The following is a 72,089-nucleotide window of genomic DNA, read 5'->3' as shown; positions in this document are numbered from 1 at the left end:
CAATTATTCATTTTATACGATGGAAAAGCTGTTGTATTTATATTGTATTTTATGCTTCTGGCGCTGACTTCTAGGGCACTAACTATTCGATCTGGTGGAGCAGCGCCCTAGGGTGAAGCCTAGGTTGCCAGGAACGTAGAAATGACCATCACTTTCAAACTGGGTGCAATTAATCCTTTTATACGATGGAAAGACTATTGAATTTTTATTGCATTTTATGCTTCCGGCGTTGACTTCTAAGGCCCTAACTATTCAATCTGTTGGAGCAGCGCCCTAGGGTGAAGCCTAGGTTGCCCGGAAAGTAGAAATAACAATAACTTTCACACTGGTTGCAATTATTCGTTTTATACGATGGAAAAGCTGTTGCATCTGTATTGTATTTTATGCTTCTGTCGTTGACGTCTAAGGCCGTAGCTATTAGATGCGCTGGAGCAACGAACTAGAGTGACGCCTAGGTTGCCCGAAACGTAGAAATGACCATTACTTTCGCAATGTTTGCAATTATTCATTTTATACGTTGGATAAACTGTTGCACTTATTTTGTATTTTATGCTTCTGGTATTGACCTCTTACGCCATAACTATTCCATCTGGTGGAACAACGCCCTAGGGTGAAGCCTAGGTTGCCCGGAACGTAGAAATGGAAATAACTTTCACACCGGTAGCAATTATTCGTTTTATACGATGGAAAAACAGTTCTATTTATCTTGTATTTTATGCTTCGGGCGTTGACTTCTAAGGCCCTAACTGTTTGATCTGGTGGAGCAACGCCCTAGAGTGAAGCCTAGGTTGCCCGGAACGTAGAAATGACCATAACTTTCACACTGGATGCTATTATTCGTTCTATACGATGGAAAAACTGTTATATTTATATTGTATATTATGCTTCTGGCGTTGACTTCTTAGGCCCTAACTGTTCGATCTGGTGCAACAACGCCCTAGAGTGAAGCCTAGGTTGCCCGGAACGTAGAAATGACCATCACTTTCAAACTGGTTGCAATTAATCCTTTTATACGATGGAAAGACTATTGTATTTTTATTGCATTTTATGCTTCCGGCGTTGACTTCTAAGGCCCTAACTATTCAATCTGTTGGAGCAACGCCCTAGGGTGAAGCCTAGGTTGCCCGGAACGTAGAAATGACCATCACTTCCATACTGGTAGCAATTATTTGTTTTATACGATGGAAAAACTGTTGTATTTATATTGTATGTTATGCTTCTGGCGTTGACTTCTAAGGCACTAACTATTCGATCTGGTGGAGCAACGCCCTAGAGTGAAGCCTAGGTTGCCGGGAACGGAGAAATGACCATAACTTTCACACTGGTTGCTATTATTCGTTTTATACGATGGCAAAACTGTTGTATTTATATTGTATACTATGCTTCTGGCGTTGACTTCTAAGGCACTATCTATTCGATTTGTTGGAGCAACGCCCTAGAGTGAAGCCTAGGTTGCCCGGAACGTAGAAATGACCATCACTTTCAAACTGGTTGCAATTATTCCTGTTATATGATGGAAAAACTGTTTTATTTTTATTGCATTTTATGCTTCGGGCATTGACTTTTAAGGTCCTAACTATTCAATCTGTTGGAGCAACGCCCAAGGGTGAAGCCTAGGTTGCGCGGAAAGTAGAACTGACAATAACTTACACACTGGGTGCAATTATTCGTTTTATACGATGGAAAAGCTGTTGCATCTTTATTGTATTTTATGATTCTGTCTTTGACGTCTAAGGCCGTAGCTATTAGATGTGGTGGAGCAACGCACTAGAGTGACGCCTAGGTTGCCCGGAACGTGGAATGACCATCACTTTCAAACTGGTTGCAATTATTCCGGTTATACGATGGAAAAACTGTTATATCTATTTTGTATCTTATGCTTCTGGCGTTGACTTCTAAGGCCCTAACTATTCAATCTGTTGGAGCAACGCCCAATGGTGAAGCCTAGGTTGCCCGGAAAGAAGAAATGACGTTAACTTTCATACTGGTTGCAATTATTCGTTTTATACGATGGAAAAACTGTTGTATTTATACTGTATTTTATGCATCTGGCGTTGACTTCTAATGCACTAACTATTCGATCTGGCAGAGCAACGCCCTTGAGTGAAGCCGAAGTTTCCGGAACGTAGAAATGACCATCACTTTCAAACTGGTTGCAATTATTCCTGTTATATGACGGAAAAACAGTTGTATTTTTATTGCATTTTATGCTTCGGGCATTGACTTCTAAGGCCCTAACTATTCAATCTGTTGGAGCAACGCCCTAGGGTGTAGCCTAGGTTGCGCGGAACGTAGAAATGACCATCACTTTCAAACTGGTTGCAATTATTCCGGTTATACGATGGAAAAACTGTTATATCTATTTTGTATCTTATGCTTCTGGCGTTGACTTCTTAGGCCCTAACAATTCGATCTGGTGGAACAACGCCCTAGAGTGAAGCCTAGGTTGCCTGGAACGTACAAATGACCATCACCTTCACAAGGGTTGCAATTATTCCTGTTATACGATGGAAATACTGTTGTATTTCTAATGTATTTTATGCTTCAGGCGTTGACTTCTGAGGCCGCAGCTATTCGATGTGGTGGAGGAACGCCATAGTGTGAAGCCTAGGTTGCCCGGAACGTAGAAATGACCATAACATTCATACTGGTTGCAATTATTCGTTTTATAGGATGGAAGAGCTGTTGTATTTATATTGTATTTTATGCTGCTGGCGTTCACTTCTTAGGCCCTAACTGTTCGATCTGGTGCAACAACGCCCTAGAGTGAAGCCTAGGTTACCAGGAACGTAGAAATGACCAGTACTTTCACACTGTTTGCAATTATTCATTTTATACGATGGAAAAGCTGTTGTATTTATATTGTATTTTATGCTTCTGGCGCTGACTTCTAGGTTACTAACTATTCGATCTGGTGGAGCAGCGCCCTAGGGTGAAGCCTAGGTTGCCCGGAACGTAGAAATGACCATCACTTTCAAACTGGTTGCAATTATTCCGGTTATATGATGGAAAAACTGTTGTATTTTTATTGCATCTTATGCTTCGGGCATTGACTACTAAGGCCCTAACTATTCAATCTGTTGGAGCAACGCCCTAGGGTGTAGCCTAGGTTGCCCGGAAAGTAGAAATGACCACAACTTTCATACTGGTTGCAATTACTCGTTTTATATGATGGAAAAACTGTTGTATTTATATTGTATTTTATGCTTCTGGCGTTCACTTCTTAGGCCCTAACTATTCGATCTGGTGGAACAACGCCCTAGGGTGAAGCCTAGGTTGCCCGGAACGTAGAAATGAGCATAACTTTTACACTGGTAGCAATTATTCGTTTTATACGATGGAAAAGCTGTTCTATTTATTTTGTATTTTATGCTTCGGGCGTTGACTTCTAAGGCCCTAACTGTTTGATCTGGTGGAGCAACGCCCTAGAGTGATGCCTAGGTTGCCCGGAACGTAGAAATGACCATAACTTTCACACTGGATGCTATTATTCGTTCTATACGATGGAAAAACTGTTATATTTATATTGTATCTTATGCTTCTGGCGTTGACTCCTTAGGCCCTAACTGTTCGATCTGGTGCAACAACGCCCTAGAGTGAAGCCTAGGTTACCCGGAACGTAGAAATGAAGATAACATTCACACAGATTGCAATTATTCGTGCTATACGATGGAAAAACTGTTGCATTTATATTGTATTATATGCTTCTGGCGTTGACTTCTAAGGCCGTAGCTATTAGATGTGGTGGAGTAACGCCCTAGAGTGACGCCTAGGTTGCCTCGAACGTAGAAATGACCTTTACTTTCACAATGTTTCCAATTATTCATTTTATACGATGGAAAAACTGTTGTACTCATATTGTATTTTATTCTTATGGCGATGAATTCTAAGTCCCTAGCTATGCGATCTGGTGGAGCAACGCCCTACAGTGAAACCGAGGTTGCCCGGAACGTAGAAATTACCATAAGTTTCACACTGATAGCAATTATTCGTTTTATACGATGGAAAAACTGTTGTATTTATATTGTATTTTATGCTGCTGGCGTTCAGTTCTTAGGCCCTAACTATTCGATCTGGCGGCACAACGCCCTGGGGTGAAGCCTAGGTTGCCCGGAACGTAGAGATGACCATCGCTTTCAAACTGGTTGCAATTATTCGTTTTATACGATGGAAAAGCTGTTGCATCTTTATTGTATTTTATGCTTCTGTCGTTGGCGTCTAAGGCCGAAGCTATTAGATGTGGTGGAGCAACGCACTAGAGTGACGCCTAGGTTGCCCGGAACGTGAAATGACCATTACTTTCGCAATGTTTGCAATTATTCATTTTATACGTTGGAAAAAAGGTTGTACTTATATTGTATTTTATGCTTCTGGTGTTGACCTCTTACGCCATAACTATTCCATCTGGTGGAACAACGCCCTGGGGTGAAGCCTAGGTTGCCCGGAACATAGAAGTGACCATAACTTTCACACTGGTAGCAATTATTCGTTTTATACAATGGAAAAACTGTTCTATTTATTTTGTATTTTATGCTTCGGGCGTTGACTTCTAAGGCCCTAGCTGTTTGATCTGGAGGAACACCGCCCTAGAGTGAAGCCTAGGCTGCCCGGAACGTAGAAATGACCATAACTTTCACACTGGTTGCTATTATTCGTTCTATACGATGGAAAAACTGTTATATTTATATTGTATCTTATGCTTCTGGCGTTGACTTGTTGGGCCCTAACAATTCGATCTGGTGGAACAACGACCTAGAGTGAGGCCTAGGTAGCCCGGAACGTAGAAATGACCATCACTTCCATCCTGGTAGCAATTATTCGTTTTATACGATGGAAAAACTGTTTTATTTATATTGTGTTTTATGCTTCTGGCGCTGACTTCTAAGGCTCTAGCTATTCGATCTGGTGGAGCAACGCCCTAGAGTGAAGCCTAGGTTGCCCGGAACGTAGAAATGACCATCACTTTCAATCTGGTTGCAATTTTTCCTGTTATATGATGGAAAGACTGTTTTATTTTTATTGCATTTTATGCTTCGGGCATTGACTTTTAAGGCCCTAACTATACAATCTGTTGGGGCAACGCCCTAGGGTGAAGCCTAGGTTGCGCGGAAAGTAGAAATGACAATAACTTTCACACTGGGTGCAATTATTCGTTTTATACGATGGAAAAGCTGTTGCATCTTTATTGTATTTTACGATTCTGTCTTTGACGTCTAAGGCCGTAGCTATTAGATGTGGTGGAGCAACGCACTAGAGTGACGCCTAGGTTGCCCGGAACGTGGAATGACCATTACTTTCGCAATGTTTGCAATTATTCATTTTATACGATGGAAAAACTGTTGTACTTATATTGTATTTTATGCTTCTGGCGTTGACTTCTTAGGCCCTAACAATTCGATCTGGTGGAACAACGCCCTAGAGTGAAGCCTAGGTTGCCTGGAACGTACAAATGACCACGACTTTCACACGGGTTGCAATTATTCCTATTATAGGATGGGAAGACTGTTGTATTTTTATTGTATTTTATGCTTCAGGCGTTGACTTCTGAGGCCGTAGCTATTCGGTGTGGTGGAAGAACGCCATAGAGTGAAGCCTAGGTTGCCCGGAACGTAGAAATGACCATAACTTTCATACTGGTTGCAATCATTCGTTTTATATGATGGAAGAACTGTTGTATTTATATTGTATTTTATGCTGCTGGCGTTCACTTCTTAGGCCCTAACTATTCGATCTGGTGGAACAACGCCCTGGGGTGAAGCCCAGGTTGCCCGGAACGTAGAAATGACCATAACTTTGACACTGGTTGCTATTATTCGTTTTATACGATGGAAAAACTGTTGTATTTATTTTGTATTTTATGCTTCGGGCGTTGACTTCTAAGGCCCTAACTGTTTGATCTGGTGGAGCAACGCCCTAGAGTGAAGCCTAGGTTGCCCGGAACGTAGAAATGACCATAACTTTCACACTGGATGCTATTATTCGTTGTATACGATGGACAAAATGTTATATTTCTATTGTATATTATGCTTCTGGCGTTGACTTCTTAGGCCCTAACTGTTCGATCTGGTGCAACAACGCCCTAGAGTGAAGCCTAGGTTACCCGGAACGTAGAAATGACCAGTACTTTCACACTGTTTGCAATTATTCATTTTATACGATGGAAAAGCTGTTGTATTTATATTGTATTTTATGCTTCTGGCGCTGACTTCTAGGGCACTAACTATTCGATCTGGTGGAGCAGCGCCCTAGGGTGAAGCCTAGGTTGCCCGGAACGTAGAAATGACCATCACTTTCAAACTGGTTGCAATTAATCCTTTTATACGATGGAAAGACTATTGTATTTTTATTGCATTTTATGCTTCCGGCGTTGACTTCTAAGGCCCTAACTATTCAATCTGTTGGAGCAACGCCCTAGGGTGAAGCCTAGATTGCCCGGAACGTAGAAATGACCATCACTTCCATACTGGTAGCAATTATTCGTTTTATACGATGGAAAAACTGTTGTATTTATATTGTATGTTATGCTTCTGGCGTTGACTTCTAAGGCACTAACTATTCGATCTGGTGGAGCAACGCCCTAGAGTGAAGCCTAGGTTGTCGGGAACGGAGAAATGACCATAACTTTCACACTGGTTGCTATTATTCGTTTTATACGATGGAAAACCTGTTGTATTTATATTGTATATTATGCTTCTGGCGTTGACTTCTAAGGCACTATCTATTCGATTTGTTGGAGCAACGCCCTAGAGTGAAGCCTAGGTTGCCCGGAACGTAGAAATGACCATCTTTTTCAAACTGGTTGCAATTATTCCTGTTATATGATGGATAACTGTTGTATTTTTATTGCATTTTATGCTTCGGGCACTGACTTCTAAGGTCCTACCTATTCAATCTGTTGGAGCAACGCCCTAGGGTGAAGCCTAGGTTGCGCGGGAAGTAGAAATGACAATAACTTTCACACTGGTTGCAATTATTCGTTTTATACGATGGAAAAGCTGTTGCATCTTTATTGTATTTTATGCTTCTGTCGTTGGCGTCTAAGGCCGTAGCTATTAGATGTGGTGGAGCAACGCACTAGAGTGACGCCTAGGTTGCCCGGAACGTGAAATGACCATTACTTTCGCAATGTTTGCAATTATTCATTTTATACGTTGGAAAAACTGTTGTACTTATATTGTATTTTATGCTCCTGCTGTTGACTTCTTAGGCCCTAACTGTTCGATCTGGTGCAACAACGCCCTAGAGTGAAGCCTAGGTTACCCGGAACGTAGAAATGACCAGTACTTTCACACTGTTTGCAATTATTCATTTTATACGATGGAAAAGCTGTTGCATCTTTATTGTATTTTATGCTTCTGTCGTTGGCGTCTAAGGCCGAAGCTATTAGATGTGGTGGAGCAACGCACTAGAGTGACGCCTAGGTTGCCCGGAACGTGAAATGACCATTACTTTCGCAATGTTTGCAATTATTCATTTTATACGTTGGAAAAAAGGTTGTACTTATATTGTATTTTATGCTTCTGGTGTTGACCTCTTACGCCATAACTATTCCATCTGGTGGAACAACGCCCTAGGGTGAAGCCTAGGTTGCCCGGAACGTAGAAATGGAAATAACTTTCACACCGGTAGCAATTATTCGTTTTATACGATGGAAAAACAGTTCTATTTATCTTGTATTTTATGCTTCGGGCGTTGACTTCTAAGGCCCTGACTGTTTGATCTGGTGGAGCAACGCCCTAGAGTAAAGCCTAGGTTGCCCGGAACGTAGAAATGACCATTACTTTCGCAATGTTTGCAATTATTCATTTTATACGATGGAAAAACTGTTGTACTTATATTGTATATTATGCTTCTGGCGTTGACTTCTTAGGCCCTAACAATTCGATCTGGTGGAAAAACGACCTAGAGTGAGGCCTAGGTTGCCCGGAACGTAGAACTGACCATAACTTTTACACTGGTAGCAATTATTCGTTTTATACAATGGAAAAACTGTTCTATTTATTTTGTATTTTATGCTTCGGGCGTTGACTTCTAAGGCCCTAGCTGTTTGATCTGGAGGAACACCGCCCTAGAGTGAAGCCTAGGCTGCCCGGAACGTAGAAATGACCATAACTTTCACACTGGTTGCTATTATTCGTTCTATACGATGGAAAAACTGTTATATTTATATTGTATCTTATGCTTCTGGCGTTGACTTGTTGGGCCCTAACAATTCGTTCTGGTGGAACAACGACCTAGAGTGAGGCCTAGGTAGCCCGGAACGTAGAAATGACCATCACTTCCATCCTGGTAGCAATTATTCGTTTTATACGATGGAAAAACTGTTTTATTTATATTGTGTTTTATGCTTCTGGCGCTGACTTCTAAGGCTCTAGCTATTCGATCTGGTGGAGCAACGCCCTAGAGTGAAGCCTAGGTTGCCCGGAACGTAGAAATGACCATCACTTTCAATCTGGTTGCAATTTTTCCTGTTATATGATGGAAAGACTGTTTTATTTTTATTGCATTTTATGCTTCGGGCATTGACTTTTAAGGCCCTAACTATACAATCTGTTGGGGCAACGCCCTAGGGTGAAGCCTAGGTTGCGCGGAAAGTAGAAATGACAATAACTTTCACACTGGGTGCAATTATTCGTTTTATACGATGGAAAAGCTGTTGCATCTTTATTGTATTTTACGATTCTGTCTTTGACGTCTAAGGCCGTAGCTATTAGATGTGGTGGAGCAACGCACTAGAGTGACGCCTAGGTTGCCCGGAACGTGGAATGACCATTACTTTCGCAATGTTTGCAATTATTCATTTTATACGATGGAAAAACTGTTGTACTTATATTGTATTTTATGCTTCTGGCGTTGACTTCTTAGGCCCTAACAATTCGATCTGGTGGAACAACGCCCTAGAGTGAAGCCTAGGTTGCCTGGAACGTACAAATGACCATCACTTTCACACGGGTTACAATTATTCCTGTTATAGGACGGAAAGACTGTTGTATTTTTATTGTATTTTATGCTTCTGGCGTTGTCTTCTGAGGCCCTTGCTATTCGATGTAGTGGAAGAACGCCATAGAGTGAAGCCTAGGTTGCACGGAACGTAGAAATGACCATAACTTTGACACTGTTTGCTATTTTTCGTTTTATACGATGGAAAAACTGTTGTATTTATTTTGTATTTTATGCTTCGGGCGTTGACTTCTAAGGCCCTAACTGTTTGATCTGGTGGAGCAACGCCCTAGAGTGAAGCCTAGGTTGCCAGGAACGTAGAAATGACCACAACTTTCACACTGGATGCTATTATTCGTTCTATACGATGGAAAGACTGTTATATTTATATTGTATTTTATGCTTCTGGCGTTGCCATCTTAGGCCCTAGCTGTTCGATTTGGTGGAGCAACGCCCTAGAGTGAAGCCTAGGTTGCCCGGAACGTAGAAATGACCATAACTTTCACACAGGTTGCTATTATTCGTTCTATACGATGGAAAAACTGTTATATTTATATTGTATCTTATGCTTCTGGCGTGACTTCTTAGGCCCTAACAATTCGATCTGGTGGAACGACGCCCTAGAGTGAAGCCTAGGTTGCCTGGAACGTACAAATGACCACGACTTTCACACGGGTTGCAATTATTCCTATTATAGGATGGGAAGACTGTTGTATTTTTATTGTATTTTATGCTTCAGGCGTTGACTTCTGAGGCCGAAGCTATTCGGTGTGGTGGAAGAACGCCATAGAGTGAAGCCTAGGTTGCCCGGAACGTAGAAATGACCATAACTTTCATACTGGTTGCAATCATTCGTTTTATATGATGGAAGAACTGTTGTATTTATATTGTATTTTATGCTGCTGGCGTTCACTTCTTAGGCCCTAACTATTCGATCTGGTGGAACAACGCCCTGGGGTGAAGCACAGGTTGCCCGGAACGTAGAAATGACCATAACTTTGACACTGGTTGCTATTATTCGTTTTATACGATGGAAAAACTGTTGTATTTATTTTGTATTTTATGCTTCGGGCGTTGACTTCTAAGGCCCTAACTGTTTGATCTGGTGGAGCAACGCCCTAGAGTGAAGCCTAGGTTGCCAGGAACGTAGAAATGACCACAACTTTCACACTGGATGCTATTATTCGTTCTATACGATGGAAAGACTGTTATATTTATATTGTATTTTATGCTTCTGGCGTTCACTTCTTAGGCCCTAACTATTCGATCTGGTCCAAGAACGCCCTGGGGTGAAGCCTAGGTTGCCCGGAACGTAGAAATGACCTATAACTTTGACACTGGTTGCTATTATTCGTTTTATACGATGGAAAAACTGTCCTATTTATTTTGTATTTTATGCTGCGGGCGTTGACTTCTAAGGCCCTAACTGTTTGATCTGGTGGAGCAACGCCCTAGAGTGAAGCCTAGGTTGCCAGGAACGTAGAAATGACCATAACTTTCACACTGGATGCTATTATTCGTTCTATACGATGGAAAGACTGTTACATTTATATTGTATCTTATGCTTCTGGCGTTGACTTCTTAGGCCCTAACAATTCGATCTGGTGGAACAACGCCCTAGAGTGAAGCCTAGGTTGCCTGGAACGTACAAATGACTATCACTTTCACACGGGTTGCAATTGTTCCTGTTATATGATGGAAAGACTGTTGGATTTTTATTGTATTTTATGCTTCAGGCGTTGACTTCTGAGGCCCTAGCTATTCGATGTGGTGGAGGAACGCCATAGTGTGAAGCCTAGGTTGCCCGGAACGTAGAAATGACCATAACATTCATACTGGTTGCAATTATTCGTTCTATACGATGGAAAAACTGTTATATTTATATTGTATCTTATGCTTCTGGCGTTGACTCCTTAGGCCCTAACTGTTCGATCTGGTGCAACAACGCCCTAGAGTGAAGCCTAGGTTACCCGGAACGTAGAAATGACCAGTACTTTCACACTGTTTCCAATTATTCATTTTATACGATGGAAAAGCTGTTGTATTTATATTGTATTTTATGCTTCTGGCGCTGACTTCTAGGGCACTAACTATTCGATCTGGTGGAACAGCGCCCTAGGGTGAAGCCTAGGTAGCCAGGAACGTAGAAATGACCATCACTTTCAAACTGGGTGCAATTAATCCTTTTATACGATGGAAAGACTATTGAATTTTTATTGCATTTTATGCTTCCGGCGTTGACTTCTAAGGCCCTAACTATTCAATCTGTTGGAGCAACGCCCTAGGGTGAAGCCTAGGTTGCCCGGAAAGTAGAAATAACAATAACTTTCACACTGGTTGCAATTATTCGTTTTATACGATGGAAAAGCTGTTGCATCTTTATTGTATTTTATGCTTCTGTCGTTGACGTCTAAGGCCGTAGCTATTAGATGCGCTGGAGCAACGCACTAGAGTGACGCCTAGGTTGCCCGGAACGTAGAAATGACCATTACTTTCGCAATGTTTGCAATTATTCATTTTATACGTTGGATAAACTGTTGTACTTATTTTGTATTTTATGCTTCTGGTGTTGACCTCTTACGCCATAACTATTCCATCTGGTGGAACAACGCCCTAGGGTGAAGCCTAGGTTGCCCGGAACGTAGAAATGGAAATAACTTTCACACCGGTAGCAATTATTCGTTTTATACGATGGAAAAACAGTTCTATTTATCTTGTATTTTATGCTTCGGGCGTTGACTTCTAAGGCCCTAACTGTTTGATCTGGTGGAGCAACGCCCTAGAGTGAAGCCTAGGTTGCCCGGAACGTAGAAATGACCATAACTTTCACACTGGATGCTATTATTCGTTGTATACGATGGACAAAATGTTATATTTCTATTGTATATTATGCTTCTGGCGTTGACTTCTTAGGCCCTAACTGTTCGATCTGGTGCAACAACGCCCTAGAGTGAAGCCTAGGTTACCCGGAACGTAGAAATGACCAGTACTTTCACACTGTTTGCAATTATTCATTTTATACGATGGAAAAGCTGTTGTATTTATATTGTATTTTATGCTTCTGGCGCTGACTTCTAGGGCACTAACTATTCGATCTGGTGGAGCAGCGCCCTAGGGTGAAGCCTAGGTTGCCCGGAACGTAGAAATGACCATCACTTTCAAACTGGTTGCAATTAATCCTTTTATACGATGGAAAGACTATTGTATTTTTATTGCATTTTATGCTTCCGGCGTTGACTTCTAAGGCCCTAACTATTCAATCTGTTGGAGCAACGCCCTAGGGTGAAGCCTAGATTGCCCGGAACGTAGAAATGACCATCACTTCCATACTGGTAGCAATTATTCGTTTTATACGATGGAAAAACTGTTGTATTTATATTGTATGTTATGCTTCTGGCGTTGACTTCTAAGGCACTAACTATTCGATCTGGTGGAGCAACGCCCTAGAGTGAAGCCTAGGTTGTCGGGAACGGAGAAATGACCATAACTTTCACACTGGTTGCTATTATTCGTTTTATACGATGGAAAACCTGTTGTATTTATATTGTATATTATGCTTCTGGCGTTGACTTCTAAGGCACTATCTATTCGATTTGTTGGAGCAACGCCCTAGAGTGAAGCCTAGGTTGCCCGGAACGTAGAAATGACCATCGCTTTCAAACTGGTTGCAATTATTCCTGTTATATGATGGATAACTGTTGTATTTTTATTGCATTTTATGCTTCGGGCACTGACTTCTAAGGTCCTACCTATTCAATCTGTTGGAGCAACGCCCTAGGGTGAAGCCTAGGTTGCGCGGGAAGTAGAAATGACAATAACTTTCACACTGGTTGCAATTATTCGTTTTATACGATGGAAAAGCTGTTGCATCTTTATTGTATTTTATGCTTCTGTCGTTGGCGTCTAAGGCCGTAGCTATTAGATGTGGTGGAGCAACGCACTAGAGTGACGCCTAGGTTGCCCGGAACGTGAAATGACCATTACTTTCGCAATGTTTGCAATTATTCATTTTATACGTTGGAAAAACTGTTGTACTTATATTGTATTTTATGCTCCTGCTGTTGACTTCTTAGGCCCTAACTGTTCGATCTGGTGCAACAACGCCCTAGAGTGAAGCCTAGGTTACCCGGAACGTAGAAATGACCAGTACTTTCACACTGTTTGCAATTACTCATTTTATACGATGGAAAAGCTGTTGTATTTATATTGTATTTTATGCTTCTGGCGCTGACTTCTAGGTTACTAACTATTCGATCTGGTGGAGCAGCGCCCTAGGGTGAAGCCTAGGTTGCCCGGAACGTAGAAATGACCATCACTTTCAAACTGGTTGCAATTATTCCGGTTATATGATGGAAAAACTGTTGTATTTTTATTGCATTTTATGCTTCGGGCATTGACTTCTAAGGCCCTAACTATTCAATCTGTTGGAGCAACGCCCTAGGGTGTAGCCTAGGTTGCCCGGAAAGTAGAAATGACCACAACTTTCATACTGGTTGCAATTACTCGTTTTATATGATGGAAAAACTGTTGTATTTATATTGTATTTTATGCTTCTGGCGTTCACTTCTTAGGCCCTAACTATTCGATCTGGTGGAACAACGCCCTAGGGTGAAGCCTAGGTTGCCCGGAACGTAGAAATGACCATAACTTTTACACTGGTAGCAATTATTCGTTTTATACGATGGAAAAGCTGTTCTATTTATTTTGTATTTTATGCTTCGGGCGTTGACTTCTAAGGCCCTAACTGTTTGATCTGGTGGAGCAACGCCCTAGAGTGATGCCTAGGTTGCCCGGAATGTAGAAATGACCATAACTTTCACACTGGATGCTATTATTCGTTCTATACGATGGAAAAACTGTTATATTTATATTGTATCTTATGCTTCTGGCGTTGACTCCTTAGGCCCTAACTGTTCGATCTGGTGCAACAGCGCCCTACAGTGAAGCCTAGGTTGCCAGGAACGTAGAAATGACCATCACTTTCAAACTGGGTGCAATTAATCCTTTTATACGATGGAAAGACTATTGAATTTTTATTGCATTTTATGCTTCCGGCGTTGACTTCTAAGGCCCTAACTATTCAATCTGTTGGAGCAACGCCCTAGGGTGAAGCCTAGGTTGCCCGGAAAGTAGAAATAACAATAACTTTCACACTGGTTGCAATTATTCGTTTTATACGATGGAAAAGCCGTTGCATCTTTATTGTATTTTATGCTTCTGTCGTTGACGTCTAAGGCCGTAGCTATTAGATGCGCTGGAGCAACGCACTAGAGTGACGCCTAGGTTGCCCGAAACGTAGAAATGACCATTACTTTCGCAATGTTTGCAATTATTCATTTTATACGTTGGATAAACTGTTGTACTTATTTTGTATTTTATGCTTCTGGTGTTGACCTCTTACGCCATAACTATTCCATCTGGTGGAACAACGCCCTAGGGTGAAGCCTAGGTTGCCCGGAACGTAGAAATGGAAATAACTTTCACACCGGTAGCAATTATTCGTTTTATACGATGGAAAAACAGTTCTATTTATCTTGTATTTTATGCTTCGGGCGTTGACTTCTAAGGCCCTAACTGTTTGATCTGGTGGAGCAACGCCCTAGAGTGAAGCCTAGGTTGCCCGGAACGTAGAAATGACCATAACTTTCACACTGGATGCTATTATTCGCTCTATACGATGGAAAAACTGTTATATTTATATTGTATATTATGCTTCTGGCGTTGACTTCTTAGGCCCTAACTGTTCGATCTGGTGCAACAACGCCCTAGAGTGAAGCCTAGGTTACCCGGAACGTAGAAATGACCAGTACTTTCACACTGTTTGCAATTATTCATTTTATACGATGGAAAAGCTGTTGTATTTATATTGTATTTTATGCTTCTGGCGCTGACTTCTAGGGCACTAACTATTCGATCTGGTGGAGCAGCGCCCTAGGGTGAAGCCTAGGTTGCCCGGAACGTAGAAATGACCATCACTTTCAAACTGGTTGCAATTAATCCTTTTATACGATGGAAAGACTATTGTATTTTTATTGCATTTTATGCTTCCGGCGTTGACTTCTAAGGCCCTAACTATTCAATCTGTTGGAGCAACGCCCTAGGGTGAAGCCTAGGTTGCCCGGAACGTAGAAATGACCATCACTTCCATACTGGTAGCAATTATTTGTTTTATACGATGGAAAAACTGTTGTATTTATATTGTATGTTATGCTTCTGGCGTTGACTTCTAAGGCACTAACTATTCGATGTGGTGGAGGAACGCCATAGTGTGAAGCCTAGGTTGCCCGAAACGTAGAAATGACCATAACATTCATACTGGTTGCAATTATTCGTTTTATAGGATGGAAGAGCTGTTGTATTTATATTGTATTTTATGCTGCTGGCGTTCACTTCTTAGGCCCTAACTGTTCGATCTGGTGCAACAACGCCCTAGAGTGAAGCCTAGGTTACCCGGAACGTAGAAATGACCAGTACTTTCACACTGTTTGCAATTATTCATTTTATACGATGGAAAAGCTGTTGTATTTATATTGTATTTTATGCTTCTGGCGCTGACTTCTAGGTTACTAACTATTCGATCTGGTGGAGCAGCGCCCTAGGGTGAAGCCTAGGTTGCCCGGAACGTAGAAATGACCATCACTTTCAAACTGGTTGCAATTATTCCGGTTATATGATGGAAAAACTGTTGTATTTTTATTGCATTTTATGCTTCGGGCATTGACTTCTAAGGCCCTAACTATTCAATCTGTTGGAGCAACGCCCTAGGGTGTAGCCTAGGTTGCCCGGAAAGTAGAAATGACCACAACTTTCATACTGGTTGCAATTACTCGTTTTATATGATGGAAAAACTGTTGTATTTATATTGTATTTTATGCTTCTGGCGCTGACTTCTAGGGCACTAACTATTTGATCTGGTGGAACAACGCCCTAGGGTGAAGCCTAGGTTGCCCGGAACGTAGAAATGAGCATAACTTTTACACTGGTAGCAATTATTCGTTTTATACGATGGAAAAGCTGTTCTATTTATTTTGTATTTTATGCTTCGGGCGTTGACTTCTAAGGCCCTAACTGTTTGATCTGGTGGAGCAACGCCCTAGAGTGATGCCTAGGCTGCCCGGAACGTAGAAATGACCATAACTTTCACACTGGATGCTATTATTCGTTGTATACGATGGAAAAACTGTTATATTTATATTGTATCTTATGCTTCTGGCGTTGACTCCTTAGGCCCTAACTGTTCGATCTGGTGCAACAACGCCCTAGAGTGAAGCCTAGGTTACCCGGAACGTAGAAATGACCAGTACTTTCACACTGTTTGCAATTATTCATTTTATACGATGGAAAAGCTGTTGTATTTATATTGTATTTTATGCTTCTGGCGCTGACTTCTAGGGCACTAACTATTCGATCTGGTGGAGCAGCGCCCTAGGGTGAAGCCTAGGTAGCCAGGAACGTAGAAATGACCATCACTTTCAAACTGGGTGCAATTAATCCTTTTATACGATGGAAAGACTATTGAATTTTTATTGCATTTTATGCTTCCGGCGTTGACTTCTAAGGCCCTAACTATTCAATCTGGTGGAGCAACGCCCTACGGTGAAGCCTAGGTTGCCCGGAAAGTAGAAATAACAATAACTTTCACACTGGTTGCAATTATTCGTTTTATACGATGGAAAAGCTGTTGCATCTTTATTGTATTTTATGCTTCTGTCGTTGACGTCTAAGGCCGTAGCTATTAGATGCGCTGGAGCAACGCACTAGAGTGACGCCTAGGTTGCCCGGAACGTAGAAATGACCATAACATTCATACTGGTTGCAATTATTCGTTTTATAGGATGGAAGAGCTGTTGTATTTATATTGTATTTTATGCTGCTGGCGTTCACTTCTTAGGCCCTAACTGTTCGATCTGGTGCAACAACGCCCTAGAGTGAAGCCTAGGTTACCCGGAACGTAGAAATGACCAGTACTTTCACACTGTTTGCAATTATTCATTTTATACGATGGAAAAGCTGTTGTATTTATATTGTATTTTATGCTTCTGGCGCTGACTTCTAGGTTACTAACTATTCGATCTGGTGGAGCAGCGCCCTAGGGTGAAGCCTAGGTTGCCCGGAACGTAGAAATGACCATCACTTTCAAACTGGTTGCAATTATTCCGGTTATATGATGGAAAAACTGTTGTATTTTTATTGCATTTTATGCTTCGGGCATTGACTTCTAAGGCCCTAACTATTCAATCTGTTGGAGCAACGCCCTAGGGTGTAGCCTAGGTTGCCCGGAAAGTAGAAATGACCACAACTTTCATACTGGTTGCAATTACTCGTTTTATATTATGGAAAAACTGTTGTATTTATATTGTATTTTATGCTTCTGGCGTTCACTTCTTAGGCCCTAACTATTCGATCTGGTGGAACAACGCCCTAGGGTGAAGCCTGGGTTGCACGGAACGTAGAAATGACCATAACTTTTACACTGGTAGCAATTATTCGTTTTATACGATGGAAAAGCTGTTCTATTTATTTTGTATTTTATGCTTCGGGCGTTGACTTCTAAGGCCCTAACTGTTTGATCTGGTGGAGCAACGCCCTAGAGTGATGCCTAGGTTGCCCGGAACGTAGAAATGACCATAACTTTCACACTGGATGCTATTATTCGTTCTATACGATGGAAAAACTGTTATATTTATATTGTATCTTATGCTTCTGGCGTTGACTCCTTAGGCCCTAACTGTTCGATCTGGTGCAACAACGCCCTAGAGTGAAGCCTAGGTTACCCGGAACGTAGAAATGACCAGTACTTTCACACTGTTTGCAATTATTCATTTTATACGATGGAAAAGCTGTTGTATTTATATTGTATTTTATGCTTCTGGCGCTGACTTCTAGGGCACTAACTATTCGATCTGGTGGAGCAGCGCCCTAGGGTGAAGCCTAGGTTGCCAGGAACGTAGAAATGACCATCACTTTCAAACTGGGTGCAATGAATCCTTTTATACGATGGAAAGACTATTGAATTTTTATTGCATTTTATGCTTCCGGCGTTGACTTCTAAGGCCCTAACTATTCAATCTGTTGGAGCAACGCCCTAGGGTGAAGCCTAGGTTGCCCGGAAAGTAGAAATAACAATAACTTTCACACTGGTTGCAATTATTCGTTTTATACGATGGAAAAGCTGTTGCATCTTTATTGTATTTTATGCTTCTGTCGTTGACGTCTAAGGCCGTAGCTATTAGATGCGCTGGAGCAACGCACTAGAGTGACGCCTAGGTTGCCCGGAACGTAGAAATGACCATTACTTTCGCAATGTTTGCAATTATTCATTTTATACGTTGGATAAACTGTTGTACTTATTTTGTATTTTATGCTTCTGGTGTTGACCTCTTACGCCATAACTATTCCATCTGGTGGAACAACGCCCTAGGGTGAAGCCTAGGTTGCCCGGAACGTAGAAATGGAAATAACTTTCACACCGGTAGCAATTATTCGTTTTATACGATGGAAAAACAGTTCTATTTATCTTGTATTTTATGCTTCGGGCGTTGACTTCTAAGGCCCTAACTCTTTGATCTGGTGGAGCAACGCCCTAGAGTGAAGCCTAGGTTGCCCGGAACGTAGAAATGACCATAACTTTCACACTGGATGCTATTATTCGTTCTATACGATGGAAAAACTGTTATATTTATATTGTATATTATGCTTCTGGCGTTGACTTCTTAGGCCCTAACTGTTCGATCTGGTGCAACAACGCCCTAGAGTGAAGCCTAGGTTACCCGGAACGTAGAAATGACCAGTACTTTCACACTGTTTGCAATTATTCATTTTATACGATGGAAAAGCTGTTGTATTTATATTGTATTTTATGCTTCTGGCGCTGACTTCCAGGGCACTAACTATTCGATCTGGTGGAGCAGCGCCCTAGGGTGATGCCTAGGTTGCCCGGAACGGAGAAATGACCATCACTTTCAAACTGGTTGCAATTAATCCTTTTATACGATGGAAAGACTATTGTATTTTTATTGCATTTTATGCTTCCGGCGTTGACTTCTAAGGCCCTAACTATTCAATCTGTTGGAGCAACGCCCTAGGGTGAACCCTAGGTTGCCCGGAACGTAGAAATGACCATCACTTCCATACTGGTAGCAATTATTCGTTTTATACGATGGAAAAACTGTTGTATTTATATTGTATGTTATGCTTCTGGCGTTGACTTCTAAGGCACTAACTATTCGATCTGGTGGAGCAACGCCCTAGAGTGAAGCCTAGGTTGCCGGGAACGGAGAAATGACCATAACTTTCACACTGGTTGCTATTATTAGTTTTATACGATGGAAAAGCTGTTGTATTTATATTGTATATTATGCTTCTGGCGTTGACTTCTAAGGCACTACCTATTCGATTTGTTGGAGCAACGCCCTAGAGTGAAGCCTAGGTTGCCCGGAACGTAGAAATGACCATCGCTTTCAAACTGGTTGCAATTATTCCTGTTATATGATGGATAACTGTTGTATTTTTATTGCATTTTATGCTTCGGGCACTGACTTCTAAGGTCCTACCTATTCAATCTGTTGGAGCAACGCCCTAGGGTGAAGCCTAGGTTGCGCGGGAAGTAGAAATGACAATAACTTACACACTGGGTGCAATTATTCGTTTTATACGATGGAAAAGCTGTTGCATCTTTATTGTATTTTATGATTCTGTCTTTGACGTCTAAGGCCGTAGCTATTAGATGTGGTGGAGCAACGCACTAGAGTGACGCCTAGGTTGCCTGGAACGTGGAATGACCATTACTTTCGCAATGTTTGCAATTATTCATTTTATACGTTGGATAAACTGTTGTACTTATTTTGTATTTTATGCTTCTGGTGTTGACCTCTTACGCCATAACTATTCCATCTGGTGGAACAACGCCCTAGGGTGATGCCTAGGTTGCCCGGAACGTAGAAATGGAAATAACTTTCACACCGGTAGCAATTATTCGCTTTATACGATGGAAAAACAGTTCTATTTATCTTGTATTTTATGCTTCGGGCGTTGACTTCTAAGGCCCTAACTGTTTGATCTGGTGGAGCAACGCCCTAGAGTGAAGCCTAGGTTGCCCGGAACGTAGAAATGACCATAACTTTCACACTGGATGCTATTATTCGTTCTATACGATGGAAAAACTGTTATATTTATATTGTATATTATGCTTCTGGCGTTGACTTCTTAGGCCCTAACTGTTCGATCTGGTGCAACAACGCCCTAGAGTGATGCCTAGGTTGCCCGGAACGTAGAAATGACCATAACTTTCAGACTGGATGCTATTATTCGTTCTATACGATGCAAAAACTGTTATATTTATATTGTATCTTATGCTTCTGGCGTTGACTCCTTAGGCCCTAACTGTTCGATCTGGTGCAACAACGCCCTAGAGTGAAGCCTAGGTTACCCGGAACGTAGAAATGACCAGTACTTTCACACTGTTTGCAATTATTCATTTTATACGATGGAAAAGCTGTTGTATTTATATTGTATTTTATGCTTCGGGCGTTGACTTCTAAGGCCCTAACTGTTTGACCTGGTGGAGCAACGCCCTGGGGTGAAGCCTAGGTTGCCGGGAACGTAGAAATGACCATAACCTTCACACTGGTCGCTATTGTTCGTTTTATACGATGGAGAAACTGTTATATTTATATTGTATTTTATGCTTCTGGCGTTGCCATCTTAGGCCCTAGCTGTTCGATTTGGTGGAGCAACGCCCTAGAGTGAAGCCTAGGTTGCCCGGAACGTAGAAATGACCATAACCTTCACACTGGTTGCTATTATTCGTTCTATACGATGGAAAAACTGTTATATTTATATTGTATCTTTTGCTTCTGGCGTGACTTCTTAGGCCCTAACAATTCGATCTGGTGGAACGACGCCCTAGAGTGAAGCCTAGGTTGCCTGGAACGTACAAATGACCACCACTTTCACACGGGTTGCAATTATTCCTATTATAGGATGGGAAGACTGTTGTATTTTTATTGTATTTTATGCTTCAGGCGTTGACTTCTGAGGCCGTAGCTATTCGGTGTGGTGGAAGAACGCCATAGAGTGAAGCCTAGGTTGCCCGGAACGTAGAAATGACCATAACTTTCATACTGGTTGCAATCATTCGTTTTATATGATGGAAAGACTGTTATATTTATATTGTATTTTATGCTTCTGGCGTTCACTTCTTAGGCCCTAACTATTCGATCTGGTCCAAGAACGCCCTGGGGTGAAGCCTAGGTTGCCCGGATCGTAGAAATGACCTATAACTTTGACACTGGTTGCTATTATTCGTTTTATACGATGGAAAAACTGTCCTATTTATTTTGTATTTTATGCTGCGGGCGTTGACTTCTAAGGCCCTAACTGTTTGATCTGGTGGAGCAACGCCCTAGAGTGAAGCCTAGGTTGCCAGGAACGTAGAAATGACCATAACTTTCACACTGGATGCTATTATTCGTTCTATACGATGGAAAGACTGTTACATTTATATTGTATCTTATGCTTCTGGCGTTGACTTCTTAGGCCCTAACAATTCGATCTGGTGGAACAACGCCCTAGAGTGAAGCCTAGGTTGCCTGGAACGTACAAATGACTATCACTTTCACACGGGTTGCAATTATTCCTGTTATATGATGGAAAGACTGTTGGATTTTTATTGTATTTTATGCTTCAGGCGTTGACTTCTGAGGCCCTAGCTATTCGATGTGGTGGAGGAACGCCATAGTGTGAAGCCTAGGTTGCCCGGAACGTAGAAATGACCATAACATTCATACTGGTTGCAATTATTCGATTTATAGGATGGAAGAGCTGTTGTATTTATATTGTATTTTATGCTGCTGGCGTTCACTTCTTAGGCCCTAACTGTTCGATCTGGTGCAACAACGCCCTAGAGTGAAGCCTAGGTTACCCGGAACGTAGAAATGACCAGTACTTTCACACTGTTTGCAATTATTCATTTTATACGATGGAAAAGCTGTTGTATTTATATTGTATTTTATGCTTCTGGCGCTGACTTCTAGGTTACTAACTATTCGATCTGGTGGAGCAGCGCCCTAGGGTGAAGCCTAGGTTGCCCGGAACGTAGAAATGTCCATCACTTTCAAACTGGTTGCAATTATTCCGGTTATATGATGGAAAAACTGTTGTATTTTTATTGCATTTTATGCTTCGGGCATTGACTTCTAAGGCCCTAACTATTCAATCTGTTGGAGCAACGCCCTAGGGTGTAGCCTAGGTTGCCCGGAAAGTAGAAATGACCACAACTTTCATACTGGTTGCAATTACTCGTTTTATATGATGGAAAAACTGTTGTATTTATATTGTATTTTATGCTTCTGGCGTTCACTTCTTAGGCCCTAACTATTCGATCTGGTGGAACAACGCCCTAGGGTGAAGCCTAGGTTGCCCGGAACGTAGAAATGACCATAACTTTTACACTGGTAGCAATTATTCGTTTTATACGATGGAAAAGCTGTTCTATTTATTTTGTATTTTATGCTTCGGGCGTTGACTTCTAAGGCCCTAACTGTTTGATCTGGTGGAGCAACGCCCTAGAGTGATGCCTAGGTTGCCCGGAACGTAGAAATGACCATAACTTTCACACTGGATGCTATTATTCGTTCTATACGATGGAAAAACTGTTATATTTATATTGTATCTTATGCTTCTGGCGTTGACTCCTTAGGCCCTAACTGTTCGATCTGGTGCAACAACGCCCTAGAGTGAAGCCTAGGTTACCCGGAACGTAGAAATGACCAGTACTTTCACACTGTTTGCAATTATTCATTTTATACGATGGAAAAGCTGTTGTATTTATATTGTATTTTATGCTTCTGGCGCTGACTTCTAGGGCACTAACTATTCGATCTGGTGGAGCAGCGCCCTAGGGTGAAACCTAGGTTGCCAGGAACGTAGAAATGACCATCACTTTCAAACTGGGTGCAATTAATCCTTTTATGCGATGGAAAGACTATTGAATTTTTATTGCATTTTATGCTTCCGGCGTTGACTTCTAAGGCCCTAACTATTCAATCTGTTGGAGCAACGCCCTAGGGTGAAGCCTAGGTTGCCCGGAAAGTAGAAATAACAATAACTTTCACACTGGTTGCAATTATTCGTTTTATACGATGGAAAAGCTGTTGCATCTTTATTGTATTTTATGCTTCTGTCGTTGACGTCTAAGGCCGTAGCTATTAGATGCGCTGGAGCAACGCACTAGAGTGACGCCTAGGTTGCCCGGAACGTAGAAATGACCATTACTTTCGCAATGTTTGCAATTATTCATTTTATACGTTGGATAAACTGTTGTACTTATTTTGTATTTTATGCTTCTGGTGTTGACCTCTTACGCCATAACTATTCCATCTGGTGGAACAACGCCCTAGGGTGAAGCCTAGGTTGCCCGGAACGTAGAAATGGAAATAACTTTCACACCGGTAGCAATTATTCGTTTTATACGATGGAAAAACAGTTCTATTTATCTTGTATTTTATGCTTCGGGCGTTGACTTCTAAGGCCCTAACTGTTTGATCTGGTTGAGCAACGCCCTAGAGTGAGGCCTAGGTTGCCCGGAACGTAGAAATGACCATAACTTTCACACTGGATGCTATTATTCGTTCTATACGATTGAAAAACTGTTATATTTATATTGTATATTATGCTTCTGGCGTTGACTTCTTAGGCCCTAACTGTTCGATCTGGTGCAACAACGCCCTAGAGTGAAGCCTAGGTTACCCGGAACGTAGAAATGACCAGTACTTTCACACTGTTTGCAATTATTCATTTTATACGATGGAAAAGCTGTTGTATTTATATTGTATTTTATGCTTCTGGCGCTGACTTCTAGGGCACTAACTATTCGAACTGGTGGAGCAGCGCCCTAGGGTGATGCCTAGATTGCCCGGAACGTAGAAATGACCATCACTTTCAAACTGGTTGCAATTTATCCTTTTATACGATGGAAAGACTATTGTATTTTTATTGCATTTTATGCTTCCGGCGTTGACTTCTAAGGCCCTAACTATTCAATCTGTTGGAGCAACGCCCTAGGGTGAAGCCTAGGTTGCCCGGAACGTAGAAATGAAAATCACTTCCATACTGGTAGCAATTATTCGTTTTATACGATGGAAAAACTGTTGTATTTATATTGTATGTTATGCTTCTGGCGTTGACTTCTAAGGAACTAACTATTCGATCTGGTGGAGCAACGCCCTAGAGTGAAGCCTAGGTTGCCGGGAACGGAGAAATGACCATAACTTTCACACTGGCTGCTATTATTCGTTTTATATGATGGAAAAACTGTTGTATTTATATTGTATATTATGCTTCTGGCGTTGACTTCTAAGGCACTATCTATTCGATTTGTTGGAGCAACGCCCTAGAGTGTAGCCTAGGTTGCCCGGAACGTAGAAATGACCATCGCTTTCAAACTGGTTGCAATTATTCCTGTTATATGATGGATAACTGTTGTATTTTTATTGCATTTTATGCTTCGGGCACTGACTTCTAAGGTCCTACCTATTCAATCTGTTGGAGCAACGCCCTAGGGTGAAGCCTAGGTTGCGCGGGAAGTAGAAATGACAATAACTTACACACTGGGTGCAATTATTCGTTTTATACGATGGAAAAGCTGTTGCATCTTTATTGTATTTTATGATTCTGTCTTTGACGTCTAAGGCCGTAGCTATTAGATGTGGTGGAGCAACGCACTAGAGTGACGCCTAGGTTGCCCGGAACGTGGAATGACCATTACTTTCGCAATGTTTGCAATTATTCATTTTATACGATGGAAAAACTGTTGTACTTATATTGTATTTTATGCTTCTGGCGTTGACTTCTTAGGCCCTAACAATTCGATCTGGTGGAAAAACGACCTAGAGTGAGGCCTAGGTTGCCCGGAACGTAGAACTGACCATAACTTTTACACTGGTAGCAATTATTCGTTTTATACAATGGAAAAACTGTTCTATTTATTCTGTATTTTATGCTTCGGGCGTTGACTTCTAAGGCCCTAGCTGTTTGATCTGGTGGAGCAACGCCCTAGAGTGAAGCCTAGGCTGCCCGGAACGTAGAAATGACCATAACTTACACACTGGTTGCTATTATTCGTTCTATACGTTGGAAAAACTGTTATATTTATATTGTATCTTATGCTTCTGGCGTTGACTTGTTGGGCCCTAACAATTCGATCTGGTGGAACAACGACCTAGAGTGAGGCCTAGGTAGCCCGGAACGTAGAAATGACCATCACTTCCATACTGGTAGCAATTATTCGTTTTATACGATGGAAAAACTGTTTTATTTATATTGTATTTTATGCTTCTGGCGTTGACTTCTAATGCACTAACTATTCGATCTGGCGGAGCAACGCCCTAGAGTGAAGCCGAGGTTTCCCGGAACGTAGAAATGACCATCACTTTCAAACGGGTTGCAATTATTCCTGTTATATGATGGAAACACTGTTGTATTTTTATTGCATTTTATGCATCGGGCGTTGACTTCTAAGGCCCTAACTATTCAATCTGTCGGAGCAACGCCCTAGGGTGTAGCCTAGGTTGCCCGGAAAGTAGAAATGACCACAACTTTCATACTGGTTGCAATTACTCGTTTTATATGATGGAAAAACTGTTATGTTTATATTGTATCTTATGCTTCTGGCGTTGACTTCTTAGGCCCTAACAATTCGATCTGGTGGAACAACGCCCTAGAGTGAAGCCTAGGTTGCCTGGAACGTACAAATGACCATCACTTTCACAAGGGTTGCAATTATTCCTGTTATAGGATGGAAATACTGTTGTATTTCTATTGTATATTATGCTTCAGCCGTTGACTTCTGAGGCCGCAGCTATTCGATGTGGTGGAAGAACGCCATAGAGTGAAGCCTAGGTTGCCCGGAACGTAGAAATGACCATAGCTTTCACGCCGGTAGCAATTATTCGTTTTACACGATGGAAAAACTGTTCTATTTATTTTGTATTTTATGCATCGGGCGTTGACTTCTAAGGCCCTAACTATTCAATCTGTTGGAGCAACGCCCGACGGTGAAGCCTAGGTTGCCCCGAAAGTAGAAATGACGTTAACTTTCACACTGGTTGCAATTATTCGTTCTATACGATGGAAAAACTGTTATATTTATATTGTATCTTATGCTTCTGGCGTTGACTTCTTAGGCCCGAACAATTCGATCTGGTGGAAAAACGACCTAGAGTGAGGCCTAGGTTGCCCGGAACGTAGAACTGACCATAACTTTTACACTGGTAGCAATTATTCGTTTTATACAATGGAAAAACTGTTCTATTTATTTTGTATTTTATGCTTCGGGCGTTGACTTCTAAGGCCCTAGCTGTTTGATCTGGTGGAGCAACGCCATAGAGTGAAGCCTAGGCTGCCCGGAACGTAGAAATGACCATAACTTTCACACTGGTTGCTATTATTCGTTCTATACGATGGAAAAACTGTTACATTTATATTGTATCTTATGCTTCTGGCGTTGACTTGTTAGGCCCTAACAATTCGATCTGGTGGAACAACGACCTAGAGTGAGGCCTAGGTAGCCCGGAACGTAGAAATGACCATCACTTCCATACTGGTAGCAATTATTCGTTTTATACGATGGAAAAACTGTTTTATTTATATTGTGTTTTATGCTTCTGGCGCTGACTTCTAAGGCTCTAACTATTCGATCTGGTGGAGCAACACCCTAGAGTGAAGCCTAGGTTGCCCGGAACGTAGAAATGACCATCACTTTCAAACTGGTTGCAATTATTCCAATTATATGATGGAAAAACTATTCTATTTTTATTGCATTTTATGCTTCGGGCATTGACTTTTAAGGTCCTAACTATTCAATCTGTTGGAGCAACGCCCTAGGGTGAAGCCTAGGTTGCGCGGAAAGTAGAAATGACAATAACTTTCACACTGGGTGCAATTATTCGTTTTATACGATGGAAAAGCTGTTGCATCTTTATTGTATTTTATGATTCTGTCTTTGACGTCTAAGGCCGTAGCTATTAGATGTGGTGGAGCAACGCACTAGAGTGACGCCTAGGTTGCCCGGAACGTGGAATGACCATTACTTTCGCAATGTTTGCAATTATTCATTTTATACGATGGAAAAACTGTTGTACTTATATTGTATTTTATGCTTCTGGCGTTGACTTCTTAGGCCCTAACAATTCGATCTGGTGGAACAACGCCCTAGAGTGAAGCCTAGGTTGCCTGCAACGTACAAATGACCATCACTTTCACACGGGTTACAATTATTCCTGTTATAGGACGGAAAGACTGTTGTATTTTTATTGTATTTTATGCTTCTGGCGTTGTCTTCTGAGGCCGTTGCTATTCGATGTAGTGGAAGAACGCCATAGAGTGAAGCCTAGGTTGCCCGGAACGTAGAAATGACCATAACTTTCATACTGGTTGCTATTATTCGTTCTATACGATGGAAAAACTGTTATATTTATATTGTATCTTCTGCTTCTGGCGTTGACTTGTTAGGCCCTAACAATTCGATCTGGTGGAACAACGCCCTAGAGTGAAGCCTAGGTTGCCCGGAACGTAGAAATGACCATAACTTTCATACTGGTTGCAATTATTCGTTTTATACGATGGAAAAGCTGTTGCATCTTTATTGTATTTTATGATTCTGTCTTTGACGTCTAAGGCCGTAGCTATTAGATGTGGTGGAGCAACGCACTAGAGTGACGCCTAGGTTGCCCGGAACGTGGAATGACCATTACTTTCGCAATGTTTGCAATTATTCATTTTATGCGATGGAAGAACTGTTGTACTTATATTGTATTTTATGCTTCTGGCGTTGACTTCTTAGGCCCTAACATTTCGATCTGGTGGAACAACGCCCTAGAGTGAAGCCTAGGTTGCCTGGAACGTACAAATGACCATCACTTTCACACGGGTTACAATTATTCCTGTTATAGGACGGAAAGACTGTTGTATTTTTATTGTATTTTATGCTTCGGGCATTGACTTCTAAGGCCCTAACAATTCAATCTGTTTGAGCAACGCCCTAGAGTGAAGCCTAGGTTGCCCGGAACGTAAAAATGACCATAACATTCACACTGGTTGTAATTATTCGTTTTATACGATGGGAAAACTGTTATATTTATATCGTATAGTATGCTTCTGGCGTTGATTTCTTAGGCCCTAACTATTCAATCTGGTGGAACAACACCCTAGAGTGAGGCCTATGTTGCCCGTAAAGTAGAAATGACCATACCTTTCATACTGGTTGCAATTATTCGTTTTATATGATGGAAAAACTGTTATATTTATATTGTATTTTATGCTTCTGGTGTTCACTTCTTAGGCCCTAACTATTCGATCTGGTGGAATAACGCCCTATGGTGAAGCCTAGGTTGACCGGAATGTAGAAATGACCATAACTTTCACACCGGTAGCAATTATTCGTTTTACACGATGGAAAAACTGTTCTATTTATTTTGTATTTTATGCATCGTGCGTTGACTTCTAAGGCCCTAGCTGTTTGAACTGGTGGAGCAACGCCCTAGAGTGAAGTCTAGGTTGCCCGGAAAGTAGAAATGACCACAACTTTCATACTGGTTGCAATTACTCGTTTTATATGATGGAAAAGCTGTTGCATTTATATTGTGTTTTATGCTTCTGGCGTTCACTTCTTAGGCCCTAACTATTCGATCTGGTGGAACAACGCCCTAGGGTGAAGCCTAGGTTGTCCGGAACGCAGAAATGACCATAACTTTTACACTGGTAGCAATTATTCGTTTTATACAATGGAAAAACTGTTCTATTTATTTTGTATTTTATTCTTCGGGCGTTGACTTCTAAGGCCCTAACTGTTTGATCTGGCGGAGCAACGCCCTAGAGTGAAGCCGAGGTTTCCCGGAACGTAGAAATGAAAATCACTTTCAAACTGGTTGCAATTATTCCTGTTATATGATGGAAAAACTGTTGTATTTTTAATATATTTTATGCTTCTGGCGTTGACTTCTAAGGCACTAACTATTCGACCTGGTGGAGCAACGCAATAGAGTGAAGCCTAGGTTGCCCGGAACGTAGAATTGGCCATCACTTTCAAACTGGTTGCAATTATTCCTGTTATATGATGGAAACACTGTTGTATTTTTATTGCATTTTATGCATCGGGCGTTGACTTCTAAGGCCCTAACTATTCAATCTGTCGGAGCAACGCCCTAGGGTGTAGCCTAGGTTGCCCGCAAAGTAGAAATGACCACAACTTTCATACTGGTTGCAATTACTCGTTTTATATGATGGAAAAACTGTTGTATTTATATTGTATTTTATGCTTCTGGCGTTCACTTCTTAGGCCCTAACTAGTCGATCTGGTGGAACAGCGCCCTAGGGTGAAGCCTAGGCTGCCCGGAACGTAGAAATGACCATAACTTTTACACTGGTAGCAATTATTCGTTTTATACAATGGAAAAACTGTTCTATTTATTTTGTATTTTATGCTTCGGGCGTTGACTTCTAAGGCCCTAACTGTTTGATCTGGTGGAGCAACGCCGTAGAGTGAAGCCTAGGTTGCCCGGAACGTAGAAATGACCATAACTTTCACACTGGTTGCTATTATTCGTTCTATACGATGGAAAAACTGTTATATTTATATTGTATCTTATGCTTCTGGCGTTGCCTTCTTAGGCCCTAACAATTCGATCTGGTGGAACAACGCCCTAGAGTGAAGCCTAGGTTGCCTGGAACGTACAAATGACCATCACTTTCACAAGGGTTGCAATTATTCCTGTTATAGGATGGAAATACTGTTGTATTTCTATTGTATATTATGCTTCAGCCGTTGACTTCTGAGGCCGCAGCTATCCGATGTGGTGGAAGAACGCCATAGAGTGAAGCCTAGGATGCCCGGAACGTAGAAATGACCATAGCTTTCACGCCGGTAGCAATTATTCGTTTTACACGATGGAAAAACTGTTCTATTTATTTTGTATTTTATGCATCGGGCGTTGACTTCTAAGGCCCTAACTATTCAATCTGTTGGAGCAACGCCCGACGGTGAAGCCTAGGTTGCCCCGAAAGTAGAAATGACGTTAACTTTCACACTGGTTGCAATTATTCGTTCTATACGATGGAAAAACTGTTATATTTATATTGTATCTTATGCCTCTGGCGTTGACTTCTTAGGCCCGAACAATTCGATCTGGTGGAAAAACGACCTAGAGTGAGGCCTAGGTTGCCCGGAACGTAGAACTGACCATAACTTTTACACTGGTAGCAATTATTCGTTTTATACAATGGAAAAACTGTTCTATTTATTTTGTATTTTATGCTTCGGGCGTTGACTTCTAAGGCCCTAGCTGTTTGATCTGGTGGAGCAACGCCATAGAGTGAAGCCTAGGCTGCCCGGAACGTAGAAATGACCATAACTTTCACACTGGTTGCTATTATTCGTTCTATACGATGGAAAAACTGTTACATTTATATTGTATCTTATGCTTCTGGCGTTGACTTGTTAGGCCCTAACAATTCGATCTGGTGGAACAACGACCTAGAGTGAGGCCTAGGTAGCCCGGAACGTAGAAATGACCATCACTTCCATACTGGTAGCAATTATTCGTTTTATACGATGGAAAAACTGTTTTATTTATATTGTGTTTTATGCTTCTGGCGCTGACTTCTAAGGCTCTAACTATTCGATCTGGTGGAGCAACACCCTAGAGTGAAGCCTAGGTTGCCCGGAACGTAGAAATGACCATCACTTTCAAACTGGTTGCAATTATTCCAATTATATGATGGAAAAACTGTTTTATTTTTATTGCATTTTATGCTTCGGGCATTGACTTTTAAGGTGCTAACTATTCAATCTGTTGGAGCAACGCCCTAGGGTGAAGCCTAGGTTGCGCGGAAAGTAGAAATGACAATAACTTTCACACTGGGTGCAATTATTCGTTTTATAGGATGGAAAAGCTGTTGCATCTTTATTGTATTTTATGATTCTGTCTTTGACGTCTAAGGCCGTAGCTATTAGATGTGGTGGAGCAACGCACTAGAGTGACGCCTAGGTTGCCCGGAACGTGGAATGACCATTACTTTCGCAATGTTTGCAATTATTCATTTTATACGATGGAAAAACTGTTGTACTTATATTGTATTTTATGCTTCTGGCGTTGACTTCTTAGGCCCTAACAATTCGATCTGGTGGAACAACGCCCTAGAGTGAAGCCTAGGTTGCCTGCAACGTACAAATGACCATCACTTTCACACGGGTTACAATTATTCCTGTTATAGGACGGAAAGACTGTTGTATTTTTATTGTATTTTATGCTTCTGGCGTTGTCTTCTGAGGCCGTTGCTATTCGATGTAGTGGAAGAACGCCATAGAGTGAAGCCTAGGTTGCCCGGAACGTAGAAATGACCATAACTTTCATACTGGTTGCTATTATTCGTTCTATACGATGGAAAAACTGTTATATTTATATTGTATCTTCTGCTTCTGGCGTTGACTTGTTAGGCCCTAACAATTCGATCTGGTGGAACAACGCCCTAGAGTGAAGCCTAGGTTGCCTGGAACGTACAAATGACCATCACTTTCACAAGGGTTGCAATTATTCCTGTTATAGGATGGAAATACTGTTGTATTTCTATTGTATTTTATGCTTCAGGCGTTGAATTCTGAGGCCGCAGCTATTCGATGTGGTGGCGGAACGGCATAGAGTGAAGCCTAAGTTGCCCGGAACGTAGAAATGGCCATAGCTTTCACACCGGTAGCAATTATTCGTTTTACACGATGGATAAACTGTCCTATTTATTTTGTATTTTATGCATCGGGCGTTGACTTCTAAGGCCCTAACTATTCAATCTGTTGGAGCAACGCCCGACGGTGAAGCCTAGGTTGCCCGGAAAGTAGAAATGACGTTAACTTTCACACTGGTTGCAATTATTCGTTCTATACGATGGAAAAACTGTTATATTTATATTGTATCTTATGCTTCTGGCGTTGACTTCTTAGGCCCTAACAATTCGATCTGGTGGAAAAACGACCTAGAGTGAGGCCTAGGTTGCCCGGAACGTAGAACTGACCATAACTTTTACACTGGTAGCAATTATTCGTTTTATACAATGGAAAAACTGTTCTATTTATTTTGTATTTTATGCTTCGGGCGTTGACTTCTAAGGCCCTAACTATTCAATCTGTTGGAGCAACGCCCGACGGTGAAGCCTAGGTTGCCCGGAAAGTAGAAATGACGTTAACTTCCACACTGGTTGCTATTATTCGTTCTATACGATGGAAAACTGTTATATTTATATTGTATCTTATGCTTCTGGCGTTGACTTGTTAGGCCCTAACAATTCGATCTGGTGGAACAACGACCTAGAGTGAGGCCTAGGTAGCCCGGAACGTAGAAATGACCATCACTTCCATACTGGTAGCAATTATTCGTTTTATACGATGGAAAAACTGTTTTATTTATATTGTGTTTTATGCTTCTGGCGCTGACTTCTAAGGCTCTAACTATTCGATCTGGTGGAGCAATGCCCTAGAGTTAAGCCTAAGTTGCCCGGAACGTAGAAATTACCATCACTTTCAAACTGGTTGCAAATATTCCTGTTATATGATGGAAAAACTGTTTTATTTTTATTGCATTTTATGCTTCGGGCATTGACTTTTAAGGTCCTAACTATTCAATCTGTTGGAGCAACGCCCTAGGGTGAAGCCAAGGTTGCGCGGAAAGTAGAAATGACAATAACTTTCACACTGGGTGCAATTATTCGTTTTATACGATGGAAAAGCTGTTGCATCTTTATTGTATTTTATGATTCTGTCTTTGACGTCTAAGGCCGTAGCTATTAGATGTGGTGGAGCAACGCACTAGAGTGACGCCTAGGTTGCCCGGAACGTGGAATGACCATTACTTTCGCAATGTTTGCAATTATTCATTTTATACGATGGAAAAACTGTTGTACTTATATTGTATTTTATGCTTCTGGCGTTGACTTCTTAGGCCCTAACAATTCGATCTGGTGGAACAACGCCCTAGAGTGATGCCTAGGTTGCCTGGAACGTACAAATGACCATCACTTTCACACGGGTTACAATTATTCCTGTTATAGGACGGAAAGACTGTTGTATTTTTATAGTATTTTATGCTTCTGGCGTTGTCTTCTGAGGCCGTTGCTATTCGATGCAGTGGAAGAACGCCATAGAGTGAAGCCTAGGTTGCCCGGAACGTAGAAATGACCATAACTTTCATACTGGTTGCAATGATTCGTTTTATACGATGGAAAAACTGTTATATTTATATTGTATTTTATGCTTCTGGCGTTGACTTATAAGGCACTAACTATTCGATCTGGTGGAGCAACGCCCTAGAGTGAAGCCTAGGTTGCCCGGAACGTAGAAATGACCATCACTTTCAAACTGGTTGCAATTATTCCTGTTATATGATGAAAAAACTGTTGTACTTATATTGTATTTTATGCTTCGGGCGTTGACTGCTAAGGCCCTAACTATTCAACCTGTTGGCTCAACGCCCTAGAGTGAAGCCTAGGTTGCTCGGAATGTAGAAATGACCATAACATTCACACTGGTTGAAATTATTCGTTTAATACGGTGGAAAAGCTGTTGCATCTTTATTGTATTTTATGATTCTGGCGTTGACTTCTAAGGCCCTAACTATTCGATCTGGTGGAGCAACGCCCTAGAGTGAAGCCTAGGTTGCCCGGAACGTAGAAATGACCATCACTTTCAAACTGGTTGCAATTAATCCTTTTATACGATGGAAAAACTGTTGCATTTTTACTGCATTTTATGCTTCCGGCGTTGACTTCTAAGGCCCTAACTATTCAATCTGTTGGAGCAACGCCCGACGGTGAAGCCTAGGTTGCCCGGAAAGTAGAAATGACGTTAACTTTCACACTGGTTGCAATTATTCGTTCTATACGATGGAAAAACTGATATATTTATATTGTATCTTATGCTTCTGGCGTTGACTTCTTAGGCCCTAACAATTCGATCTGGTGGAAAAACGACCTAGAGTGAGCCCTAGGTTGCCCGGAACGTAGAACTGACCATAACTTTTACACTGGTAGCAATTATTCGTTTTATACAATGGAAAAACTGTTCTATTTATTTTGTATTTTATGCTTCGGGCGTTGACTTCTAAGGCCCTAACTATTCAATCTGTTGGAGCAACGCCCGACGGTGAAGCCTAGGTTGCCCGGAAAGTAGAAATGACGTTAACTTTCACACTGGTTGCTATTATTCGTTCTATACGATGGAAAACTGTTATATTTATATTGTATCTTATGCTTCTGGCGTTGACTTGTTAGGCCCTAACAATTCGATCTGGTGGAACAACGACCTAGAGTGAGGCCTAGGTAGCCCGGAACGTAGAAATGACCATCACTTCCATACTGGTAGCAATTATTCGTTTTATACGATGGAAAAACTGTTTTATTTATATTGTGTTTTATGCTTCTGGCGCTGACTTCTAAGGCTCTAACTATTCGATCTGGTGGAGCAATGCCCTAGAGTTAAGCCTAAGTTGCCCGGAACGTAGAAATTACCATCACTTTCAAACTGGTTGCAAATATTCCTGTTATATGATGGAAAAACTGTTTTATTTTTATTGCATTTTATGCTTCGGGCATTGACTTTTAAGGTCCTAACTATTCAATCTGTTGGAGCAACGCCCTAGGGTGAAGCCAAGGTTGCGCGGAAAGTAGAAATGACAATAACTTTCACACTGGGTGCAATTATTCGTTTTATACGATGGAAAAGCTGTTGCATCTTTATTGTATTTTATGATTCTGTCTTTGACGTCTAAGGCCGTAGCTATTAGATGTGGTGGAGCAACGCACTAGAGTGACGCCTAGGTTGCCCGGAACGTGGAATGACCATTACTTTCGCAATGTTTGCAATTATTCATTTTATACGATGGAAAAACTGTTGTACTTATATTGTATTTTATGCTTCTGGCGTTGACTTCTTAGGCCCTAACAATTCGATCTGGTGGAACAACGCCCTAGAGTGATGCCTAGGTTGCCTGGAACGTACAAATGACCATCACTTTCACACGGGTTACAATTATTCCTGTTATAGGACGGAAAGACTGTTGTATTTTTATAGTATTTTATGCTTCTGGCGTTGTCTTCTGAGGCCGTTGCTATTCGATGCAGTGGAAGAACGCCATAGAGTGAAGCCTAGGTTGCCCGGAACGTAGAAATGACCATAACTTTCATACTGGTTGCAATGATTCGTTTTATACGATGGAAAAACTGTTATATTTATATTGTATTTTATGCTTCTGGCGTTGACTTATAAGGCACTAACTATTCGATCTGGTGGAGCAACGCCCTAGAGTGAAGCCTAGGTTGCCGGGAACGTAGAAATGACCATCACTTTCAAACTGGTTGCAATTATTCCTGTTATATGATGAAAAAACTGTTGTACTTATATTGTATTTTATGCTTCGGGCGTTGACTGCTAAGGCCCTAACTATTCAACCTGTTGGCTCAACGCCCTAGAGTGAAGCCTAGGTTGCTCGGAATGTAGAAATGACCATAACATTCACACTGGTTGAAATTATTCGTTTAATACGGTGGAAAAGCTGTTGCATCTTTATTGTATTTTATGATTCTGGCGTTGACTTCTAAGGCCCTAACTATTCGATCTGGTGGAGCAACGCCCTAGAGTGAAGCCTAGGTTGCCCGGAACGTAGAAATGACCATCACTTTCAAACTGGTTGCAATTAATCCTTTTATACGATGGAAAAACTGTTGTATTTTTACTGCATTTTATGCTTCCGGCGTTGACTTCTAAGGCCCTAACTATTCAATCTGTTGGAGCAACGCCCAAGGGTGAAGCCTAGGTTGCCCGGAAAGAAGAAATGGCGTTAACTTTCATACTGGTTGCAATTATTCGTTTTATACGATGGAAAAACTGTTGTATTTATATTGTATTTTATGCTTCTCGCGTTGACTTCTAATGCACTAACTATTCGATCTGGCAGAGCAACGCCCTAGAGTGAAGCCTAGGTTGCCCGGAATGTAGAAATGACCATAACTTTCATACTGGTTGCAATTATTCGTTTTATACGATGGAAAAACTGTTATATTTATATTGTATTTTATGCTTCTGGCGTTGACTTCTAATGCACTAACTATTCGATCTGGCGGAGCAACGCCCTAGAGTGAAGCCGAGGTTTCCCGGAACGTAGAAATGACCATCACTTTCAAACTGGTTGCAATTATTCCTATTATATGACGGAAAAACTGTTGTATTTTTATTGCATTTTATGCTTCGGGCATTGACTTCTAAGGCCCTAACTATTCAATCTGTTGGAGCAACGCCCTAGGGTGTAGCCTAGGTTGCCCGGAACGTAGAAATGACCATAACTTTCATACTGGTTGCAATTATTCGTTCTATACGATGGAAAAACTGTTGTATTTATACTGTATTTTAAGCTTCTGGCGTTGACTTCTAAGGCACTAACTATTCGATCTGGTGGAGCAACGCAATAGAGTGAAGCCTAGGTTGCCCGGAACGTAGAAATGACCATAACTTTCACACTGGTTGCAATTATTCGTTTTATACGATGTAAAAACTGTTATATTTATATTGTATTTTATGCTTCTGGCGTTGACTTCTAATGCACTAACTATTCGATCTGGCGGAGCAACGCCCTAGAGTGAAGCCGAGGTTTCCCGGAACGTAGAAATGACCATCACTTTCAAACTGGTTGCAATTATTCCTATTATATGACGGAAAAACTGTTGTATTTTTATTGCATTTTATGCTTCGGGCATTGACTTCTAAGGCCCTAACTATTCAATCTGTTGGAGCAACGCCCTAGGGTGTAGCCTAGGTTGCCCGGAACGTAGAAATGACCATAACTTCCATACTGGTTGCAATTATTCGTTCTATACGATGGAAAAACTGTTGTATTTATACTGTATTTTAAGCTTCTGGCGTTGACTTCTAAGGCACTAACTATTCGATCTGGTGGAGCAACGCAATAGAGTGAAGCCTAGGTTGCCCGGAACGTAGAAATGACCATAACTTTCACACTGGTTGCAATTATTCGTTTTATACGATGTAAAAACTGTTATATTTATATTGTATTTTATGCTTCTGGCGTTGACTTATAAGGCACTAACTATTCGATCTGGTGGAGCAACGCCCTAGAGTGAAGCCTAGGTTGACCGGAACGTAGAATTGGCCATCACTTTCAAACTGGTTGCAATTATTCCTGTTATACGATGGAAAAACTGTTGTATTTATATTGTATTTTAAGCTTCTGGCGTTGACTTCTAAGGCACTAACTATCCGATCTGGTGGAGCAACGCCCTAGAGTGAAGCCTAGGTTGCTCGGTATGTAAAAATGACCATAACATTCACACTGGTTGTAATTATGCGTTTTATACGATGGGAAAACTGTTATATTTATATTGTATAGTATGCTTCTGGCGTTGATTTCTTAGGCCCTAACTATTCAATCTGGTGGAACAAGACCCTAGAGTGAGGCCTAGGTTGCCCGTAAAGTAGAAATGACCATACATTTCATACTGGTTGCAATTATTCGTTTTATATGATGGAAAAACTGTTATATTTATATTGTATTTTATGCTTCTGGTGTTCACTTCTTAGGCCCTAACTATTCGATCTGGTGGAATAACGCCCTATGGTGAAGCCTAGGTTGACCGGAACGTAGAAATGACCATAACTTTCACACCGGTAGCAATTATTCGTTTTACACGATGGAAAAACTGTTCCATTTATTTTGTATTTTATGCATCGTGCGTTGACTTCTAAGGCCCTAGCTGTTTGAACTGGTGGAGCAACGCCCTAGAGTGAAGTCTAGGTTGCCCGGAAAGTAGAAATGACCACAACTTTCATACTGGTTGCAATTACTCGTTTTATATGATGGAAAAGCTGTTGCATTTATATTGTGTTTTATGCTTCTGGCGTTCACTTCTTAGGCCCTAACTATTCGATCTGGTGGAACAACGCCCTAGGGTGAAGCCTAGGTTGCCCGGAACGCAGAAATGACCATAACTTTTACACTGGTAGCAATTATTCGTTTTATACAATGGAAAAACTGTTTTATTTATTTTGTATTTTATTCTTCGGGCGTTGACTTCTAAGGCCCTAACTGTTTGATCTGGTGGAGCAACGCCCTGGAGTGAAGCCTAGGTTGCCCGGAACGTAGAAATGACCGTAACTTTCACACTGGTTGCTATTAATCCTTTTATACGATGGAAAAACTGTTGCATTTATATTGTATTTTATGCTTCTGGCGTTCACTTCTTAGGCCCTAACTATTCGATCTGGTGGAACAACGGCCTAGGGTGAAGCCTAGGTAGCCCGGAACGCAGAAATGACCATAACTTTTACACTGGTAGCAATTATTCGTTTTATACAATGGAAAAACTGTTCTATTTATTTTGTATTTTATTCTTCGGGCGTTGACTTCTAAGGCCCTAACTGTTTGATCTGGCGGAGCAACGCCCTAGAGTGAAGCCGAGGTTTCCCGGAACGTAGAAATGAAAATCACTTTCAAACTGGTTGCAATTATTCCTGTTATATGATGGAATAACTGTTGTATTTTTAATGTATTTTATGCTTCTGGCGTTGACTTCTAAGGCACTAACTATTCGACCTGGTGGAGCAACGCAAAAGAGTGAAGCCTAGGTTGCCCGGAACGTAGAATTGGCCATCACTTTCAAACTGGTTGCAATTATTCCTGTTATATGATGGAAACACTGTTGTATTTTTATTGCATTTTATGCTTCGGGCGTTGACTTCTAAGGCCCTAACTATTCAATCTGTTGGAGCAACGCCCTAGGGTTGAAGCCTAGGTTTCTCGGAAAGTAGAAATGACCATAAGTTTCATGGTGGTTGCAATTATTCGTTTTATACGAAGGAAAAACTGTTGTACTTTTATTGTATTTTATGCTTCTGGCGTTGACTTCTAAGGCACTAACTATTCGATCTGGTGGAGCAACGCCCTAGGGTGTAGCCTAGGTTGCCCAAAAGTAGAAATGACCATAGCTTTCATACTGGTTACAATTATTCGTTTTATATGATGGAAAAACTGTTATATTTATATTGTATTTTATGCTTCGGGCGTTGACTTCTAAGGCCCTAACTGTTTGATCTGGTGGAGCAACGCCCTATGGTGAAGCCTAGGTTGACCGGAACGTAGAAATGACCATAACTTTCACACTGGTTGCTATTATTCGTTCTATACGATGGAAAAACTGTTGTATTTATATTGTATTTTAAGCTTCTGGCGTTGACTTCTAAGGCACTAACTATTCGATCTGGTTGAGCAACGCAATAGAGTGAAGCCTAGGTTGCCCGGAACGTAGAATTGGCCATCACTTTCATACTGGTTGCAATTATTCCTGTTATATGATGGAAACACTGTTGTATTTTTATTGCATTTTATGCTTCGGGCGTTGACTTCTAAGGCCCTAACTATTCAATCTGTTGGAGCAACGCCCTAGGGTTGAAGCCTAGGTTTCTCGGAAAGTAGAAATGACCATAAGTTTCATACTGGTTGCAATTATTCGTTTTATATGATGGAAAAACTGTTATATTTATATTGTATCTTATGCTTCTGGCGTTGACTTGTTAGGCTCTAACTATTCGATCTGGTGGAACAACGACCTAGAGTGAGGCCTAGGTAGCCCGGAACGTAGAAATGACCATCACTTCCATACTGGTAGCAATTATTCGTTTTATACGATGGAAAAACTGTTTTATTTATATTGTATTTTAAGCTTCTGGCGTTGACTTCTAAGGCTCTAACTATTCGATCTGGTGGAGCAACGCCCTAGAGTGAAGCCTAGGTTGCCCGGAACGTAGAAATGAAAATCACTTTCAAACTGGCTGCAATTATTCCTGTTATATGATGGAAAAACTGTTGTATTTTTAATGTATTTTATGCTTCTGGCGTTGACTTCTAAGGCACTAACTATTCGACCTGGTGGAGCAACGCAATAGAGTGAAGCCTAGGTTGCCCGGAACGTAGAATTGGCCATTACTTTCAAACTGGTTGCAATTATTCCTGTTATATGATGGAAACACTGTTGTATTTTTATTGCATTTTATGCTTCGGGCGTTGACTTCTAAGGCCCTAACTATTCAATCTGTTGGAGCAACGCCCTAGGGTTGAAGCCTAGGTTTCTCGGAAAGTAGAAATGTCCATAAGTTTCATGCTGGTTGCAATTATTCGTTTTATACGAAGGAAAAACTGTTGTACTTTTATTGTATTTTATGCTTCTGGCGTTGACTTCTAAGGCACTAACTATTCGATCTGGTGGAGCAACGCCCTAGGGTGTAGCCTAGGTTGCCCGTAAAGTAGAAATGACCATAGCTTTCATACTGGTTGCAATTATTCGTTTTATATGATGGAAAAACTGTTATATTTATATTGTATTTTATGCTTCGGGCGTTGACTTCTAAGGCCCTAACTGTTTGATCTGGTGGAGCAACGCCCTATGGTGAAGCCTAGGTTGACCGGAACGTAGAAATGACCATAACTTTCACACTGGTTGCTATTATTCGTTCTATACGATGGAAAAACTGTTGTATTTATATTGTATTTTAAGCTTCTGGCGTTGACTTCTAAGGCACTAACTATTCTATCTGGTGGAGCAACGCAATAGAGTGAAGCCTAGGTTGCCCGGAACGTAGAATTGGCCATCACTTTCATACTGGTTGCAATTATTCCTGTTATATGATGGAAACACTGTTGTATTTTTATTGCATTTTATGCTTCGGGCATTGACTTCTAAGGCCCTAACTATTCAATCTGTTGGAGCAACGCCCTAGGGTTGAAGCCTAGGTTTCTCGGAAAGTAGAAATGACCATCAGTTTCATACTGGTTGCAATTATTCGTTTTATATGATGGAAAAACTGTTATATTTATATTGTATTTTATGCTTCTGGCGTTCACTTCTTAGGCCCTAACTATTCGATCTGGTGGAACAACGCCCTATGGTGAAGCCTAGGTTGACCGGAACGTAGAAATGACCATAACTTTCACACCGGTAGCAATTATTCGTTTTACACGATGGAAAAACTGTACTATTTATTTTGTATTTTATGCATCGCGCGTTGACTTCTAAGGCCCTAACTATTCAATCTGTTGGAGCAACGGCCGAGGGTGAAGCCTAGGTTGCCCGAAAAGTAGAAATGACGTTAACTTTCACACTGGTTGCTATTATTCGTTCTATACGATGGAAAAACTGTTACATTTATATAGTATCTTATGCTTCTGGCGTTGACTTCTTAGGCCCTAACACTTCGATCTGGTGGAAAAACGACCTAGAGTGAGGTCTAGGTTGCCTGGAACGTAGAACTGACCATAACTTTTACACTGGTAGCAATTATTCGTTTTATACAATGGAAAAACTGTTCTATTCATTTTGTATTTTATGCATCTTGCATTGACTTCTAAGGCCCTAACTATTCAATCTGTTGGAGCAACGCCCGAGGGTGAAGTCTACGTTGCCCGGAACGTAGAAATGACCATAACTTTCACACTGGTTGCTATTATTCGTACTATACGATGGAAAAACTGTTATATTTATATTGTATCTTATGCTTCTGGCGTTGACTTGTTAGGCTCTAACAATTCGATCTGGTGGAACAACGACTTAGAGTGAGGCCTAGGTAGCCCGGAACGTAGAAATGACCATCACTTCCATACTGGTAGCAATTATTCGTTTTATACGATGGAAAAACTGTTTTATTTATATTGTATTTTATGCTTCTGGCGTTGACTTCTTAGGCCCTAACTGTTCGATCTGGTGGAACAACGCCCTAGAGTGAAGCCGAGGTTATCCGGAACGTAGAAATGACCAGTACATTCACACTGGTTGCAGTTATTCCTGTAAAACAATGGAAAAACTGTTGCATCTTTATTGTATTTTATGTTTCTGGCGTTGACTTCTTAGGCCCTAACTATTCCATCTGGTGGAACAACGCCCTAGGGTGAAGTCTAGGTTGCCCGGAAAGTAGAAATGACCATATCTTTCACACTGGTAGCAATTATTCGTTTTATACGATGGAAAAACTGTTCTATATATTTTATATTTTATGCTTCGGGCGTTGACTTCTAAGGCCCTAACTATTCGATCTGGTGCAGCAACGCCCTAGAGTGAAACCTAGGTTGCCCGGTACGTAGAAATGACCATCACTATCAAACTGGTTGCAATTATTTGCTTTATACGATGGAAAAGCTGTTGTATTTATATCGTATTTTATGCTTCTGGCGTTGACTTCTTAGGCCCTAACTATTCCATCTGGTGGAACAACGCCCGAGGGCGAAGCCTAGGTTGCCCGGAAAGTAGAAATGACCATAACTTTCACACTGGTAGCAATTATTCGTTTTATACGATGGAAAAACTGTTCTATTTATTTTGTATTTTATGCTTCGGGCGTTGACTTCTAAGGCCCTAACTATTCGATCTGGTAGAGCAACGCCCTAGAGTGAAGCCTAGGTTGCCCGGTACGTAGAAATGACCATAAGTTTCATACTGGTTGCAATTATTCGTTTTATACGATGGAAAAACTGTTGTATTTATATTGTATTTTATGCTTGCGACGTTGACTTCTTAGGCCCTAACTATTCCATCTGGTGGAACAACGCCCTAGGGTAAAGCCAAGGTTGCGCGGAACGTAGAAATGACCATAACTTTCACACTGGTTGCTATCATTCGTTTTATATGATGGAAAGACTGTTGTAGTTTTATTGTATTTTATACTTCAGGCGTTGACTTCTGAGGCCGTAGCTACTCGATGTGGTGGAAGAACGCCCTACTGTGAAGCCTAGGTTGCCCGGAACGTAGAAATGACCATAACTTTTACACTGGTAGCAATTATTCGTTTTATACAATGGAAAAGCCGTTCTATTTATTTTGTATTTTATGCATCGGGCGTTGACTTCTGAGGCCCTAACTGTTTGATCTGGTGGAGCAACGCCCTAGAGTGAAGCCTAGGTTGCCCGGAACGTAGAAATGACCATAACTTTCACACTGGTTGCTATTATTCGTTTTATACGATGGAAAAGCCGTTATATTTATATTGTATTTATGCTTCTGGCGTTGGCTTCTGAGGCCGTAGCTATTCGATGTGGTGGAAGAACGCCACACAGTGAAGCCTAGGTTGCCCGGAACGTAGAAATGTCCATATCTTTCACACTGTTTGCAATTTTTCGTTTTATACGATGGAAAAACTGTTTTATTTATTTTGTATTTTATGCTTCGGGCGCTGACTTCTAAGGCCCTAACTATTCGATCTAGTGGAGCAACGCCCTAGAGTGCAGCCTAGGTTGCCCGGAACGTAGAAATGACCATAACTTTTACACTGGTAGCAATTATTCGTTTTATACAATGGAAAAACTGTTCTATTTATTTTGTATTTAATGCTTCGGGCGTTGACTTCTAAGACCCTAACTGTTTGATCTGGTGGAGCAACGCCCTAGAGTGAAGCCTAGGTTGCCTGGAACGTAGAAATGACCATCACTTTCACACGGGTTGCAATTATTCCTGTTATAGAATGGAAAGACTGTTGTATTTTTATTGTATTTTATACTTCAGGCGTTGACTTCTGAGGCCGTATCTATCCGATGTGGTGGAAGAACGCCATACAGTGAAGCCTAGGTTGCCCGGAACGTAGAAATGACCATAACTTTCACACTGGTTGCAATTATTTGTTTTATACGATGGAAAAGCTGTTGTATTTATATCGTATTTTATGCTTCGGGCGCTGACTTCTAAGGCCCTAACTGTTTGATCTGGTGGAGCAACGCCCTAGAGTGAAGCCTAGGTTGCCCGGAACGTAGAAATGACCATAACTTTCACACTGGTTGCTATCATTCGTTCTATACGATGGAAAAGCTGTTGTATTTATATCGTATTTTATGCTTCTGGCGTTGACTTCTTAGGCCGTTGCTATCCGATGTGGTGGAAGAACGCCATAGAGTGAAGCCTAGGTAGCCCGGAACGTAGAAATGTCCATATCTTTCACACTGTTTGCAATTATACATTTTATACGATGGCAAAGCTGTTGTATTTATATTGTATTTTATGCTTCTGGCGTTGACTTCTTAGGCCCTAACTATTCGATCAGGTGGAGCGATGCCTCAGAGTTAAGTCTAGGATGCCCGAAACGCCGAAATGATCATTACTTTCACGCCTGTTGCAATTATTCCTGTTATAGGATGGAAAGACTGTTGTATTTTTATTGTACTTTATACTTCAGGCGTTGACTTCTGAGGCCGTAGCTATTCGATGTGGTGGAAGAACGCCATACAGTGAAGCCTAGGTTGCCCGGAACATAGAAATGACCATTACTTTCAAACTGGTTGCAATTAATCCTTTTATACGATGGAAAAACTGTTGCATCTTTATCGTATTTTGTGCTTCTGGCGTTGACTTCTTAGGCCGTAACTATTCGATCTGGTGGAACACCGCCCTGGAGTGAAACCTAGGTTGCCCGGAACGTAGAAATGACCACTACTATCACACTGGTTACAAATTATTCCTGCTTTACGATGGAAAAGCTGTTGTATTTTTATTGCATTTTATGCTTCGGGCATTGACTTCTAAGGCCCTAACTATTCAATCTGTTGGAGCAACGCCCTAGGCTGAAGCCTAGGTTGCCCGGAACGAAGAAATGACAATAACTTTCTCACTGGTTGCAATTATTCGTTTTATACGATGGAAAAGCTGTTGTATTTATATCGTATTTTATGCTTCTGGCGTTGACTTCTTAGGCCCTAACTATTCCATCTGGTGGAACAACGCCCTAGGGTGAAGTCTAGGTTGCCCGGAAAGTAGAAATGACCATATCTTTCACACTGGTAGCAATTATTCGTTTTATACGATGGAAAAACTGTTCTATATATTTTATATTTTATGCTTCGGGCGTTGACTTCTAAGGCCCTAACTATTCGATCTGGTGCAGCAACGCCCTAGAGTGAAACCTAGGTTGCCCGGTACGTAGAAATGACCATCACTATCAAACTGGTTGCAATTATTTGCTTTATACGATGGAAAAGCTGTTGTATTTATATCGTATTTTATGCTTCTGGCGTTGACTTCTTAGGCCCTAACTATTCCATCTGGTGGAACAACGCCCTAGAGTGAAGCCTAGGTTGCCCGGAACGTAGAAATGACCATAACTTTCACACTGGTTGCTATTATTCGTTTTATACGATGGAAAAGCCGTTATATTTATATTGTATTTATGCTTCTGGCGTTGGCTTCTGAGGCCGTAGCTATTCGATGTGGTGGAAGAACGCCACACAGTGAAGCCTAGGTTGCCCGGAACGTAGAAATGTCCATATCTTTCACACTGTTTGCAATTTTTCTTTTTATACGATGGAAAAACTGTTTTATTTATTTTGTATTTTATGCTTCAGGCGTTGACTTCTAAGGCCCTAACTATTCGATCTAGTGGAGCAACACCCTAGAGTGCAGCCTAGGTTGCCCGGAACGTAGAAATGACCATAACTTTTACACTGGTAGCAATTATTCGTTTTATACAATGGAAAAACTGTTCTATTTATTTTGTATTTAATGCTTCGGGCGTTGACTTCTAAGACCCTAACTGTTTGATCTGGTGGAGCAGCGCCCTAGAGTGAAGCCTAGGTTGCCTGGAACGTAGAAATGACCATCACTTTCACACGGGTTGCAATTATTCCTGTTAGAGGATGGAAAGACTGTTGTATTTTTATTGTATTTTATACTTCAGGCGTTGACTTCTGAGGCCGTAGCTATTCGATGTGGTGGAAGAACGCCATACAGTGAAGCCTAGGTTGCCCGGAACGTAGAAATGACCATTACTTTCATACTGTTTGCAATTATTCCTTTTATACGATGGAAAAGCTGTTGTATTTATATCGTACTTTATGCTTCTGGCGTTGACTTCTAAGGACCTAACTATTCGGTCTGGTGGAGCAACGCCCTAGAGTGAAGCCTAGGTTGCTCGGAATGTAGAAATGACCATAACTTTCACACTGGTTGCAATTATTCGTTTTATACGATGGAAAAACTGTTGCATCTTTATCGTATTTTGTGCTTCTGGCGTTGACTTCTTAGGCCGTAACTATTCGATCTGGTGGAGCACCGCCCTAGGGTGAAGCCTAGGTTGCCCGGAACGTAGAAATGACCATAACTTTTACACTGGCAGCAATTGTTCGTTTTATACAATGGAAGAACCGTTCTATTTATTTTGTATTTTATGCTTCGGGCGTTGACTTCTAATGCCCTATCTGTTTGATCTGGTGGAGCATCGCCGTAGAGTGAAGCCTAGGTTGCCCGGAACGTAGAAATGACCATAACTTTCACACTGGTTGCTATTATTCGTTTTATACGATGGAAAAACTGTTATATTTATATTGTATTTAAGCTTCTGGCGTTGACTTCTGAGGCCGTTGCTATTCGATCTGGTGGAGCAACGCCCTAGAGTGCAGCCTAGATTGCCCGGAACGTAGAAATGACCATAACTTTCACACTGGTTGCAATTATTCGTTTTATATGGTGGAAAAACTGTTGTATTTATATTGTATTTTATGCTTCTGGCGTTGACTTCTAAGGCCCTAACGATTCGATCAGCTGGTGCAACGCCCTAGAGTGAAGTCTAGGTTGCCCGAAATGTAGAAATGACCATAACTTTCACACTGGTTGCAAGTATTCGTTTTATACGATGGAAAAGCTGTTGTATTTATATCGTATTTTATGCTTCTGGCGTTGACTTCTTAGGCCCTAACTATTCCATCTGGTGGAACAACGCCCTAGGGTGAAGCCTAGGTTGCCCGGAACGTAGAAATGACCATAACTTTCACACTGGTTGCTATTATTCGTTTTATACGATGGAAAATCCGTTATATTTATACTGTATTTTATGCTTCTGGCGTTGACTTCTGAGGCCGTTGCTATTGGATGTGGTGGAGGAACGCCATAGAGTGAAGCCTAGGTAGCCCGGAACATAGAAATGACCATAACTTTTACACTGGCAGCAATTACTCGTTTTATACAATGGAAAAACCGTTCTATTTATTTTGTATTTTATGCTTCGGGCGTTGACTTCTAATGCCCTATCTGTTTGATCTGGTGGAGCATCGCCGTAGAGTGAAGCCTAGGTTGCCCGGAACGTAGAAATGACCATAACTTTCACACTGGTTGCTATTATTCGTTTTATACGATGGAAAAACTGTTATATTTATATTGTATTTAAGCTTCTGGCGTTGACTTCTGAGGCCGTTGCTATTCGATGTGGTGGAAGAACGCCATAGAGTGACGCCTAGGCAGCCCGGATCATAGAAATGTCCATATCTTTCACACTGTTTGCAATTTTTCGTTTTGTGCGATTAAGGAACTGTTTTATTTATTTTGTATTTTATGCTTCGGGCGTTGACTTCTAAGGCCCTGACTATTCGATCTGGTGGAGCAACGCCCTAGAGTGCAGCCTAGATTGCACGGAACGTAGAAATGACCATAACTTTCACACTGGTTGCTATCATTCGTTTTAAACGATGGAAAAGCTGTTGTATTTATATCGTATTTTATGATTCTAGCGTTGACTTCTTAGGCCCTAACTATTCCATCTGGTGGAACAACGCCCTAGAGTAAAGCCCAGGTTGCCCGGAACGTAGAAATGACCATAACTTTCACACTGGTAGCAATTATTCGTTTTATACATGGAAAAACTGTTCTATTTATTTTGTATTTTATGCTTCTGGCGTTGACTTCTAAGGCCCTACCTATTCGATCTGGCGGAGCAACACCCTACAGTGAAGCCTAGGTTGCTCGGAACGTAGTAATGACCATTACCTTCACACTGTTTGCAATAATTCATTTTATACGATGGCAAAGCTGTTGTATTTATATCGTATTTTAAGCTTCTGGCGTTGACATCTAGGGCTCTATCTCTTCGATTTGGTGGAGCAACGCCTCAGAGTTAAACCTAGGATGCCCGAAACGTCGAAATGGTCATTGCTTTCGCACTGGTTGCAATTAGTCATGCTATACGATGGAAAATCAGTTGCATATTTACTGTATTTTATGCTTCTGGCGTTGACTTCTAAGGCCGTAGCTGTTAGCTGTGGTGGAACAACGCCCTAGAGTGACGCCTAGGTTGCCCGGCACGTAGAAATGACCATTACTTTCACAATGTTTGCAATTATTCATTTTATACGATGGTAAACTGTTGTACTTATATTGCATTTTATTCTTCTGGCGTTGACTTCTTAGGCCTTAACTATTCGATCTGGTGGAACAACGCCCTAGAGTGGAGCCTAGGTTACCAGGAACGTAGAAATGACCATTACTTTCACACTGTTTGCAAATATACATTATATACGATGGAAAGGCTGTTGTATTTATATTGTATTTTATGCTTCTGGCGTTGACTTCTTAGGCCCTAACTATTCGATCAGGTGGAGCGATGCCTCAGGGTTAAGTCTAGGATGCCCGAAACGCCGAAATGATCATTACTTTCACGCTTGTTGCAATTATTCCTGTTAGAGGATGGAAAGACTGTTGTATTTTTATTGTATTTTATACTTCAGGCGTTGACTTCTGAGGCCGTAGCTATTCGATGTGGTGGAAGAACGCCATACAGTGAAGCCTAGGTTGCCCGGAACGTAGAAATGACCATTACTTTCATACTGTTTGCAATTATTCCTTTTATACGATGGAAAAGCTGTTGTATTTATATCGTACTTTATGCTTCTGGCGTTGACTTCTAAGGACCTAACTATTCGGTCTGGTGGAGCAACGCCCTAGAGTGAAGCCTAGGTTGCTCGGAATGTAGAAATGACCATAACTTTCACACTGGTTGCAATTATTCGTTTTATACGATGGAAAAACTGTTGCATCTTTATCGTATTTTGTGCTTCTGGCGTTGACTTCTTAGGCCGTAACTATTCGATCTGGTGGAGCACCGCCCTGGAGTGAAACCTAGGTTGCCCGGAACGTAGAAATGACTACTACTATCACACTGGCTGCAAATTATTCCTGCTATGCGATGGAAAAACTGTTGTATTTTTATTGCATTTTATGCTTCGGGCATTGACTTCTAAGGCCCTAACTATTAAGTCTGTTGGAGCAACGCCCTAGGGTGAAGCCTAGGTTGCCCGGAACGTAGAAATGACCATAACTTTCACACTGGCTGCAATCATTCGTTTTATACGATGGAAAAGCTGTTGTATTTATATCGTATTTTACGCTTCTGGCGTTCACTTCTTAGGCCCTAACTATTCGATCTGGTGGTACAACGCCCTAGGGTGAAGCCCAGGTTGCCCGGAACGTAGAAATGACCATAACTTTTACACTGGCAGCAATTGTTCGTTTTATACAATGGAAGAACCGTTCTATTTATTTTGTATTTTATGCTTCGGGCGTTGACTTCTGAGGCCGTTGCTATTCGATGTGGTGGAAGAAGGCCATAGAGTGAAGCCTAGGTAGCCCGGATCGTAGAAATGTCCATATATTTCACACTGTTTGCAAGTTTTCGTTTTGTACGACTAAAAAAACTGTTTTATTTACTTTGTATTTTATGCTTCGGGCGTTGACTTCTAAGGCCCTAACTATTCGATCTGGTGGAGCAACGCCCTAGAGTGCAGCCTAGATTGCCCGGAACGTAGAAATGACCATAACTTTCACACTGGTTGCAATTATTCGTTTTATATGGTGGAAAAACTGTTGTATTTATATTGTATTTTATGCTTCTGGCGTTGACTTCTAAGGCCCTAACGATTCGATCAGGTGGTGCAACGCCCTAGAGTGAAGTCTAGGTTGCTCGAAATGTAGAAATGACCATAACTTTCACACTGGTTGCAAGTATTCGTTTTATACGATGGAAAAGCTGTTGTATTTATATCGTATTTTATGATTCTGGCGTTGACTTCTTAGGCCCTAACTATTCCATCTGGTGGAACAACGCCCTAGGGTGAAGCCTAGGTTGCCCGGAACGTAGAAATGACCATAACTTTCACACTGGTTGCTATTATTCGTTTTATACGATGGAAAATCCGTTATATTTATACTGTATTTTATGCTTCTGGCGTTGACTTCTGAGGCCGTTGCTATTCGATGTGGTGGAGGAACGCCATAGAGTGAAGCCTAGTTAGCCCGGAACGTAGAAATGACCATAACTTTTACACTGGCAGCAATTATTCGTTTTATACAATGGATAAACCGTTCTATTTATTTTGTATTTTATGCTTCGGGCGTTGACTTCTAATGCCCTATCTGTTTGATCTGGTGGAGCATCGCCGTAGAGTGAAGCCAAGGTTGCACGGAACGTAGAAATGACCATAACTTTCACACTGGTTGCTATTATTCGTTTTATACGATGGAAAAACTGTTATATTTATATTGTATTTAAGCTTCTGGCGTTGACTTCTGAGGCCGTTGCTATTCGATGTGGTGGAAGAACGCCATAGAGTGAAGCCTAGGTTGCCCGGATCGTAGAAATGTCCATATCTTTCACACTGGTAGCAATTATTCGTTTTATACAATGGAAAAACTGTTCTATTTATTTTGTATTTAATGCTTCGGGCGTTGACTTCTAAGGCCCCAACTGTTTGATCTGGTGGAGCAACGCCATAGAGTGAAGCCTAGGTAGCCCGGAACGTAGAAATGTCCATATCTTTCACACGGGTTGCAATTATTCCTGTTATAGGATGGAAAGACTGTTGTATTTTTATTGTATTTTATACTTCAGGCGTTGACTTCTGAGGCCGTATCTATCCGATGTGGTGGAAGAACGCCATACAGTTAAGCCTAGGTTGCCCGGAACGTAGAAATGACCATAACTTTCACACTGTTTGCAAATATACATTATATACGATGGAAAGGCTGTTGTATTTATATTGTATTTTATGCTTCTGGCGTTGACTTCTTAGGCCCTAACTATTCGATCAGGTGGAGCGATGCCTCAGGGTTAAGTCTAGGATGCCCGAAACGCCGAAATGATCATTACTTTCACGCTTGTTGCAATTATTCCTGTTAGAGGATGGAAAGACTGTTGTATTTTTATTGTATTTTATACTTCAGGCGTTGACTTCTGAGGCCGTAGCTATTCGATGTGGTGGAAGAACGCCATACAGTGAAGCCTAGGTTGCCCGGAACGTAGAAATGACCATTACTTTCATACTGTTTGCAATTATTCCTTTTATACGATGGAAAAGCTGTTGTATTTATATCGTACTTTATGCTTCTGGCGTTGACTTCTAAGGACCTAACTATTCGGTCTGGTGGAGCAACGCCCTAGAGTGAAGCCTAGGTTGCTCGGAATGTAGAAATGACCATAACTTTCACACTGGTTGCAATTATTCGTTTTATACGATGGAAAAACTGTTGCATCTTTATCGTATTTTGTGCTTCTGGCGTTGACTTCTTAGGCCGTAACTATTCGATCTGGTGGAGCACCGCCCTGGAGTGAAACCTAGGTTGCCCGGAACGTAGAAATGACTACTACTATCACACTGGCTGCAAATTATTCCTGCTATGCGATGGAAAAACTGTTGTATTTTTATTGCATTTTATGCTTCGGGCATTGACTTCTAAGGCCCTAACTATTCAGTCTGTTGGAGCAACGCCCTAGGGTGAAGCCTAGGTTGCCCGGAACGTAGAAATGACCATAACTTTCACACTGGCTGCAATCATTCGTTTTATACGATGGAAAAGCTGTTGTATTTATATCGTATTTTACGCTTCTGGCGTTCACTTCTTAGGCCCTAACTATTCGATCTGGTGGTACAACGCCCTAGGGTGAAGCCCAGGTTGCCCGGAACGTAGAAATGACCATAACTTTTACACTGGCAGCAATTGTTCGTTTTATACAATGGAAGAACCGTTCTATTTATTTTGTATTTTATGCTTCGGGCGTTGACTTCTGAGGCCGTTGCTATTCGATGTGGTGGAAGAAGGCCATAGAGTGAAGCCTAGGTAGCCCGGATCGTAGAAATGTCCATATATTTCACACTGTTTGCAAGTTTTCGTTTTGTACGACTAAAAAAACTGTTTTATTTACTTTGTATTTTATGCTTCGGGCGTTGACTTCTAAGGCCCTAACTATTCGATCTGGTGGAGCAACGCCCTAGAGTGCAGCCTAGATTGCCCGGAACGTAGAAATGACCATAACTTTCACACTGGTTGCAATTATTCGTTTTATATGGTGGAAAAACTGTTGTATTTATATTGTATTTTATGCTTCTGGCGTTGACTTCTAAGGCCCTAACGATTCGATCAGGTGGTGCAACGCCCTAGAGTGAAGTCTAGGTTGCTCGAAATGTAGAAATGACCATAACTTTCACACTGGTTGCAAGTATTCGTTTTATACGATGGAAAAGCTGTTGTATTTATATCGTATTTTATGATTCTGGCGTTGACTTCTTAGGCCCTAACTATTCCATCTGGTGGAACAACGCCCTAGGGTGAAGCCTAGGTTGCCCGGAACGTAGAAATGACCATAACTTTCACACTGGTTGCTATTATTCGTTTTATACGATGGAAAATCCGTTATATTTATACTGTATTTTATGCTTCTGGCGTTGACTTCTGAGGCCGTTGCTATTCGATGTGGTGGAGGAACGCCATAGAGTGAAGCCTAGTTAGCCCGGAACGTAGAAATGACCATAACTTTTACACTGGCAGCAATTATTCGTTTTATACAATGGATAAACCGTTCTATTTATTTTGTATTTTATGCTTCGGGCGTTGACTTCTAATGCCCTATCTGTTTGATCTGGTGGAGCATCGCCGTAGAGTGAAGCCAAGGTTGCACGGAACGTAGAAATGACCATAACTTTCACACTGGTTGCTATTATTCGTTTTATACGATGGAAAAACTGTTATATTTATATTGTATTTAAGCTTCTGGCGTTGACTTCTGAGGCCGTTGCTATTCGATGTGGTGGAAGAACGCCATAGAGTGAAGCCTAGGTTGCCCGGATCGTAGAAATGTCCATATCTTTCACACTGGTAGCAATTATTCGTTTTATACAATGGAAAAACTGTTCTATTTATTTTGTATTTAATGCTTCGGGCGTTGACTTCTAAGGCCCCAACTGTTTGATCTGGTGGAGCAACGCCATAGAGTGAAGCCTAGGTAGCCCGGAACGTAGAAATGTCCATATCTTTCACACGGGTTGCAATTATTCCTGTTATAGGATGGAAAGACTGTTGTATTTTTATTGTATTTTATACTTCAGGCGTTGACTTCTGAGGCCGTATCTATCCGATGTGGTGGAAGAACGCCATACAGTTAAGCCTAGGTTGCCCGGAACGTAGAAATGACCATAACTTTCACACTGGATGCAATTATTTGTTTTATACGATGGAAAAGCTGTTGTATTTATATCGTATTTTATGCTTCGGGCGCTGACTTCTAAGGCCCTAACTGTTTGATCTGGTGGAGCAACGCCCTAGAGTGAAGCCTAGGTTGCGCGGAACGTAGAAATGACCATAACTTTCACACTGGTTGCTATTATTCGTTTTATACGATGGAAAAGCCGTTATATTTATATTGTATTTTATGCTTCTGGCGTTGACTTCTGAGGCCGTTGCTATTCGATGTGGTGGAAGAACGCCATAGAGTGAAGCCTAGGTAGCCCGGAACGTATAAATGTCCATATCTTTCACACTGTTTGTAATTATTCATTTTATACGATGGCAAAGCTGTTGTATTTATATTGTATTTTATGCTTCTGGCGTTGACTTCTTTGGCCCTAACTATTCGATCAGGTGGAACAACGCCCTAGAGTAAAGCCCAGGTTGCGCGGAACGTAGAAATGACCATAACTTTCACACTGGTAGCAATTATTCGTTTTATACAATGGAAAAACTGTTCTATTTATTTTGTATTTAATGCTTCGGGCGTTGACTTCTAAGGCCCCAACTGTTTGATCTGGTGGAGCAACGCCATAGAGTGAAGCCTAGGTAGCCCGGAACGTAGAAATGTCCATATCTTTCACACGGGTTGCAATTATTCCTGTTATAGGATGGAAAGACTGTTGTATTTTTATTGTATTTTATACTTCAGGCGTTGACTTCTGAGGCCGTATCTATCCGATGTGGTGGAAGAACGCCATACAGTGAAGCCTAGGTTGCCCGGAACGTAGAAATGACCATAACTTTCACACTGGTTGCTATCATTCGTTTTAAACGATGGAAAAGCTGTTGTATTTATTTCGTATTTTATGCTTCTGGCGTTGACTTCTTAGGCCCTAACTATTCCATCTGGTGGAACAACGCCCTAGAGTAAAGCCCAGGTTGCGCGGAACGTAGAAATGACCATAACTTTCACACTGGTAGCAATTATTCGTTTTATACAATGGAAAAACTGTTCTATTTATTTTGTATTTAATGCTTCGGGCGTTGACTTCTAAGGCCCCAACTGTTTGATCTGGTGGAGCAACGCCATAGAGTGAAGCCTAGGTAGCCCGGAACGTAGAAATGTCCATATCTTTCACACGGGTTGCAATTATTCCTGTTATAGGATGGAAAGACTGTTATATTTTTATTGTATTCTGTACTTCAGGCGTTGACTTCAGAGGCCGTATCTATCCGACGTGGTGGAAGAACGCCATACAGTGAAGCCTAGGTTGCCCGGAACGTAGAAATGACCATAGCTTTCACACTGGTTGCAATTATTCGTTTTATAGAATGGAAAAACCGTTCTATTTATTTTGTATTTTATGCTTCGGGCGTTGACTTCTAATGCCCTATCTGTTTGATCTGGTGGAGCATCGCCGTGGAGTGAAGCCTAGGTTGCCCGGAACGTAGAAATGACCTTAACTTTCACACTGGTTGCTATTATTCGTTTTATACGATGGAAAAACTGTTATATTTATATTGTATTTAAGCTTCTGGCGTTGACTTCTGAGGCCGTTGCTATTCGATGTGGTGGAAGAACGCCATAGAGTGAAGCCTAGGTAGCCCGGATCGTAGAAATGTCCATATCTTTCACACTGTTTGCAATTTTTCGTTTTGTACGATTAAAAAACTGTATTATTTATATCGTATTTTATGCTTCGGGCGTTGACATCTAAGGCCCTAACTATTCGATCTGGTGGAGCAACGCCCTAGAGTGCAGCCTAGATTGCCCGGAACGTAGAAATGACCATAACTTTCACACTGGTTGCTATCATTCGTTCTATACGATGGAAAAGCTGTTGTATTTATATCGTATTTTATGCTTCTGGCGTTGACTTCTTAGGCCGTTGCTATCCGATGTGGTGGAAGAACGCCATAGAGTGAAGCCTAGGTAGCCCGGAACGTAGAAATGTCCATATCTTTCACACTGTTTGCAATTATTCATTTTATACGATGGCAAAGCTGTTGTATTTATATTGTATTTTATGCTTCTGGCGTTGACTTCTTAGGCCCTAACTATTCGATCAGGTGGAGCGATGCCTCAGAGTTAAGTCTAGGATGCCCGAAACGCCGAAATGATCATTACTTTCACACCTGTTGCAATTATTCCTGTTATAGGATGGAAAGACTGTTGTATTTTTATTGTATTTTATACTTCAGGCGTTGACTTCTGAGGCCGTAGCTATTCGATGTGGTGGAAGAACGCCATACAGTGAAGCCTAGGTTGCCCGGAACATACAAATGACCATTACTTTCATACTGTTTGCAATTATTCCTTTTATACGATGGAAAAGCTGTTGTATTTATATCGTATTTTATGCTTCTGGCGTTTACTTCTAAGGACCTAACTATTCGGTCTGGTGGAGCAACGCCCTAGAGTGAAGCCTAGGTTGCTCGGAATGTAGAACTGACCATAACTTTCACACTGGTTGCAATTATTCGTTTTATACCATGGAAAAACTGTTGCATCTTTATCGTATTTTGTGCGTCTCGCGCTGACTTCTTAGGCCGTAACTATTAGATCTGGTGGAGCACCGCCCTGGAGTGAAACCTAGGTTGCCCGGAACGTAGAAATGACCACTACTATCACACTGGTTGCAAATTATTCCTGCTAAACGATGGAAAAGCTGTTTTATTTATATCGTATTTTATGCTTCTGGCGTTCACTTCTTAGGCCCTAACTATTCGATCTGGTGGTACAACGCCCTAGAGTAAAGCCCAGGTTGCCCGGAACGTAGAAATGACCATAACTTTCACACTGGTAGCAATTATTCGTTTGATACAATGGAAAAACTGTTCTATTTATTTTGTATTTAATGCTTCGGGCGTTGACTTGTAAGGCCCTAACTATTCGATCAGGTGGAGCAACGCGCTAGCGTGACGCCTAGGTTGCTCGAAATGTAGAAATGACCATAACTTTCACGCTGGTTGCTATCATTCGTTTTATATGATGGAAAAACTGTTGTATTTATATTGTATTTTATGCTTCTGGCGTTCACTTCTTAGGCCCTAACTATTCGATCTGGTGGAACAACGGCCTAGGGTGAAGCCTAGGTTGCCCAGAACGTAGAAATGACCATAACTTTTACACTAGTAGCAATTATTCGTTTTATACAATGGAAAAACTGTTCTATTTATTTTGTATTTAATGCTTCGGGCGTTGACATCTAAGGCCCGAACTGTTTGATCTGGTGTAGCAACGCCCTAGAGTGAAGCCTAGGTTGCCTGGAACGTAGAAATGACCATCACTTTCACACGGGTTGCAATTATTCCTGTTATAGGATAGAAAGACTGTTGTATTTTTATTGTATTTTATACTTCAGGCGTTGACTTCTGAGGCCGTAGCTATTCGATGTGGTGGAAGAACGCCATACAGTGAAGCCTAGGTTGCCCGGAACGTAGAAATGACCATAACTTTCACACTGGTTGCAATTATTTGTTTTATACGATGGAAAAGCTGTTGTATTTATATCGTATTTTATGCTTCGGGCGCTGACTTCTAAGGCCCTAACTGTTTGATCTGGTGGAGCAACGCCCTAGAGTGAAGCCTAGGTTGCCCGGAACGTAGAAATGACCATAACTTTCACACTGGTTGCTATTATTCGTTTTATACGATGGAAAAGCCGTTATATTTATATTGTATTTTATGCTTCTGGCGTTGACTTCTGAGGCCGTTGCTATTCGATGTGGTGGAAGAACGCCATAGAGTGAAGCCTAGGTAGCCCGGAACGTAGAAATGTCCATATCTTTCACACTGTTTGCAATTAGTCATTTTATACGATGGCAAAGCTGTTGTATTTATATTGTATTTTATGCTTCTGGCGTTGACTTCTTAGGCCCTAACTATTCGATCAGGTGGAGCGATGCCTCAGGGTTAAGTCTAGGATGCCCGAAACGCCCAAATGATCATTACTTTCACGCTTGTTGCAATTATTCCTGTTATAGGATGGAAAGAATGTTGTATTTTTATTGAATTTTATACTTCAGGCGTTGACTTCTGAGGCCGTAGCTATTCGATGTGGTGGAAGAACGCCATACAGTGAAGCCTAGGTTGCCCGGAACGTAGAAATGACCATTACTTTCATACTGTTTGCAATTATTCCTTTTATACAATGGAAAAGCTGTTGTATTTATATCGTATTTTATGCTTCTGGCGTTGACTTCTAAGGACCTAACTATTCGGTCTGGTGGAGCAACGCCCTAGAGTGAAGCCTAGGTTGCTCGGAATGTAGAAATGTCCATAACTTTCACACTGGTTGCAATTATTCGTTTTATACGATGGAAAAACTGTTGCATCTTTATCGTATTTTGTGCTTCTGGCGTTGACTTCTTAGGCCGTAACTATTCGATCTGGTGGAGCACCGCCCTGGAGTGAAACCTAGGTTGCCCGGAACGTAGAAATGACCACTACTATCACACTGGTTGCAAATTATTCCTGCTATGCGATGGAAAAACTGTTGTATTTTTATTGCATTTTATGCTTCGGGCATTGACTTCTAAGGCCCTAACTATTCAGTCTGTTGGAGCAACGCCCTAGGGTGAAGCCCAGGTTGCCCGGAACGTAGAAATGACCATAACTTTCACACTGGCTGCAATTATTCGTTTTATACGATGGAAAAGCTGTTGTATTTATATCGTATTTTACGCTTCTGGCGTTCACTTCTTAGGCCCTAGCTATTCGATCTGGTGGTACAACGCCCTAGGGTGAAGCCTAGGTTGCCCGGAACGTAGAAATGACCATAACTTTTACACTGGCAGCAATTGTTCGTTTTATACAATGGAAGAACCGTTCTATTTATTTTGTATTTTATGCTTCGGGCGTTGACTCCTAATGCCCTATCTGTTTGATCTGGTGCAGCATCGCCGTAGAGTGAAGCCTAGGTTGCCCGGAACGTAGAAATGACCATAACTTTCACACTGGTTGCTATTATTCGTTTTATACGATGGAAAAACTGTTATATTTATATTGTATCTAAGCTTCTGGCGTTGACTTCTGAGGCCGTTGCTATTCGATGTGGTGGAAGAACGCCATAGAGTGAAGCCTAGGTAGCCCGGATCGTAGAAATGTCCATATCTTTCACACTGTTTGCAAGTTTTCGTTTTGTACGATTAAAAAACTGTTTTATTTATTTTGTATTTTATGCTTCGGTCGTTGACTTCTAAGGCCCTAACTATTCGATCTGGTGGAGCAACGCCCTAGAGTGCAGCCTAGATTGCCCGGAACTTAGAAATGACCATAACTTTCACACTGGTTGCAATTATTCGTTTTATATGGTGGAAAGACTGTTGTACTTATATTGTATTTTATGCTTCTGGCGTTGACTTCTAAGGCCCTAACGATTCGATCAGGTGGTGCAACGCCCTAGAGTGAAGTCTAGGTTGCTCGAAATGTAGAAATGACCATAACTTTCACACTGGTTGCAAGTATTCGTTTTATACGATGGAAAAGCTGTTGTATTTATATCGTATTTTATGCTTCTGGCGTTGACTTCTTAGGCCCTAACTATTCCATCTGGTGGAACAACGCCCTAGGGTGAAGCATAGGTTGCCCGGAACGTAGAAATGACCATAACTTTCACACTGGTTGCTATTATTCGTTTTATACGATGGAAAATCCGTTATATTTATACTGTATTTTATGCTTCTGGCGTTGACTTCTGAGGCCGTTGCTATTCGATGTGGTGGAAGAACGCCATAGAGTGAAGCCTAGGTAGCCCGGAACGTAGAAATGACCATAACTTTTACACTGGCAGCAATTATTCGTTTTATACAATGGAAAAACCGTTCTATTTATTTTGTATTTTATGCTTCGGGCGTTGACTTCTAATGCCCTATCTGTTTGATCTGGTGGAGCATCGCCGTAGAGTGAAGACTAGGTTGCCCGGAACGTAGAAATGACCTTAACTTTCACACTGGTTGCTATTATTCGTTCTATACGATGGAAAAACTGTTATATTTATATTGTATTTAAGCTTCTGGCGTTGACTTCTGAGGCCGTTGCTATTCGATGTGGTGGAAGAACGCCATAGAGTGAAGCCTAGGTAGCCCGGATCGTTGAAATGTCCATATCTTTCACACTGTTTGCAATTTTTCGTTTTGTACGATTAAAAAACTGTTTTGTTTATTTTGTATTTTATGCTTCGGGCGTTGACTTGTTAGGCCCTAACTGTTCCATCTGGTGGAACAACGCCCTAGGGTGAATCCTAGGTTGCCCGGAACGTAGAAATGACCAACTCTTTCACACTGGTAGCAATTATTCGTTTTATACATGGAAAAGCTGTTATATATATATTGCATTTTATGCTTCTGGCATTGAATTCTAAGTCCCTAGCTATTCGATCTGGTGGAGCAACGCCATAGAGTGAAGCCTAGGTTGCCCGGAACGTAGTAATGACCATTGCTTTCACAATGTATGCAATTATTCATTTTATTCGGTGGAAAAGCTGTTGTACTTAGATTGTATTTTATTCTTCTGGCGTTGAATTCATAGTCCCTAGCTATTCGATCTGGTAGAGCAACGCCCTAGAGTGAAACCAGGATTACCCGGAACGTAGAAATGACCTGTACTTTCACACTGTTCGCAGTTATTCCTGTTATACGATGGAAGAACTGTTGCATCTTTATTGTATTTTATGCTTCTGGCGTTGACTTCTAAGGCCCTAACGATTCGATCAGGTGGTGCAACGCCCTAGAGTGAAGTCTAGGTTGCTCGAAATGTAGAAATGACCATAACTTTCACACTGGTTGCAAGTATTCGTTTTATACGATGGAAAAGCTGTTGTATTTATATCGTATTTTATGATTCTGGCGTTGACTTCTTAGGCCCTAACTATTCCATCTGGTGGAACAGCGCCCTATGGTGAAGCCTAGGTTGCCCGGAACGTAGAAATGACCATAACTTTCACACTGGTTGCTATTATTCGTTTTATACGATGGAAAATCCGTTATATTTATACTGTATTTTATGCTTCTGGCGTTGACTTCTGAGGCCGTTGCTATTCGATGTGGTGGAAGAACGGCATAGAGTGAAGCCTAGGTAGCCCGGAACGTAGAAATGACCATAACTTTTACACTGGCAGCAATTATTCGTTTTATACAATGGAAAAACCGTTCTATTTATTTTGTATTTTATGCTTCGGGGTTGACTTCTAATGCCCTATCTGTTTGATCTGGTGGAGCATCGTCGTAGAGTGAAGCCTAGGTTGCCCGGAACGTAGAAATGACCATAACTTTCACACTGGTTGCTATTATTCGTCTTATACGATGGAAAAACTGTTATATTTATATTGTATTTAAGCTTCTGGCGTTGACTTCTGAGGCCGTTGCTATTCGATGTGGTGGAAGAACGCCATAGAGTGAAGCCTAGGTAGCCCGGATCGTAGAAATGTCCATATCTTTCACACTGTTTGCAATTTTTCGTTTTGTACGATTAAGAAACTGTTTTATTTATTTTGTATTTTATGCTTCGGGCGTTGACTTCTAAGGCCCTGACTATTCGATCTGGTGGAGCAACGCCCTAGAGTGCAGCCTAGATTGCACGGAACGTAGAAATGACCATAACTTTCACACTGGTTGCTATCATTTGTTTTAAACGATGGAAAAGCTGTTGTATTTATATCGTATTTTATGATTCTGGCGTTGACTTCTTAGGCCCTAACTATTCCATCTGGTGGAACAACGCCCTAGAGTAAAGCCCAGGTTGCGCGGAACGTAGAAATGACCATAACTTTCACACTGGTAGCAATTATTCGTTTTATACAATGGAAAAACTGTTCTATTTATTTTGTATTTAATGCTTCGGGCGTTGACTTCTAAGGCCCCAACTGTTTGATCTGGTGGAGCAACGCCATAGAGTGAAGCCTAGGTAGCCCGGAACGTAGAAATGTCCATATCTTTCACACGGGTTGCAATTATTCCTGTTGTAGGATGGAAAGACTGTTGTATTTTTATTGTATTTTATACTTCAGGCGTTGACTTCTGAGGCCGTATCTATCCGATGTGGTGGAAGAACGCCATACAGTTAAGCCTAGGTTGCCCGGAACGTAGAAATGACCATAACTTTCACACTGGTTGCAATTATTTGTTTTATACGATGGAAAAGCTGTTGTAGTTATATCGTATTTTATGCTTCGGGCGCTGACTTCTAAGGCCCTAACTGTTTGATCTGGTGGAGCAACGCCCTAGAGTGAAGCCTAGGTTGCCCGGAACGTAGAAATGACCATAACTTTCACACTGGTTGCTATTATTCGTTTTATACGATGGAAAAGCCGTTATATTTATATTGTATTTTATGCTTCTGGCGTTGACTTCTGAGGCCGTTGCTATTCGATGTGGTGGAAGAACGCCATAGAGTGAAGCCTAGGTAGCCCGGAACGTATAAATGTCCATATCTTTCACACTGTTTGTAATTATTCATTTTATACGATGGCAAAGCTGTTGTACTTATATTGTATAATATGCTTCTGGCGTTGACTTCTTTGGCCCTAACTATTCGATCAGGTGGAACAACGCCCTAGAGTAAAGCCCAGGTTGCGCGGAACGTAGAAATGACCATAACTTTCACACTGGTAGCAATTATTCGTTTTATACAATGGAAAAACTGTTCTATTTATTTTGTATTTAATGTTTCGGGCGTTGACTTCTAAGGCCCCAACTGTTTGATCTGGTGGAGCAACGCCATAGAGTGAAGCCTAGGTAGCCCGGAACGTAGAAATGTCCATATCTTTCACACGGGTTGCAATTATTCCTATTATAGGATGGAAAGACTGTTGTATTTTTATTGTATTTTATACTTCAGGCGTTGACTTCAGAGGCTGTATCTATCCGATGTCGTGGAAGAACGCCCTAGAGTAAAGCCCAGGTTGCCCGGAACGTAGAAATGACCATAACTTTCACACTGGTTGCAATTATTCGTTTTATACAATGGAAAAACCGTTCTATTTAATTTGTATTTTATGCTTCGTGCGTTGACTTCTAATGCCCTATCTGTTTGATCTGGTGGAGCATCGCCGTGGAGTGAAGCCTAGGTTGCCCGGAACGTAGAAATGACCTTAACTTTCACACTGGTTGCTATTATTCGTTTTATACGATGGAAAAACTGTTCTATTTATTTTGTATTTTATGCTTCGGGCGTTGACTTCTAAGGCGCTAACTATTCGATATGGCGGAGCAACGCCCTAGAGTGAAGCCTAGGTTGCGCGGAACGTAGAAATGACCATAACTTTCACACTGGTAGCAATTATTCGTTTTATACGATGGAAAAACTGTTTTATTTATTTTGTATTTTATGCTTCGGGCGTTGACTTCTAAGGCCCTAACTGTTTGATCTGGTGGAGCAACGCCCTAGATTGAAACCTAGGTTACCCGGAACGTAGAAATGACCAGTACTTTCACACTGTTTGCAGATATTCCTGTTATCCGATGGAAAAACTGTTGCATCTTTATTGTATTTTATGCTTCTGGCGTTGACTTCTAAGGCCCTAACTATTCGATCAGGTGGAGCAACGCCCTAGAGTGAAACCTAGGTTTCTCGAAATGCAGAAATGACCATAGCTTTCACACTGGTTGCAATTATTCATTTTATACGATGGAAAAACTGTTGTACTTATATTGTATTTTATTCTTATGGCGTTGAATTGTAAGTCCCTAGCTATTCGATATGGTGGAGCAACGCCCTAGAGTGAAACCTAGGTTACCCGGAACGTAGAAATGACCAGTACTTTCATACTGTTTGCAGCTATTCCTGTTATACGATGGAAAAACTATTGCATCTATATTGTATTTTATGCTTCTGGCGTTGACTTCTAAGGCCCTAGCTATTCGATTTGGTGGAGCAACGCCCTAGAGTGGGGCCTAGGTTGTCCGGAACGTAGAAATGACCATAACTTTTACACAGGTAGCAATTATTCGTTTTATACAACGGAAAAACTGTTCTATTTATTTTGCATTTTATGCTTCTGGCGTTGACTACTAAGGCCCTAACTGATTGATCTGGAGGAGCAACGCCCTAGTGTGAAGCCTAGATTGCCCGGAACGTTGAAATGACCATAACTTTCACACTCGTTGCTAATATTCGTTTTATACGATGGAAAAACTGTTATATTTATATTGTATTTTATACCTATGGCGTTGAATTCTAAGTCCCTAGCTATTTGATCTGGTGGAGCAACGCCCTAGAGTGAGAGCTAGGTTACCCGGAACGTAGAAATGACAAGTACTTTCACACTGTTTGCAGTTATTCCTGTTATACGATGGAAAAACTGTTGTATCTTTATTGTATTTTATGCTTCTGGCGTTGACTTCTAAGGCCCTAACTATTCTATCAGGTGGAGTAACGCCCTAGAGTGAAACCTAGGTTGCTCGAAATGTAGAAATGACCATAACTTTCACACTGGTTGCAATTATTCATTTAATACGATGGAAAAACTGTTGTACTTATATTGTATTTTATTCTTATGGCGTTGAATTCTAAGTCCCTAGCTATTCGATATGGTGGAGCAACGCCCTAGAGTGAAACCTAGGTTGCCCGGAACGTAGAAATGACCATAACTTTTACACTGGTAGCAATTATTCGTTTTATACAATGGAAAAACCGTTCTATTTATTATGTATTTTATGCTTCGGGCGTTGACTTCTTAGGCCATAACTATTCCATCTGGTGGAACAACGCCCTGTGGTGAAGCCTAGGTTGCCCGGAACGTAGAAATGACCATAACTTTCACACTGGTAGCAATTATTCGTTTTATACATGGAAAAACTGTTCTATTTATTTTGTATTTTATGCTTCTGGCGTTGACTTCTAAGGCCCTACCTATTCGATCTGGCGGAGCAACACCGTACAGTGAAGTCTAGGTTGCCCGGAACGTAGAAATGACCATAACTTTCACACTGGTAGCAATTATTCGTTTTATACATGGAAAAACTGTTCTATTTATTTTGTATTTTATGCTTCTGGCGTTGACTTCTTAGGCCCCAACAATTCCATCTGGTGGAAAAACGCCCTACGGTGAAGCCTAGGTTGCCCGGAACGTAGAAATGACCATAAGTTTCATACTGGTTGCAACTATTCGTTTTATACGATGGAAAAACTGTTGTATTTGTATTGTATTTTATGCTTCTGGCGTTCACTTCTTAGGCCCGAACTATTCGATCTGGTGGAACAACGGCCGAGGGTGAAGCCTAGGTTGCCCGGAACGTAGAAATGACCATAACTTTTACACTGGTAGCAATTATTCGTTTTATACGATGGAAAAACTGTTATATTTATATTGTCTTTTATGCTTCGGGCGTTGACTTCTACGGCCGTAGCTATTCGATGTGGTGGAGTAATGCCCTAGAGTGAAACCTGGCTTACCCGGATCGTAGAAATGACCATCACTTTCACACTGGTTGCAATTATTCCTGTTGTACGATGGAAAAATTGTTGTATTTTTATTGTATTTTAAGCTTCGGGCGATGACTTCTAAGGCCCTAACTATTCGACCTGGTGTAGCAATGCACTAGGGTGAAGCCTATGTTACCCGGAACGTGGAAATGACCATAACTTTCACACGGTTTGCCATTATTCGTTTTATACGATGGAAAAGCTGTTGTATTTATATCTTATTTTATGCTTCTGGCGCTGACTTCTTAGGCCCTAACTATTCCATCTGGTGGAACAACGCCCTAGGGTGAAGCCTAGGTTGCCCGGAACGTAGAAATGACCATAACTTCCACACTGGTAGCAATTATTCGTTTTATACGATGGAAAAGCTGTAGTATTTATATCGTATTTTATGCTTCTGGCGTTGACTTCTTAGGCCCTAACTATTCCATCTGGTGGAACAGCGCCCTGCGGTGAAGCCTAGGATGCCCGGAACGTAGAAATGACCATAACTTTCACACTGGTAGCAATTATTCGTTTTATACAATGAAAAACTGTTGTATTTATTTTGTATTTTATGCTTCTGGCGTTGACTTCTAAGGCCCTACCTATTCGATCTGGCGGAGCAACCCCCTACAGTGAAGCCTAGGTTGCTCGGAACGTAGAAATGACCATTACCTTCACACTGTTTGCAATAATTCATTTTATACGATGGCAAAGCTGTTGTATTTATATGGTATTTTATGCTTCTGGCGTTGACTTCTAAGGCCCTATCTCTTCGATTTGGTGGAGCAACGCCTCAGAGTTAAGCCTAGGATGCCCGAAGCGTCGAAATGGTCATTACTTTCGCACTGGTTGCAATTAGTCATGCTATACGATGGAAAATCAGTTGCATATTTATTGTATTTTATGCTTCTGGCGTTGACTTCTAAGGCCGTAGCTTTTAGCTGTGGTGGAGCAACGCCCTAGAGTGACGCCTAGGTTGCCCGTCACGTAGAAATGACCATTACTTTCACAATGTTTGCAATTATTCATTTTATACGATGGTAAACTGTTGTACTTATATTGCATTTTATTCTACTGGCGTTGACTTCTTAGGCCCTAACTATTCGATCTGGTGGAACAACGCCCTAGATTGAAACCGAGGTTGCCCGGAACGTAGAAATTACCATAAGTTTCACACTGATAGCAATTATCCGTTTTATACGATGGAACAACTGTTCTATTTATTTTGTATTTCATGCTTCGGGCGTTGACTTCTAAGGCCCTAACTATTCAATCTGTTCGAACAACGCCCTAGGGTGAAGCCTAGGTTGCCCGGAAAGTAGAAATGACCATAACTTTCATACTTGTTGCAATTATTCGTTTTATACGATGGAAAAACTGTTGTATTTATATCGTATTTTATGCTTCTGGCGCTGACTTCTTAGGCCCTAACTATTCCATCTGGTGGAACAACGCCCAAGAGTGATGCCTAGGGTGCCCGGAACGTAGAAATGACCATTACCTTCACGCTTGCTGCAATTATTCCTGTTATACGATGAAAAAACTGTTGTACTTTTATTGCATTTTATGCTTCAGGCGTTGACTTCTACGGCCGTAGCTATTCGATGTGGTGGAGTAATGCCCTAGAGTGCAACCTGGGTTACCCGGATCGTAGAAATGACCATCACTTTCACACTGGCTGCAACTATTCCTGTTATACGATGGAAAAATTGTTGTATTTTATTGTATTTTATGCTTCGGGCGATGACTTCTAAGGCCCTAACTATTCGATCTCGTGTAGCAATGCACTAGGGTGAAGCCTATGTTGCCCGGAACGTGGAAATGACCATAACTTTCACACGGTTTGCCATTATACGTTTTATACGATGGAAAAGCTGTTGTATTTATATCTTATTTTATGCTTCTGGCGTTCACTTCTTAGGTCCCAGCTATTCTATCTGGTAGAACAACGCCCTCTGGTGAAGCCTAGGTTGCCCGGAACGTAGAAATGACCATAACTTTCACACAGGAAGCAATTATTCGTTTTATACACGAAAAGCTGTCCTATTTATTTTGTATTTTATGCTTCGGGCGTTGACTTCTAAGGGCCTAGCTATTCGATCTGGTGGAGCAACAGCCTAGAGTGAAGCCTAGGCTGCCCGGAACGTAGAAATGACCATAACTTTCACACTGGTTGCCATTATTCGTATTATACGATGGAAAAGCTGTTGTATTTATATCGTATTTTATGCTTCTGGCGTTGACTTCTACGGCCCTAACTCTTCGATCTGGTTTAGCAACGCCCTAGAGTGAAGCCTAGGTTTCCCGGAACGTAGAAATGAGCATCACTTTCAAACTGGTTGCAATTATTCCTGTTATACGATGGAAAGACTGTTGTATTTTTATCGCATTTTATGCTTCGGGCGTTGACTTCTAAGGCCTTAACAATTCAATCTGTTGGAACAACGCCCTATGGGGAAGCCTAGGTTGCCCAGAAAGTAGAAATGACCATAACTTTCATACTGGTTGCCATTATTCGTTCTATACGATGGAAAAACTGTTGTATTGATATTGTATTTTATGCTTCTGACGTTGACTTCTTAGGCCCTAACTATTCGATCTGGTGGAACAACGCCCTAGAGTGAAGCCTAGGTTGCCCGGAACGTAGGACATACCATTACATTCACAGTGGCTGCAATTACTCCTGTTATACGATGGAAAAACTGTTGTATTTTTATTGTATTTTATGCTTCTGGCGTTTAATTCTAAGCCCCTAGCTATTAGCTCTGGTGGAGCAACACCCTACAGTGAAGCCTAGGTTGCCCGGAACGTATATATGACCATAACCTACACACAGGTTGCAATTATTCGTTTTATACGATGGAACGACTGTTCCATTTATTTTGTAGTTTATGCTTCTGGCGCTGACTTCTGCGACCCCAACTCTTCGATCTGGTGTAGCAACGCATCAGAGTTAAGTCTAGGATGCCCGAAACGTCGAAATGATCATTACTTTCATTCTGGTTGCAATTTGTCATGCTATACGATGGAAAAACTGTTGCATTTTTATTGTATTTTCTGCTTCTGGCTTTGACTTCTAAGGTCGTAGCTATTCGATCTGGTGGAGCAATGCCTCAGAGTTAAGTCTAGGATGCCCGGAATGGAGAAATGACCATAACTTTCACACTGGTTGCAATAATTCGTTTTATACGATGGAAAAGCTGTTCTATTTATATTGTACTTTATGCTTCTGGCGTTGACTTCTAAGGCCGTAGCTATTAGACGTGGTGGAGCAACGCCCTAGAGTGACGCCTAGGTTGCTCGGAACGTAGAAATGACCATAACTTTCACACTGGTAGCAATTATTCGTTTTATACAATGGAAATACTGTTCTATTTATTTTGTACTTTATGCTTCGGGCGTTAACTTCTAAGGCTCTAACTGTTCGATCTGGCGGTGCAACGCCCCAGACTGAAGTCTAGGTTGCCCGGAACGTTGAAATGACCATAACTTTCACACTGGCAGCAATTATTCGTTTTATACGATGGAAAAACTGTTATATTTATATTGTATTTTATGCTTCTGGCGTTGACTTCTTAGGCCATAACTATTCCATCTGGTGGAACAGCGACCTACAGTGAAGCCTAGGTTACCCGGAACGTAGGACATACCATTACCTTCACACTGGTTGCAATTATTCCTGTTATACGATGGAAGAAATGTTGCATCTTTATTGTATTTTATGCTTCTGGCGTTGACTTCTAAGGCCCTAACTATTCGATCTGGTGGAGCAACGCCCTAGAGTGAAGCCTAGGTTTCCCGGAACGTAGAAATGAGCATCACTTTCATACTGGTTGCAATTATTCCTGTTATACGATGGAAAGACTGTTGTATTTTTATAGCATTTTATGCTTCGGGCGTTGACTTCTAAGGCCTTAACAATTCAATCTGTTGGAACAGCGCCCTATGGGGAAGCCTAGGTTGCCCGGAAAGTAGAAATGACCATAACTTTCACACTGGTAGCAATTATTCGTTTTATACGATGGAAAAACTGTTCTATTTATTTTGTATTTTATGCTTCGGGCGTTGACTTCTAAGGCCCTAACTATTCGATCTGGTAGAGCAACGCCCTAGAGTGAAGCCTAGGTTGCCCGGTACGTAGAAATGACCATAAGTTTCATACTGGTTGCAATTATTCGTTTTATACGATGGAAAAACTGTTGTATTTATATTGTATTTTATGCTTCTGGCGTTCACTTCTTAGGCCCTAACTATACGATCTGGTGGTACAACGCCCTAGGGTGAAGCCTAGGTTGACCGGAACGTAGAAATGACCATAACTTTCACACTGGCAGAAATTATTCGTCTTATACAATGGAAAAACCGTTCTATTTATTTTGTATTTTATGCTTCGGGCGTTGACTTCTAAGGCCCTAACTGTTTGATCTGGCGGAGCAACGCCCTAGAGTGAAGCCGAAGTTTCCCGGAACGTAGAAATGAAAATCACTTTCAAACTGGTTGCAATTATTCCTGTTATATGATGGAAAAACTGTTGTATTTTTAATGTATTTTATGCTTCTGGCGTTGACTTCTAAGGCACTAACTATTCGACCTGGTGGAGCAACGCAATAGAGTGAAGCCTAGGTTGCCCGGAACGTAGAATTGGCCATTAGTTTCAAACTGGTTGCAATTATTCCTGTTATATGATGGAAACACTGTTGTATTTTTATTGCATTTTATGCTTCGGGCGTTGACTTCTAAGGCCCTAACTATTCAATCTGTTGGAGCAACGCCCTAGAGTTGAAGCCTAGGTTTCTCGGAAAGTAGAAATGTCCATAAGTTTCATGCTGGTTGCAATTACTCGTTTTATACGAAGGAAAAACTGTTGTACTTTTATTGTATTTTATGCTTCTGGCGTTGACTTCTAAGGCACTAACTATTCGATCTGGTGGAGCAACGCCCTAGGGTGTAGCCTAGGTTGCCCGTAAAGTAGAAATGACCATAGCTTTCATACTGGTTGCAATTATTCGTTTTATATGATGGAAAAACTGTTATATTTATATTGTATTTTATGCTTCGGGCGTTGACTTCTAAGGCCCTAACTGTTTGATCTGGTGGAGCAACGCCCTATGGTGAAGCCTAGGTTGACCGGAACGTAGAAATGACCATAACTTTCACACTGGTTGCTATTATTCGTTCTATACGATGGAAAAACTGTTGTATTTATATTGTATTTTAAGCTTCTGGCGTTGACTTCTAAGCCACTAACTATTCTATCTGGTGGAGCAACGCAATAGAGTGAAGCCTAGGTTGCCCGGAACGTAGAATTGGCCATCACTTTCATACTGGTTGCAATTATTCCTGTTATATGATGGAAACACTGTTGTATTTTTATTGCATTTTATGCTTCGCTCATTGACTTCTAAGGCCCTAACTATTCAATCTGTTGGAGCAACGCCCTAGGGTTGAAGCCTAGGTTTCTCGGAAAGTAGAAATGACCATAAGTTTCATACTGGTTGCAATTATTCGTTTTATATGATGGAAAAACTGTTATATTTATATTGTATTTTATGCTGCTGGCGTTCACTTCTTAGGCCCTAACTATTCGATCTGGTGGAACAACGCCCTATGGTGAAGCCTAGGTTGACCGGAACGTAGAAATGACCATAACTTTCACACCGGTAGCAATTATTCGTTTTACACGATGGAAAAACTGTACTATTTATTTTGTATTTTATGCATCGCGCGTTGACTTCTAAGGCCCTAACTATTCAATCTGTTGGAGCAACGGCCGAGGGTGATGCCTAGGTTGCCCGAAAAGTAGAAATGACGTTAACTTTCACACTGGTTGCTATTATTCGTTCTATACGATGGAAAAACTGTTACATTTATATAGTATCTTATGCTTCTGGCGTTGACTTCTTAGGCCCTAACACTTCGATCTGGTGGAAAAACGACCTAGAGTGAGGTCTAGGTTGCCTGGAACGTAGAACTGACCATAACTTTTACACTGGTAGCAATTATTCGTTTTATACAATGGAAAAACTGTTCTATTCATTTTGTATTTTATGCATCTTGCATTGACTTCTAAGGCCCTAACTATTCAATCTGTTGGAGCAACGCCCGAGGGTGAAGTCTACGTTGCCCGGAACGTAGAAATGACCATAACTTTCACACTGGTTGCTATTATTCGTACTATACGATGGAAAAACTGTTATATTTATATTGTATCTTATGCTTCTGGCGTTGACTTGTTAGGCTCTAACAATTCGATCTGGTGGAACAACGACCTAGAGTGAGGCCTAGGTAGCCCGGAACGTAGAAATGACCATCACTTCCATACTGGTAGCAATTATTCGTTTTATACGATGGAAAAACTGTTTTATTTATATTGTATTTTATGCTTCTGGCGTTGACTTCTTAGGCCCTAACTGTTCGATCTGGTGGAACAACGCCCTAGAGTGAAGCCTAGGTTATCCGGAACGTAGAAATGACCATAACTTTCACACTGGTAGCAATTATTCGTTTTATACAATGGAAATACTGTTCTATTTATTTTGTACTTTATGCTTCGGGCGTTAACTTCTAAGGCTCTAACTGTTCGATCTGGCGGTGCAACGCCCCAGACTGAAGTCTAGGTTGCCCGGAACGTTGAAATGACCATAACTTTCACACTGGCAGCAATTATTCGTTTTATACGATGGAAAAACTGTTATATTTATATTGTATTTTATGCTTCTGGCGTTGACTTCTTAGGCCATAACTATTCCATCTGGTGGAACAGCGACCTACAGTGAAGCCTAGGTTACCCGGAACGTAGGACATACCATTACCTTCACACTGGTTGCAATTATTCCTGTTATACGATGGAAGAAATGTTGCATCTTTATTGTATTTTATGCTTCTGGCGTTGACTTCTAAGGCCCTAACTATTCGATCTGGTGGAGCAACGCCCTAGAGTGAAGCCTAGGTTTCCCGGAACGTAGAAATGAGCATCACTTTCAAACTGGTTGCAATTATTCCTGTTATACGATGGAAAGACTGTTGTATTTTTATAGCATTTTATGCTTCGGGCGTTGACTTCTAAGGCCTTAACAATTCAATCTGTTGGAACAGCGCCCTATGGGGAAGCCTAGGTTGCCCGGAAAGTAGAAATGACCATAACTTTCACACTGGTAGCAATTATTCGTTTTATACGATGGAAAAACTGTTCTATTTATTTTGTATTTTATGCTTCGGGCGTTGACTTCTAAGGCCCTAACTATTCGATCTGGTAGAGCAACGCCCTAGAGTGAAGCCTAGGTTGCCCGGTACGTAGAAATGACCATAAGTTTCATACTGGTTGCAATTATTCGTTTTATACGATGGAAAAACTGTTGTATTTATATTGTATTTTATGCTTCTGGCGTTCACTTCTTAG

Source organism: Calliopsis andreniformis, unplaced genomic scaffold (assembly GCF_051401765.1).
Source record: "Calliopsis andreniformis isolate RMS-2024a unplaced genomic scaffold, iyCalAndr_principal scaffold0007, whole genome shotgun sequence".
NCBI lineage: Eukaryota > Metazoa > Arthropoda > Insecta > Hymenoptera > Andrenidae > Calliopsis > Calliopsis andreniformis.
The sequence above is the reverse complement of the archived record's forward strand: the minus strand, read 5'-3'. Positions refer to the sequence as shown.